The sequence below is a fragment of the Glycine soja genome, chromosome 1 (genome assembly GCF_004193775.1).
Source record: "Glycine soja cultivar W05 chromosome 1, ASM419377v2, whole genome shotgun sequence".
Lineage (NCBI taxonomy): Eukaryota > Viridiplantae > Streptophyta > Magnoliopsida > Fabales > Fabaceae > Glycine > Glycine soja.
In genome coordinates this window covers 38,414,886-38,486,974 of record NC_041002.1, presented here as the reverse complement: position 1 = coordinate 38,486,974, position 72,089 = coordinate 38,414,886, and the positions used below count along the sequence as shown (strand labels likewise).

At 36.2% G+C, this 72,089-nt stretch overlaps 1 protein-coding gene across 1 annotated transcript; it reads left to right on the top strand.

Annotated features, from left to right (window-relative positions):
* Positions 1 to 18,215: 18,215 nt before the first annotated feature.
* Positions 18,216 to 46,505, top strand: LOC114372602 (probable pyridoxal 5'-phosphate synthase subunit pdx2). The gene is made up of 3 exons (XM_028330291.1): positions 18,216 to 18,308; positions 18,715 to 18,855; positions 46,293 to 46,505. Exons 1-3 carry the CDS (start codon positions 18,216 to 18,218, stop codon positions 46,503 to 46,505), a joined length of 447 nt encoding a protein of 148 aa, XP_028186092.1.
* The last annotated feature ends 25,584 nt before the right edge of the window (positions 46,506 to 72,089 follow it).

The following is a 72,089-nucleotide window of genomic DNA, read 5'->3' as shown; positions in this document are numbered from 1 at the left end:
GACTAAAGGTACAATACTTTCGTCTGTCTCTTCTCCTATTGAACTACACATAACTTGGCTAATTTGATGTATATTTACCTTCTTCTTATTATTATTATTATTTCAACTAGACATAAATGCTATCTTTCGATGAACAGAGGTATGAACTGTTACTTTATAATGTTATAAAACATAGATTCTTTTTTTGGTAACATAAAACATAGATTCAACAAAATATAATTGAAATTGCTTATAGAAGAAGTCTGTCTGTTCTGCAATCGGAGATGTTGCCACATTGGATTTGTTGTAAAATCAGCATGAGGAGAAAAACATACATTAAAAAAAAAGTTTTATTTTGAAAATTGATGAAGAGACACATGAAGTTTGAAGACAACGGGAAAAGAACAGATAGATGCATATTCACTGATTCCCAAGTTGAACAAACTTCTGACTCTCTTTGCTCTCACCAAAACAAAAACCAAAGCTTGAAGAAACCCCAACCAATTGCAAGAGGGTTTAAGTAGAATTGTGTATGGTTTCTGAAAACCCAAGTCAATAGTTTTGATTCGTCTACCTCTATAGAGGCTAAGGCTGAGTATGCAACTAACAAAACTTCCAATTCTCTTATAATAACTAATAAAGGCAGGTAATGAGTGAATATTGGGGAGAAAAACGAAAACAAAACTTAAAAGAGATGTCTAAGAATATGTTACTTGGTTCTTAATTGAAATTTCTTTGATTTTTCTTTGTTTTAAATGGTTGACCGATTGCATGTTGAGTTTTTTTTTTTCCCGGTCTTCTTTCTTTCTTTCTTTGTTGTTAGCACCTATAGGTGCTTTTCAAATTGCTTCAAGGAGTAACACTCACTATATATATGTTTTAGTTTATTCAACCTCAGTCTTTAATTCTAACATCTAAAATAGTGTAGACTCCAATGAAAGAAAACTTCAATTCATATTTCCAATTAATGATACTACCATAAATTAATTTTTGTATATGAAACTTGACTAATTGGGTCCTTCATCGCTGTAAAGGAGACATTGAGAATGATTTAAACCTAAACTGATAAGTAAGAGTCATCATCAACAATAATGTTGATATCTCAGTCCATTATATTATAAATTTAGTAAAGTTAAGATCACTTAATTAAGCCTTAGGGTTATCAAATTTACTATTTTTCAAACAACTGATATTGAATAAACTGGCAGCAAAAATTGTTATATAAAATATATTTTAAAAGTAAGTTTTAAAGGAAAGAGGTTTTCTAGATGAATAAAACAAAATCATTTATTATAACAAAAAATAAAATCATTTAAAAGTATATATATATATATATATATATATATATATATATATATATATATATTATTAGAATTTTTCGAGATTGATACTTAAAAGAACAAAATATGATATTTTCCCCCTTTCTGGTCATCAATATTCTAGTTATGATAAGATTAATATAAAAATCAATATTGTGATCAACATGCACACGTATGACGTAACTACTGTACAAAAATTTGTTACTGCGCAACATGATTTTGGTTCTAAAATTAAGAGGGGACTTTGACAATCATATCTTTGAGAAACAAAAATGGCAAGGCGAATAGAAACACTATAAGTTCCACCACATAAAAATGTAAAGACATGTGATAATTTCTGCTATTTCTAGAAACCCACGTTTTAACACTCATGCTAGTGAAGTTCGCCGAAGTATCTTGTTCTTTTAGCATAGTTACTAAAAGCCGCCCTATTTACTTTGTTCAAAAGCAGAAATATACAACATTTGCATATGATAAACGTGAAGGAAATGTTTTATGCTATGATTTCGAACTTTAATAGTAACTTTGATTTCAGCTGCAATATAATAATAGTATTAATAATAATAACAATCGTAAAAACCATCACTTTTGTCGTCCCATTCGGAAAACCATCAACCGAAAAAAGCATTAACATTTCTAAATTGCATGGTGCGAAGGTCTCTTTTAGTGTAATTATATTTATTAACGGCATATGAAACCAAGAAAATTCAACATATATATGAAAGACTTTTTCTTATATAAAACCTTCCTACGAGCCTTTGGAAATAAATCCTTCAACACTTGAGGGGTGTAGTGATACCCAGAGAGATAGAAAAGGAGAGATAAGTAATTAATACAATTAATAATCAATAATAGTATAATGTGATAATAAGTGAGAGAGAAAAAGAGTTGAGATATGTCAATATTGATGTGTATGTACAATTTGGATGTCCAAAAATTAGGACGCTGAGTTTTTTTTTCGGTCTTCAAAAAAATAAATTACATTAAGAATCACTTTTATAAATTGATATCTATAACAAGTTAACAACTGGAATTCGGACCTTTAATGGAATTATTACATATATTGTCAAATTCCACTGAACTTGAAAGCAAGTGCATAATTTTGTTACGTTGATAAAAAAAATTCCACAAAAAGTAAGTTGAAATTTTTTCAATCTAACATATTCTATCATTGTTTTTTTTTTTTTTTTATCGGTTGAGAGAGAGAGAGAATGCAACATGGAGTTTGTATGATTATTAATTGCTGATCCATTGCCCTTCTGATTAAGTAACATCCTAAGGATATTTGTAAGACTGAGAACTGAGTTATCAATTATTTTTATTTGTGTGAAATTTTACAAATTTACAAATTTTATTTAAATATATTGTTACTTTTTTTTAATTATATCCGTGTTTTTATAATTATGTGATTTTTTTGTAAAATTAATTTATTTTATAAAATTTTAAATTCAGGAGCTGAAATAATATAATTTACTTTTTTTTAAAAAAGTTATTGAATATCATTTTATATTGATATTGAGGATCCAACTACTGGAAGTGTGTGTGCGTGAGTGCAACTGAATTAATCTTTTAGTTGTGAAAATTTTCAAAATTAATTTACTTTATGAAAATTTTAAATTTAATATTTGAATTAATCAAAATTATTTTGATAAAAAGTTAATAGAAAAGTCATTTTATATTGATAAAATACTTGGATAAAAAGCAATTAATAAAAATTTGTCATTACACACGCGCACACACAACACACACACAAATTTTGATAAAACCAAGTTTAATTGTCCAATAAATATGTAAAATGAAGTTCTAAAACTTATTTCAAGCAATCACTTGGGATGAAAAAAATGTCAAAGACTTCTACACTGATTTACTCAAACAAAATTACGTTCTACAAAAATTCAAGTATTGTTTAACACTAAGTCACTTTTATTTTTTACAAATAGTAGTTTGAATGAATACAAGTAGTCAATAACACTCAGTGAGTGGATAATAATAAATCTCAAGTACAAATTAACTTTGCTTAACAAAGGATAAACAATAAAAGCATAAATGAATCGTCTAGTGATTTTTCTGTTGAGTATTGCTTCCAAGATATACTCATTTTCTTTTTATATTTTCGTCTTTTTGCTTTTTGGATAAAGTTTTCCTTTTATAGACTTTAATGGAAAATCTGTTATGGGATTAGTGTTAAGTCCTTGAAGTGACAGTTGTCTCACATTGGGAGATGAGGCTACATGGCATGCTCTGATTTAAGAGGAAAGGAACAAAGGTACAAAGACATGTGTTCCTTGTCTTGTATGAAAGCAACCTTTGTGGAATATTCTATGTAGACCTTCTATTCTCTTTTATTATGTCCTTTCTTTACATTCAAATATTAACAATTCAAATAAAAGAGAGACAAAATGAATTTTTATAAGTGATAACACATGTACTTCCCTTTTTGACTATCATAACCTTTTTGTACTATGTTGGTTGTGATGAAGGTATGTACAAAACTTATACCAACTAGATGCGAGTGTTGATCTTACTCAGTGTATAATAGTGGTTAATGTGACGAGTGGACACTCTTGATTTTATAGCTTGTTGGATGCTGGTTAATAACTAACAGAACAATTTCCTCTTTGAGTATGGACAAAATATGTAGTTAACGTTTAAGTCCTTTAAAAAAGTTGGTCTTGTCCACTTGTCAAAAACTCATTAATATATTAACAATTTATACTCTTTGTTAATCATCAAAATCTAAAGTAGGTGTGAGTGGTCGTCTAGACCTAAGATCATGAACCCTGAACAATCCTTCTAGGTTAAGTTTATGTTGGGTAATGTAGGCATCTCCACACCTATTCACATGACCCACATATGTTCTTTCTAATATGGATCGTATTCCTTCTTTAGGCTCAAACATAAAAAAAGCCTGCTTATTCTTCCTTATATGCCCACCCTCTTTATCAGTATAAATCTTCACTACTAGTACTTTCCTCGCAATACTTTCAAATAAAGTCGCCGACTGGTTGTTGTTAACCCACCTCTTCCCATCTCATGGCCTCTTATAGGGAGCAATCCTTATTGGCCCTTATCTATAGACTTAGGAGGCCCAAAATTTTTGGAGAATTTAGGGGGATTCACCATCAATTTATGGTCTGCAATTAATAAAGATTTTGTCAAGGATCAAAGCAAAGATGTGAGGGTCTCAAAGATCTTTAAACTGTGCAAAACCAAATTGTTCACCTCACGTGTGTCTCTTACCCGAAATATCTCTTTCCATAGGCCATCGCCACCTAGCCTCTGATTGCCCATCCTTCACTTGGTTTCTCTGGTGCCCCTTGACCTCGCTCCACCCATCCATCCCTTACCTTGAGAATTTGATGTTCTTAACCCAAACACAAGTTGCTTTTGCTTTTCTCATAGCACCTTTAATTCATCAGAACTTAATGAATGTAACTCTATTGGCAACGCACTCTGAGTTAATTTGTGGGGGCATGACTTGAGTTTAATTAAGTCATGTAAAATACATTTTAAAGGATGAGTGAGAATTTTTAAGTGTAACTAAGCCACAGATTGAGGATTAATCCTGTAGTCGACTCTAAGGACAAAAGCTTTGTGAAAATATCTCAAGATCTCATGAGAGAGTCAAAGGTCCTAATTATTGTGATTGAAAAATTTACTATTGATCAATCACAAGGATACAAAGTAGAAGTGTTGATAACCATGAATTTAATTTTCAATATTGGAATACAAATTGGTGAAAGTGACCACATGTATGATAATGCAATAATCTTCATTTAAATTGAAGAAAGCAACATTAGCATAAAAGCACTAATATGGTTGAGTTTATGAATTCAGGGGGATAAAACAAAAGTCTTTTACAAATAACAATAGATAGTGTATTTAATATATTATATTAAAAAGTATATTACTAGTTGTTGTGCATATGAGGGGTAAAACTGAGGAGATTTATACCTATGAGTCCTGAGCAACCATACATAAGTGAACTTGACATCACACATTAAAGTTAAGGTTTATGAGTATTTTCTTCACTTATATGTTATTCAACTTTCTCATTTCTACCTAATGTAAGACTTCACCTCATACCAGTAATCCAATAATATCCCCCTCAAGTGCCCTTCAAGTGTGAGTCTCCCCTAAGCAGAAGTTATTTTCAATACACGAGTATCTAATGCACTCTCCACTATTTCATGGCCATGGGACATGCTGCCTAACCTCCATCCCCAGAAAGACCTTTTATACAAGAGACTCTCATGGCTAGGATCCATCACCAACTCCATTGAATTCATTCGTTTCGGTCACTTGGATGAACCATTGGCTTTGATACCAATAGGCCTCAAGTACAACACACATAAACAAATTAATACCACACTTTAAATTAAAATTTTAAAACTCATGTTTATGAGTTTTTTTTTTTACTTATATAATGCTCACCTTTCTTATTTTTTACCGAATGTGATATTTTACTTCAAACTTGTACTCCAACACTAAGCTTTTTCTAATAAATTATTATAAATGATGGAAAAGAGTATTTGAAAGATTAAATGTCGACATTGTGAAAATAATAATCAAAGAACAAAACAATTTCTCATTTATCACAAAGAAAAATGAGTAATGAGTTTTATAAGTGTTAAAAAATACCAATCATTATGTAACTAATGACTGATTTTTAAAAACTGGCGTCAACATGTAATTTAGTTCACAATCAATTAAAAAATACGAAGCATTAAATCGTTAGGTGTAGTAACTTTCAATCATTTAATATCTTTAGCAATAATATTACCGATATGTAGCCCTATTCGTCATAATATGTAGCCATATTCGATAATTTATTTTTAAAAATACAAACAATAATATTAAATTTACATATTGGAATATATGCTGGTACTGTAACAACCAGACACTGTAGAATGTGCATGCATCTGCACTAGCTTGCCCGTTGACAATATACTTTAAAAACAAGAGAGGGCCATGCTTATCATATTTAGATTTTGCACTCACCAATTACATACGTCATCCCGATTAAGTACTTTTATTAATTTATAGCCGCATTATGTAGTTTTCGACAACAAAGCTTGGTGAATCTATTCGTTGTCTCTAGGTAGAAGAAGAATCTATTCATTCTTAACAAATCATATAGTCCTTTTCGGTCAGAAAAGACAAGAATATTTGCTGATGATTATTTGTTTTAATTTATCTCTTTTACTCTTCCCTTGCTTATAGTTATCATCAATAAGAATTATGTTGATTAAAGAAGTTGTTTAATTATTATTTTGTGATGTTAGTACCATATATATTTTATTTATCATATTTATGGATTTCATCTCAATAACACTTTCTCTAATTCAATCCTCTCAATAACACTTTCTCTAATTCAATCCATTTTTGCTTTGAAAATTCCTTTCAAAAGCCAAAAAAAATAAATTATTTTCACCTTACTGAATTACCCATTAGCTACAATGAAATCTTTTCTTTTCAAAAATTAAAATCGCCATAACAAATTTACAATTTGTTACAACTAATGCTTCTAAAAGTTATTTGATGATTCCTTTTATGCTATATCTAGATACAATAACTCAATACTTACTGTTTCTTTCAATACATTTTCCTTTTATATATATGTCTAAAGCACAACAGGATTCTCACTGGATAAAAAATTCTCCCTTAACATGCCATTGTTAGACGATGATGGTTTCCTTTTTCATAAACCCTATATATAAAGTTTCAAGTAAATTTCATAAGTATTTGAGTAAATTACATAAACCTTCCTTGAGGTTTGATGAAATTACATATGTTATCCCCTTCATTTCTAACACCTACAAAACCCTTTAAATGTTCGTTAAATGTTATACTAACCTCCCCTCACTAGTTAATGCCGTTTAATATTTTGACAGAAAGGAATCATGTGCATCTCACAGGACTTTTAACGAATTTCATTTCCTAAAATACATTCTCCTTCAATTTTTTTTTAAGATCATGGTACCAATTCTTTTCACGCTTGAACCAAGGCCAAACAATCTGGTTGCTTCATTTCTTAAGTCCAGGACCTAGATTCCAATTCTCAAGTTTCTCCCTTTGAAAACCAAGTAACCTAATGCAACTTGATTTGAAATTGAACAGTAAATAACAGCTCAATTCTTATAGTTCAAATCCTTTATGAATACGCTCTGAAACCAATCAAAGTTCATTATTTCAACATCATTTTGATTTAGGTAGAGAAAATCATTGAGTGAATCCCTCTGTAGTTCAGCAAACACAACCTAACATTAAAAAGTAAAATGCGTACGTTAATTTAAAATAGAACCCGGTAATTAGAAATAATTCAAAACATAAATCCAGAAAATAAACAAAACAAACTTTCTATAGAGAATAACAAACACGGGAATAAGCGGGAATAAGAAAGGTAGAATATAGTTGGATGGGGTATTAGATAAATTTTCATTTTTTTTCTAGAATCCCTATTATTGTTCAAAAGCAAAAATGAAAACTAGTGAAAGAACATGATGAATTTGGATTCAAACCCCCTTCGCTTCTGATGCAGGTGGATCCCCTTCACTATGAACCTCCTCTAATTCATCGTGTTCCCCGTCATTATGTTGTTCAATGACAACATGACAAACACAGGCATCCCCTTCCCATCACCCCTCTCCTTCCCTCCCACGCTGCGCTCCTTTGCCTTCCCTCCCACGCCATGCTCCTTTGCCTTCTTCGCGAACACCTGACATATCCGACTGCATCGCTCCCAACACTAGCGACCTGCATGGACTTTGCGACTACAACGGTCTATCTGTGTCGTCCTTCCTCATCCCCTTGCTCTTCCACACTACAACAACACTCAATAGCATTTTCCACACCTTGTCCTTCAAAGGTAAAGAAAAAGTAAGGATGTTAATTGAGAAGGGCATGATGGGAAATAACATAGCTTTTTAATTTTTTTTTAATTTTATTAATTTTTACCACTTAATAATTTTGACAGAAGAGGATAAAAGTAATAAGCAAAAATGAAGGCGTGACTTATGTAATTTTATCTAACCTTAAAGGAGATTTGTGTAATTTAGTTGAAGTATTTATATTATTCCTAATTTCTAAAAGTATTTGTAATATTTATTAAATTTTATTGAATCTTAATTCACTTTTTTGATTTCTTATGATGTTTATTATTCAATTTTCTAAATTGACTCATTAAATGTTCATTAATTGAATATTCATCACACTACATGTCATCCATAACAATACACTTTTTTATTATTGTCAACTATTTCATCCATTTCTTTTTACATGTCTTTTAAAGTTCCTATATAAATATTAAGAAATTTAATAAAATTTCTTATTCTAATAAAATAGTTGTAGAGTTTATTATTTTATCTTTTTTCATTTCTACCCCACAATAAATGCATATGTGTAAATTAATTAAATATTATGGAAAAAAAATAAGAATATAATTGACAAAAAAAAAATTAATGTGATTTTAAATGACTAATATTTTTTTCTTTCAAAATTCTGACAATTAAAAAGAAATGAAATGGAGGAAGTAAATGTTTAAATTGCCATAAATTTAGATAACGCTAACATTAAATAAAGGTTTAAATAATGTGACTCCGATAGTTGTACTTATTTTCCAACTTGGTACTTAGAGTTTAAAACATGTCAATTTGGTTCTTGTAATTATTATTTTTTTCAATTTGATTTTCGTCATGAAATCACCGTTAACGCGGTTCGATTGATCAATGGCATGGGTTTTCACTGTGGAGTTTTGTAGATGTTGCTTTCCATGCATGGCACTTGAGTTTCAAAGGGGCGTGCATTTGTGAAGTTTCGAAAGACGTTTAGAGAATAAACCCTAGAAGGTGTGGATATTCACCTGCAACCCGTGAGCAGCATTGGCGCAGTTGTGGTTCTTATCTTCGCGATGAAAATTGCTCTGGGAGGTGGATTGCAATTGTAGAAGGTTAGGTCAACGAATAGTGGAATAATTAATATGTCATCAAGGGCAAAGGATGGAAAGTCAATGAGCAGTAATATGGGGTTGAACACACGACGCTAATTAAGGTGATTGGCAGCGAGGAGCAAATTGGACAGAAAAACATAACTATAAGAATCAAATTGACATATTTTAAACAATAGGTACCAAATTAAAATGTAAGTATAATTATAAGAACTAAAAAATATTTAAACCTTTAAATTAGTTATAGGGATCGGTCAAGTTGATGCTACATACCACCAAGCATAAAAACTAGGTGAATGTTGTATTTAGCATACTTAAGGCCGATAAAATAACTTTAGCTTAAAATCAATATATAAAAGCGCGATGTTAAACCATACATCCACATTGTATTTGCAATCTAGCAACAGCGTCGATTAAGGTAACCCTATGTTATCATAAATAGGGTCAGCGTCATGATTGAAACTAAATTTTATGACTAATTTCTTGACCTCTTAAGGCATGATCCTCAAATTACATTAACTGACTTTAGAAGCAATCGTGAATATTGTATCGACTGTTAGGAAAGTGGGAGAGAACAAAAAAAAAAAAAACAACAAAAATGAACGGTTGTGAATAGGAGTTTGTGAATTTTATTTTATTTCTATATATCATATATCATTGCTATACAATGAATGGTTGTCATGTATGCGTGGGTATTATCCATGTTTTATGTCCAAGTTGGACTCAAAGAGTTAGACAAAACAAAGCGCCATCGTAAGAGAAAGTGAAAATGCTTTCGGATTATAAATGGAAAGTTCAGTTAGCAAATATTTTGATAAAAATTTGTTGCTTTTTTAATTGTTTTTCATTTCTTATTAGAATGCTAAGGACACTAAGACAAAAAGTACTACCACTGAAAGAATATCTACACCGCATTCGTGTTGTCGTTGGTATATGCGGGCGTTGAAAAGGTGCTGAAACCCACTAAGCGTGGTCTTAGTGGTTTCTCTTTCTCTTTTGGTAATAAAAACTTAGTAATTGGAGTACTTATCATTAATGGTCCATGGGGCATGAATCTAATCATTTAGAAAAAAAAAAAAAAAACTGGTAGAAAATGCAACACTGATGGCTGCAGCGTCGTTCTCCGATTCTAAATTGTTAAGGTGTTTTTTTTTAGTTCATGCTCCTTTCAACAATGGTAGCTTTGTTTGACTATTTGACCCACACTAATTTTTGTCGTTACTTTGTTTCTTTTGAACTTGAAGAAGTATAGGCTATAGCTAAGTGCCACTTGAATCTTTTGCTGACTAGGGATCTCGATCAGAGAATTTATCAACGTGTGCCCGTCAAACTTTGTTTAAGAGTATATGTCACTTGGCCTAAAAATCATTATCTAACAGGAACTATCCTACCACTTTTGACAACATAGTTTAAGCTTTCTTTATAAATCCAATATCTGTTAGTTGAAAAAGAATTAGAATAGTAAACGTACTAGGGGTGACTAATTAAACCGATAAATTATCGATGCTTCGTATTAGGTTCCAGGGGTATTTTTTCATTTATAAATTAAAATATCATTATAATCATATCAATACAAAAAAAAAAAAGCTACTCAAACTTTTTTTTTAATACAAGTTACTCCAACTTGGTTAACAGAATATCTAGGTTTCAGGAGTATTAAATGTTAAATTTGCCTATATTGTTATGATGTCTTAATGACCAAGTCGACAATCATGTTCATGTCATCTACTAGTTTAATGTGACATTAAAATATAATTTTTTTAAACTATGTTTTTACTCAATCATTTTTTCTCAACATTTATTTTTAGCCCTTCAATAATTTTTTATCAATGTTAGTCCCTCATCTTTTACAAAAATTATTTTTAATCATTCATTGGTCATTTAATTATGTTCGTTATTGTTTTAATTTCTTTCATTTAATATCATTATTAAATGATGATATGATAATCACACAATTTTTCATATGGGCTACTTACTAGTTTTGTGTAACAGTCACATGCATGTTGTTAGTTTAAGATATTTTTTTAACAATTTTAAGGAACTACAAATTTTCTAGAAGTGTAACACTGCCAAAAAAAAGATCTGAAAATATATATAAAAAAAAAGAAGAAATGTAATAAGCAAAATCAACAACAGTCAATGCACAAATCAACAACCCACTAAAACATGATCCAAAGCACAAAATCAACAACTCATGATTCACTGAATCCTTGAATCAAAATCACAAGAGAATCAAAATCAAAACTATAAGCACTAAAACAAGAGAATCTCCAATGTTTGAACTCTTTCAAACCATAATTCCCTCAAACAAACACTAAGTGATAACATCGTGTACAAAGGAAAGGACGAACACAAAGTGATGACAGGGACATGAGAGTGAGGCGGTGACATGTTTTGATGTCACGAGAATTCTCATTAGTGAGTGGTTGATTTGTGTATTATGTTTTGTTGATTTTACTTACTAAATTTATTATATTATTTGTTTCAAATTTTCAAATCCTTCTATGACAGTTTTACATTGTATATAATGTGTAGTATCTTAGAATTACTAGAAAACATCTCAAACCAACTTTTTATGTTAGAACCAAAGACATTGAATGATATCTAGCTCCTAAAAAATCTATGATTTTGATGATGATAATTATATTAAAATCATGAATGGAATAATGGATTTCATTAAGCATTACAAGTAACACACCGTCCAAATCAAAATTTGGAATTGAATTCCTAAGCTTTATGCTTTATGTTTATGCTATCCTTAAGTGTCAGCGTCCAATGGGTTGGAAACAATCAAGTGTAATATTTGTGAAAATCAGTATGCAATATAGTGAGACCATTTGAGCGTCCAATTGGAGCTAATTAACGTGCAAAAGAAATTTCAATCTAAGTGAGCTTTTGGTTTGCTTCTATTTGGTCTCTTTGGTCAAATAAAAATTGCATTATTTGTAAAATTGAGGAACTTGACTTTGAGTATGTTATGGACTTAATAAAATTTAGATCATGGACATGGTTGATCAATAAGTTGAAGGGCTTCTCATTTTCCTTATTTTTTAAAATGGTCAGTGAACCCTTTCATGTGCTTAATTAAAGGGTATAGCTAGGTTATTGTACCTTGCGGCAGGATGCATAGTAGGGCAGATTGGATGTTTGAAAGGTTGGAATGACTGTTTCTCCTTGTATTGTTTTGAGGCTGGCAGGTCGATGTATTTTGCAAAAGGGTTGGGGTATCCCTTGTAATATAATATTTTCTTTAGCTAATAAAAAAAAAGATTATGATGATGGAGAAGACAATGATGACTTAACTTCTAGAGAAGATGATGAGCTTGCACTCATCTTGAGACAATTCAAAGAACGATGTTCAGAAGAAAGAATAATAGAGGAAGAAGGAACTTTGAATTCCAAAAGGACCCTCAGAAGTATAGGAAATACTCAAATAAGGAACCAGGCAAATTGCTGAGTTCAATATCTTCAAAGTTTAGGGTATTCAAATTTAGTTTATCCAATTTCAATCTCAAACAAAACTCACTATTTCAAATATTGATCTTAACAGTATTTCTCGAGTTAATAATGATATTGCATTTCATGACAGTCATTGACAAATTGAAATGCATCAAATTATATAGAGCATTTTGAATACATAGAAAACTTTTAGGTTGACTGCAATAGTTATTAGTATTATTTTTAGTCTAAATTTCAAAACCCAAATATAAGTTTTTGTAATCGAACCAAATAATTAATATAGGATTTGGACACCGCACCTATTAATAATATTAGTTTTATTCTCTCCTTTTATTAAATATTTATTTTTTCTGTTGGCTTAGAAAAAACTCTTTTCCGCAATAATTTGTATTTTTTAAAATAATTTAGTAAAACAGAGTTAAATTGAATTTTTTTCCCTTGAAGTAGATAGCTTTAACTTTATTCTTTTATAAATTGGCATGCTGCACAGAAGGTTTGTTGCACGTGTTTTTAGCATAAAAATATATAACATAATGATGCAGGCAATAATTCTTAAGCTTTGTGGAGATTAGGGAGCAACGGGACCCTTTTAATTTGTATAATTTATTGTTTGGAAAAAGAAAAAACGACAATAATAATATATTGTTTAATGTATTTGATCCAGCTTGCTTCTGTTCTTCTTGGTGATCTGTATTTTGTACAGAGATGATCCATATTATATCATACTCTATATATTTTTCTATGATCCTTGTTTTAATGTGACTGAAAGAGAATAATTGAGTGGAAAAGAAAAACAAAAGCATTGAATTTTAGTCACTTTTACTGAGAAAACGTTTTGAAATAGCTGCCATATATGGTCTCCATAATTGTGCTTCTGTATTTTTCTTCTTCAATCATTATCACCAAATCATTATTTGGTATCTAGGTACTCTAGAACGGAGGAATCGTTAGATATACGTGATTTTCTATCAATAGGTCTCATTACGCATCATTTCTTTATAATACCTTTATACATTAATTTTGTATTTGAAATTAACTTTTGCGAATTATGGCATGCATGTCTGTGGATCCCTTGTCATTTGTCTTTAGTGAAAAAAAAGAGTCAAACATAAAGAAATAATTGAATATGACGACAAGTATCAAGATTTCTTATTATGTATAGCATCAAAATTTCCAGAACCTAGGGCTGTGACATTTGTGGGTGATGTGTATTGATACCTTCCTAACGTTCACCGGGTACAGAAATGCATGAAGCTAGATTGAGATGACAGCCATATTCTAGCATGTGCCAGTTAGATTCAATGGCTTAGACTAAAATACAGAGTCCAGCTCATCGTTACGTTATTCATATTTTTGGTGAAAGACAAGCAGACACAACCTCATGGTGACCTTAATAGCTCAATATAGCTTGGTGATGGGACATTGCACAACCCCATTTTCTTCAATATGCCTCTTTTTTTTTTCGTGATACACATCATTCGATATATATATATATATATATATATATATGGAATTTTATAATTCCTAATTAATTAATATGGACTACATATTATATTATAATATTTATATTAGTTATTTACATTTAAATGTGTTCAATATAAAGTGATCTATTGAAGTGAGCTCATTAGACTGTCAACCGATATTGATATGGGTTTAATGAGCAGAAATCAGTTTGGCCCATTAGGAAATAATAAAAACCCTAATAGATTTAAAACATAAGGCATGGTTATGGTCCCCAATATACCAAATCAACAAACAGTTTCTCCTCCCCCATCTAAAAAGAAAACGAAGGTCCCATAAGAAAGAAGATGATTTGGTTGAGGAAGGTCATTAAATCAATTGTTCGTGACCACTGTCAGATTTCACTGTGTGTTATTCAAGCTCTATGGATCCAGGTATTCCTTAAAACCTCTTGATAATGTGACGTAATGTGTTTTGGTGCTCATTTAGTATTGTATATGGTTTATTGAAAATTCCCAACAATATATATATATATATATATATATATATATATATATATATATATAATTAAAATAATGCACTTTTCAGAAAGTATTTCAATTAATTAGAGAACTCAAAGCATCATAAAGGTATTATTATTTTTGTATATTCTAATTTATATAACTTTTAATTTAGAATTCAATTGTTTTAGTAAGCTGATATTTGAAAATTTTAAATAATATAATTTTTTTATTAAAATGTTAAATTTATGTCTAATAGAAATAACTATAGTCACCTAATAAATTTAACTCAGTTGGCAACACTGAATTTATGTGAGATGATTTAGTTTAATTCCCGTAAAATACTCATAGAATATATTCTTGGAGATAAGCAATAAAATTTTAAGTGTAATTAAGTTTTAAATAAAAAATTAGTTTCATAATCAATCTAAAAGATCAAACTTTATAAAAATATCTTGGGATTCCATAAAAAAGACAAACATCCTAATTACTATCATTGAAAAAAATAATAATCAGTCGATAATATGTGATTTGTGATCTCAGTTGAGAGCTCAATATAATTGTTAGATTTAATACGAATATGCATGATAATAAAACATTTTTTTTAATTTTTATGTATTCCCAGTATAAAAAAAATTACAATACCGGTCAATCAAAATTTTATTAAAGTATAATTTTTAAAATAATTAAAAATCACAAATTTACCATGCATACATGATAATCTTTTATTAGTTAATGGTGTAAAAAACTTTATGCTGGTAGTATATACATTCTTTACTCATAAAATAATGATGAATATAATTAATGAATAAAGTAACAATAATTGATATGTGGTATATTATTATAAGTATTTTTTTAATGACTTTCGGTACAAAATTTTTAAAAAATAGTGACGTTTTGTAAGAGATAAGATGTTAAAAAAAAATTAAGCATGCGGATAAAAGATAAAAGGAATATAGTTTCACAAGAATTTTTTATAGGAACTAAAACTATAAAATAGGTAGGTATAATATATTGACCAAAAACATATTTAAATTTGTGTTAAATGATGCATTTAAAATACGTTTAAGGACAAGTGTACCTGTTGCACTAATAAAAATAGACTTGAGTACAAATATCACACCAAAAAGATTAGTGGTGACTACTAATTTCCAGAAATTCTTATGTTGTCTAGGGAGTTTATGTTGAAAGGGTTGTCTCTCAATATTGCAAAATTAAAAGAAAATACTCAAGTGTCAAAGAGAGTAAGAAATGCCTGGAAGAAAACTAAGTTTATGAATGCTTAGGATTATGGTTCTCCGTATACCAGTACTCTTAATTCCCTTTTTGATTTAATTCCAACTGGTACCTAATCTATTATGCAATACCAATTTTTGCTCTTCGAAATCTATTTCAAATTATTGATCACGAACTGCAAATAGTTTTCTCAAATTAATTAGTTTCCCATTTGTTCATGTGGAAAACCGAACTAAAAGAAAGCATAAGCGTGATTAGGATGATTAATTCGATCAATTAATCTAATTGGGAATTTATTCAATGGTTGGTCATACATTAATCCCAAATTTGGTTGCCTATCAATCAATTAATTTTAACATGTAAAGAGTGATCAATTCCCAAGAAAATCAAAACAACAAAACAATCTATTTAGTTGAATAGAAAAGGAGTTCAATTGAAATCAAACAAATGGATTTCCAAGTACAAGTTCCACCATAACTCTAACAGGAGATTTATCTAATATTTTTAAATTTTATTTGTATAAACATTTTTTAAAACATGATTTTACTAATATCAGACTTCAAAGTTAATTTTATATAATTAAAAGTAAAGATATTTAATTAAAAAAATTTATTATATTTTATTTGTATAAACATTTTTAATTACTTAAATTAAAAAAACACAGAAAAAGAAGATTTAAAATTTAAAAATAATATTATATAGCGCACAATAATGTTACTCATTACTATCATACTTCGTGTCCCGTTGTCATAGGTGTAACACATTTTCAAAGCCAAATTATTTTGCAAAGTGATCTGCCCACAAATTCAAAGTGCTCGTTTTTCTCACCTAAGCAGCCACACTAGTGGCAATGTCTAATTACTAGGAAGGGTGGCTGTATGGACTGGTTCAGTATATTTAAGGTCTAATTCGTGAAATTCGTATTTTAGATAGGTCAAATAAGTTTAGTTTACAAATAAAATCATCTTTTTTTAAGATTTATATTCACTCACATAAGTTTGCGGATAAATAAAATTTATCAGGGGATTCAAATAGTAATTCAAAAAAATATACACTACTAGAATTTATAGATTTAACATTGCATGATTAACATCGGTTATTGAAAAAATCGATATTAACAAAAGCACGGTGACATTTTCGTAAATAATTTAAGTTAAGTAACATCGCTTTGGAAAAAACCGATATTAACATGAGATCATTAACATCGGTTATTAGAAAATCAATGTTAACGTCAACTGGTTAACATTGATTTTTTCAAAATCGATGTTAACCAGTTGATGTTAATATCAGTTTTATTTAAAAAACCAATGTTGTGTTATACATAAATTAAAACCCAAAACCTTTTTCCCCCACACGCTCAGTCTCGCAAACAAAGCCTTTCTCTTCTCCCTCACCCGCAAGACCTGTAACCGTCGTTTGCGACCTGTCACTGTCGTCTCCTCCTCACCATCGTCACCGCTGGGGTTCATGACCACCGTTGGGGTTTGTCACTGTCGTGAGGTTGAGCATCCTCCGTTGGAGTCTAACATCAACGCAAGGTACATGTTTGCTTCTTTTCTCATTTTTGTGAGCTTTTGCAAGATTGTTTTTTTTTTTCAATAAATGTTTTTATGTCACTGGGTCTTTGCAAGCTTGTTCTTTTTTCTTCAATAAATTGGTGCAGTTTCAAACTAATCAAACTTCCCTAATAATCCTTCACTGTTTTGTGATATGATATCAGTAGTTGAACTTGCTACTATGACTACAAGTGAGTGTGAGTTTTGGTGCTTATATAGATTAAAAAGGGAGACTTAGGGGGGGAAAAATCAAATGCTATATTGGTTTGTCAAAAGGCGGTTTGAACTGTGTGGATAAAAGCTTTAGCTAGTTATGGGTAGGATAAAAATATTTTATCAGAGGAAGGGATTTGAAGTGAGAAATTTACTAGCAAAATCTATTTGAGTCACCCCTTATATTCTTCACTCTCAGCATTCCTCGCCAGCTAAGGGATAGACCCTTAGTGGTTTTAATTTGAATTAATGTTACATGAATCATTTCTACAAGTCAATGTCTTATTATAATGCATACCTCCAAATATTTACCCGTGATTGTTGATAATCTGTGTTGGCTTTGTTGGCTAAGCTATGGATGATGAATTTGATAGAATCTTTCTATGGTGAGGTCAAAGGTATGTTGTGAAATTTCATAGGGTATTAGAAGGCCATGAACTGATGTGGTTCATAATACTTAATTCTAGTCCTAATATTTTGGAGTATGGCCATGAAATGCTATGGTTCATAATACTTAATTCCAATCCTAATAGTTTAAAAAATTAAAATGACTAACATCATTTCAGGGCAGAAGACTGGTGGACAATATTTGGTTGGTGGACTTGATTGTACAGTGCATATAAATTTCTTTGGCAGCCAGGTAAATGCATGTGCTATGTATTTTAAGCTATAGTATATTCTATGAAACAAACTGTTGACAACCACAACAACCCAACCTCCATAGGCAATTTGTGAATGGAGGCTCGCCATGGCGGTGCCATAAGGTGCAATGGTGTGTTTATATGGCAGAATTTTGGCCTTCCGCCATCTGCCATTGATAACATTAATTACAAGTTTATTTTGCCAAAACAAATTTCTCTTGTTTTAAAACATTTACCATTTGTATCATTATAATTAATAAGATTCATGGATTTATATGAATGTAAATATAGTATGTGATGCACAAAGCTACATAAAATTAGTGAAAAGAATAATATACTTGGTTTGAGGAACAAATTTTTTTGTGCACTTTGGATAACATTTAACTAAAATACATACTTATTTAGATTCAAAGCTTTGAGGCAGAGCTTTTAGTGCCAGAGCTTGTCTCCAAGGAAGGAGGTCCTGAATCATTTTGTGGAATTTTTATTCATGCCCCTGCAATTCTTGAAGCAGGGCCAAAAGTTCAAGTGCTGGCTGATTATCCTGTACCTTCTAGCAAATTGTTGAGTTTTGATTCCTCTATTGAAGACCAAACAGTTAATTAATAACATAGCTGTCTATAGGAAGCTTTCAGCTTTCCTTGTTATGAATATAAGATAAAAAACTGAGAGTGCTATGTGTGTGATTTTCAAACTTTTGACTAAATTGGAAATACGTGACTGACTCAAATTTTAGAGTGTGATCATTTCTCAATTCTAGTTTTAGGTTGCTAGTGGTTATTTATTCCAGAACCATTAGAATCTAAAAGATTCATGTATGATGAATGAGTAATGAAAACATGCAAGAATGGACAACATTAAGTATATTAATATTCAACTCTTATTAGTTAGGGATATTGTTATTCAATGATCCTCCACTCTTTGGAAATTTCCTTGTTTATATGCTTATCCTCTTTGGAAAAGTTTCCTACTATTGTGAAAACTGTACATTATATTACCTTATAGGATTTTGGTTTCCAACCCAATATGTTGCTTCATCTTCATATACCCAATGAACTACTGATATATAGTATTAATAGGTTTAGTTGTGTATATTAACATGGATTGCTGATCGGCCATAGCCTTTTAGCATTGTATGTTAAGGCTAATCCATATTTGCACTATTAAAAAAATAATGCCATCATTGAATGGTAGCTGAGTCACATGCTCATACTAGCAGCACAAGGTGGCTATATATAGAAAAGAAAACTGTCTTGGCCAGATGGTGTTGTATATATAGCATGTTGCTAGAAGTAAGTATTTGCTCTGGTTATGTTGTTTTCTAGGAAATGTTCCTCAGATGATTAGTTCCCTCAATGAAGAATTAGCATACTTTGTGTCGCAACGTGCCCTTCGCGGGCGAGCAAGGGCGAGGCTCACGGGTGCACTTTCCAAAGGAGGAAAGATGCGCAGAGTCGTCACCAACGTTTATTTGTGGAAAACGTCGGAAAAACCGAAGGAAACCGGTCAAAATGAAAATTCTAAGTTCGAGAGTTGTATTTACGTTTGAGGAAGGTATTAGCATCTCTTACGTTTGTCTCAAAGGACAACAACCTATTTTTTAGAATTTGTGGAATTGTGTTATCTTAACTTTATTTATTTTTATTTTTTTTGAGGTCGAAAAAAGCGGGGCTTTTGCTCCTACGTACCCTCCTTTGGAGAGGAAATCAGACCTACGTAGTTCTTTCTTATGCGTGAATCAAGTGATTCTTTTTACTTGAAGGGTGATCATTTTAAGGCGTTGGGCCTTAAAAATGATCCATTTTACTTAGTAAGAAACTGAAATGATAAACTTTCAAAAACCTATTTTTGCGGACGAGCTTGACTAGGCGAGTTGATTTTAGCCTTAGTTTCACTTTAGTTATTAGTCAATTCAATTAAGAATGAGAAATCCCAAAGAGAAAACGTCCGATTGATTTTCCGCTTTTACTTTACTAAAAGGTATTTTTTTAATTATTATATTATTATTTTACCTCTTTTTTGATTTCCAACGTGGTTACGGCACGACCGAACGGTCGGAATTCATCTTAACCAAAATTAACGGATGATACAATTCAAACGATCGGTGAAAATTTATTTTATTTTTAGATTAAGTGAGAAATGACTTAAATAAATGGCTTAAGCACGTCAAAAGGGGGTATAAAAAGCGAATGGAAACGAGAATAAAAATACATGAAACAAAATGTGGACCACCACGGGTACATAGAATGAATTGAAAAGCTTGGTTTGAGGTACTTACCCGTTGAAGACTAAAGAAAACGAAGAACGAACGATGAATCTTGAAGAACGATCAAGAATCTTCACATAATTACTCACGGAAACGTTACGGAAGCGCCTCGGCTTGGATTTTCTTCACAGAAATAATTTTCCTCAGCAAATTCGAGAGAGAGAGAAGTGCCTAAGGGGCTGAACCCTTTTCTTCTTCACTTCTCCCCCTATTTATAGCAAAATAGGGGAGAAGCTTGCCGCCCAGCTCGCTCAGGCAAGCAAGGTTGCTTCCTCCAGAAGCAACAGCCTTCTGGAGGAATCTTCTGGAGGGCCCAAGTGGGCCTGATTGCTATTTGCACCCCCACTTTTACTAAATACACCCCCTTCCTTTTTTTTTTGTGATTCTTTTTCCGTAATGTTACGAAACTTTACGAATTTCGTAACGATACTTATTTTTCTTCCGCAAGGTTACGAATCCTTACGGATTATGTATTTACTCTTTTTTAGCTTTCGAAGAAGTTACGGAAACTTACGGATTGCGCAAAAACACCTCTTTTCGACTTCCGCCACATTACGAAATTTCACGGATCGTGCAAGCCTGCTTCCTTTAGATTTCTGAGACGTCTCAGGACTTCATTTATGGTGCAACAAAGGACGCCAAGTATCTCAAAGCGGCTAACCAAAGGTTGCATGTCATCAAGTAATAATCCCCGGACGAAATTAGGGTATGACAGTTGCCCCTCTTTACTTACCTCTCATCGAAGATAAGAGGAAAGCAAAGATAGGACACTTATTTCGTCCGTCTTGCCCTTTCCGTGATGACGACTCTCATCTCTACTTCTTCTTTTTTCTTCTGCACAAAACAAAATACAAACAACAACCAGAACAACGAATATAATACACATATACACATATATACATCCTTGGCGAAGGAACCGATATGGAAAACAACAGAATAACGTGCTTCCCAGTCACCAGAAGCTTCGCACTTGATAATGGAGAACACATGAACAGCGCTAGGCAATGACATTCATGGTGCTCCGAACAAAGGTGGAGTATGGAGGATTGCCTTGAGGGTCCGCACTTAGGCAATCATGAAACTCAGCTCCAAACTCGAAAGTGGAGGACACATGAACAACCCTAAGCAATAACATTCATGTGGCTCCGGAAAAGGATGAGAATGGAGGATTACCTTGAGGGTCCTCTCTTAGGCAATCATGAAACACAGCTCCAAACTCGAAAGTGGAGGACACATGAACAACCCTAAGCAATAACATTCATGTGGCTCCGAAAAAGGATGAGAATGGAGGATTGCCTTGAGGGTCCTCTCTTAGGCAATCATGGAACACAACTCCAAACTCGAAAATGGAGGACACATGAATGACAACGCAATTCATTCATGGGGCTCCGAAAAAGGGTGAGAATGGAGGATTGCCTTGAGGGTCCTCTCTTAGGCAATCATGGAACACAGCTCCAAACTCGAAAGTGGAGGACACATGAACAACCCTAAGCAATAACATTCATGTGGCTCCGAAAAAGGATGAGAATGGAGGATTGCCTTGAGGGTCCTCTCTTAGGAAATCATGGAACACAACTCCAAACTCGAAAATGGAGGACGCATGAATGACAACGCAATTCATTCATGGGGCTCCGAAAAAGGGTGAGAATGGAGGATTGCCTTGAGGGTCCTCTCTTAGGCAATCATGGAACACAGCTCCAAACTCGAAAGTGGAGGACACATGAACAACCCTAAGCAATAACATTCATGTGGCTCCGAAAAAGGATGAGAATGGAGGATTGTCTTGAGGGTCCTCTCTTAGGCAATCATGGAACACAACTCCAAACTCGAAAATGGAGGACACATGAATGACAACACAATTCATTCATGGGGCTCCGAAAAAGGGTGAGAATGGAGTATTGCCTTGAGGGTCCTCTCTTAGGCAATCATGGAACACAGCTCCAAACTCAAAAATGGAGGACACATGAATGACAACGCAATTCATTCATGGGGCTCCGAAAAAGGGTGAGAATGGAGGATTGCCTTGAGGGTCCTCTCTTAGGCAATCATGGAACACAACTCCAAACTCGAAAGTGGAGGACACATGAATGACAACGCAATTCATTCATGGGGCTCCGAAAAAGGGTGAGAATGGAGGATTTCCTTGAGGGTCCTCTCTTAGGCAATCATGGAACACAGCTCCAAACTCGAAAATGGAGGACACATGAATGACAACGCAATTCATTCATGTGGCTCCGGAAAAGGATGAGAATGGAGGATTGCCTTGAGGGTCCTCTCTTAGACAATCATGGAACACAACTCCAAACTCGAAAATGGAGGACACATGAACAGCCCTAAGCAATAACATTCATGTGGCTCCGGAAAAGGGTGAGAATGGAGGATTGCCTTGAGGGTCCTCACTTAGGCAATCATGAAACTCAGCTCCAAACTCGAAAATGGAGGACACATGAACAACCCTAAGCAATAACAATCATGTGGCTCCAAAAAAGGGTGAGAATGGAGAATTGCACTAAGCAATCACTACGCATGACTCCAAACTCGAAGGTGGAGGACGCATGAACGAAAACGCAATTCATGGGGCTCCGAAAAAGATTGGCAGGACCGAACGGTCTACCGGGTTTTTCCACCTAAAAGGAAAACACGCTTTTTGCAAAGAAAAATAAATCATTCGCGAGAGCACCACATCTTAGAGAAACAATATACTTGTGCCAAGGGTAATCTTCCTTGTAACCGAGAATGAAGGGCAGGATGTCAACTTTTAGCTTTTAAATGAACATGCAGGGGAAACATCGGGCTAAGCTAAAAATAAATCACTCATAGTGTATGAAACTCACAAGGCAAGTGTTTTATCCTATTCCCAAACCATAACTGCACCATGATTCTATTTTGCACACGATTTCCTATCGAATCAAAGATCAAACGTACGATCACGGACCAATAGGATTTTCTCGAGGATAGTGTTTTTGGAAAGGAAGTTGGGTGTTTCGGTCTTTTCCTCTTTGTTCATGTGGAGTGGGATATTGCCAGTCAAGAATGATTCTGAGTGGCAATCTGGCTTTGAAGAATTTCTGTCCTCTTTTTTCATTGATCGAAAATTGCTTCTTTTTCCCTTTTTACTTCTTTTCAATCTTTGATTGGGAATCCTTCTTTCCTTTCTTCTGTTCCTTTCTTTATTTTCATTTTTTTCTCTTTTTTTCTTTCTTTCCATTTCTTCCTTTTCTTTCTTTTCACTTTTCCCTCCCCATCCCTTTCTTCGGGAAATCGGGCTTAGCATTCTATTTGCTCCCCCTCGAGGAGATTCCGTTGTCCTTTGCTTCGGGGGGAAAGAATGAGGATTCCCTTTTTTACAGGCCAAGGTTCAAAAAGGTCTAAGGTTGTGTTTCAATAGGGTCTTTTATCGTGGGAACCCAATCTTGATATCTGGGGCGAAACAAATTTGGGTGTCAAGGTGTCGGTCTCGGGCCGAACTTCCACATTATTCCATAAGGCACGCGTGACAATGATGATTTGGAAACAACGTGCAAAATTAGTCATGGCTACAGCCAGGTGGGCACTCAAGCATCCGGTTTACGGCATTGTGATACTACGGTTGGGAATTTACACAGACAGACCCAACGTTTCCAAGTTATGTTCTTTCATCAGTTCAATGAATTCATCCATCCTTATCTCGGTTCATTCCGGAAAATAAACTCTTAGCATCAGTCCCTTGTTTCCAGAAGACGCGTTTGCTCTTTACGAATGATTTATACTTCTTAACTGTAACATGTCGACCTTCGTGGTCTTTCTTTCTCTTTATTTTTTTTTTGTTTTATCTTTATATACATTCACTAAAACTATACACCTGTGGTCCTTTATGAGGAAAACCTTTCTTTGTACATCTATATTTTTATACATGACAAACTGTTTCTGTACACGCATTAGAACTCTTCTCTTTACGTCACACGGTCTATATACAAACCCTATTTACGTTCAAAGATCTTTTTCGTTTTTCTCCAACACAAACTTATAGTTCACGCAAAAGTTTCTTCATATACACTTGTTACTCACACACATAAGAATTCCTTTCCACGCATCATTTACACAAAAACCTTCTATACACACTTTCCTTTTACACACATGTATAGATAAAAACCTTTTTCTTTTCTTTACGAACATGACTTTTATTCACAACGCTTCTTTCTTTTTTATTAGGATTTTTGGTTCATTTTATTTTTTAGGACGACATTCCTAAATGGAAAACTCTACACGGTTCCGGAATTTCAACAAACACTATTGACAACAATGAAACAAGTACCGACATAACAACTCAAACGATATGTATGTACAAAACAAAAGTCAAAACATGAAACAAACGTTAGTTCTTTAGTCAAACACAAAATAAAATGATATGTGACAGAAAAAACAAATGGAAACAAAAAGAAATATGGATCAAGAGATCTCCCAATCATGTGGCCCCGCTCCCTCCTAAGAAATCAAGTAAATCGGTCATCTCTTTGTCCTCGCGGGCCTCATCTGCCTCGTCGGGAGCCTCTGCTGGTGCCCCTGCTGGTGCCTCTCCTGCCTGGGCCTCAGGCCAATCTCCAGGCCATGCGACCTCTGCCCTGAACTGGTCTGGAGTAGGGCATGGAAAAGAAGTAAAGCCCTGGCTCTGTAGGCTGAGACTCATCTGATAAAGACAATCATGAGTCTGTACATGTGCCCGGTGGTTGGCCGCCTGCTGGCGAACCAAATGCCGCAAATACTGCTCCGTATCAAACGATCCGGCTGGACCAGCCTGATGAGGTGGCGGCGCGTCCGCGGCCTGTGGTGCATCACCCTGGACCTGTCTCTGCGTGCAGTACTTCTCGATAAAAGCTCGGGTGATGGGCGGCCGAATCACCTTGCTAGGTGTGACGGGGATGCCGAACGACTGGCAGAGTCCTGTGATCAAGGCGGGAAATCCCAGGGCCCTGTTGGACTTATCCGGGTCCAGAGGGTGCCTGGTAGGCGCCATACCTGCAAATATATAGATGACATCAGCGATTAACTGAGCCACATGAATGCTCATTCGTGTCAGGATGGCGTACACCAGCTGACACTTCGGCAGGGGGAGGTCGGAATTATGGTCGCTGGGCAGGATGTTGCTGAGCAGCAAAGTCATCCATATCTGAGTCAGGGTGGTCATGTTGGTGCGCATGATCCGCACCCGTCTCCCGGCAGCAGTCCGGGCAAAATCTTGCCCCGGTATACATAGCAACTGGGCGATGACCTCCTCATCGAACCCATTGGACCAGTTCCTCCTCTGGCCATACTCACATTCCTGGCCCTCTTCCAGCACTAAAGGATATCCCAGGAGCTGGCCGATAGCATCTGCATCAAACGGGATCCACTGACCCCTCACCCAGTATCTCATATCATGCACGCCCTCCTCTATAGGCCAAGCATTGGCGTAAAATTCGAGGACTATGTCTGGATCGAACTTGGCCATGGGGGTGACCAGTGATGCCCACCGCCGGCGAACTATTTCTTCTTGGAAATCGGTATACTCATCGTCCCTGAGCTGGACGCGTCGCTCCCGGAGAAATGACCATCCCTTGATGGCCTCGAAGCGCTGCTGGTGTTCAGCGCTCCTAAAGCGGTGACTGTCATATTCGGGAGCGGAACTGGTTCCTTCAGCCGCTTTATCCTTCCTGGATCTCTTTGAGGCAAGTTTCCTCGGGGCCATTTCCTGCGAGAACAAACATTTAGAAGTTAGTTTTACAAGATAACGCTTGTCTTAACACAAAAATGTCATGCTAACCCCTCCGGTTTAGAACGAAATCATGCGCACGTTTAAAGTAACACATTTATGCACACGCGTATGTGTAGAATATCCTACTTTTTATATCAACATAGAGGCCATCCAACACATTCTAATTGTCATACATATATATGCATTTTGGAAAGAACACACATTCTCACGCTTAAGGCATTGCGTCAAAATTTACACTTAACTATGTCCTAAACACTTGCTATCACAAACTACCTACACACACTCAAAATATATATACCATACAAACTTTCATTGTTTCACACACACTTACGCATATTGGCAAGATATTTAACATTATGCACATACTTGCATTCAAAAGGGAATCCCGTGCTATCATACATTCATTTAGGAAGGGACCTCAATATTCCTTCACCCTTTACAAAGAATTTCATGCCCTTTATATTTACACATATATCTACACATCATTGAAAAGCATTTCCCACGTTACTTAGGTGCAAAGTACCAATCATGGGGCAGCCCAAATTTTTACAAACAAATCCCTATTTTCATGCTTTTCTAATCCTAAAACCAAATTTTGGATTCCTAGCCATAAGCATGTTTCCTTGCATTGAAGCTACAAGTTTGGGTTCCTAAGCTTGGAATTGCATTTGGACACCTATTTTGAATCTCCTATGCTGTACCTACATACATAAAAACAGCCCCACCATCCCAATTTTTACAAAATCATATTCATACACCATTGGGGCATCTCACCGAGCACTTGGTGAGCGCATGTTTGGACATGAATTGCAAGAGAAGGGGAGCAATGTGGCATGCCCCATTGCTTCAGAATACAACCTAGGCCTAAGGCCTTTTCATTCAAATCCTCAATTCAAGAAAACAAGCACCAAAGCAAACCAAAACTGCCTCACAAATATAAGCATGTTCTCACAATTTAAGGCACCAAAAGATGAAGAAAGCACATCAATGGGAAGCAAAAACATCAAGGATGGAATACTTACTTGTTGGAGTGAATTGAAACACCAAAAATGAAAGCAAAAGGCAACCAAAAGTGGCTTGAGGGGGCAAGAACCGCAAGCCTTCGTGTTCTTTCTTTCTTGAATGAGGGGGGGGGGGAGGGGGGAGTTTTTGGATGCCAAAACGTTCCCCTCCCTCGTTTTTTATAATTTGGGTGCAGGGGTTGCTCGCCCAGGCGAGCTAACCTGCTACCCCTTTTTTTTTTTGATGGGAATATTAACCATGTCCCCTCCTCCCTTACGGGTTAGCGTTTTGCCTAACTTGAACCTACTTAAGTTAGAATTAGGTGTTGATTACTTATTTAAAACAAACAATAGTAAAAGAAACTGTGAACGCAAAGGATACTGGGCTGCCTTGCAGCGACGTCCTCTGCTTGTTTAGCGCCGGGAAGGGGTGGCGCTTGGTCGGTCGCGATCCTATCCTTCATTCGCTTCCATCCCTAAGTACCTGCAAGTACGAGCCAAATGATATGCGACCAATCGTGACCGGTCATCGTCTTACCTTGGTTGATTCCCGCAGTCAACTTGTCTTGACTTCTAACTGTGACCTGAGACGATTCTGCTCCTTGCTATCACAAGATATGCATGTGCATGTGCATGTATGAATGTTGCTAATGCGATGATTTTATTTTAGTGAAGGCTGGTTAGGTTCAATTTTAAATAAGCGTTTGGGGCACCCCATACACCGAGCGAAGAGGGCTCATGCCTATAACAAATCTAAAACACAAAGTTTGAAACCAAAGGGAGGACTAAAACCTCGCCCAACTTTTCCTCTTTTTAAGAGAACAAGAACAAATACAAAGGAAGGGAATCTCTGGAGGAAACCAGGAAGAACAAAAAATTCAGAATTAAAAGAACATGCAACGGTCCCCTCGATTGCCCCAGATTTCAAGCGTAATATCGTTTAACTACATCGGAGTTCACGGGTGAAGGCAATTCCTCGCCATCCATGTGGGTGAGTATCAGAGCACCCCCAGAAAAAGCTCTTTTCACCACGAAAGGTCCTTCATAATTCGGGGCCCACTTGCCCCGATTATCTTTAACAGCGTGGGACATCTTCTTCAACACGAGGTCCCCCTCGTTGAACTTGCGCGGGAGTACCTTCTTGTCGAATGCGTTCTTTATCCTTCGTTGATACAAACACCCGTGGCTCATGGCAGCCAAACGCTTACCTTCAATAAGGTTAAGTTGGTCATAGCGTGCTTGGGCCCATTCTGACTCTTCTAGGCCTGACTCCGCCATTATCCTCTGAGAAGGAACCTCTACCTCAAACGGGAGTACTGCCTCCATCCCATAAACCAAGGAATACGGCGTTGCCCCAGTAGAAGTTCGCACCGAGGTTCTATACCCGTGTAGGGCGAAAGGCAACATCTCATGCCAATCTTTGTATGACACCGTCATCTTTTGAACAATCTTCTTGATATTCTTATTCGCAGCCTCTACAGCCCCATTCATCTTTGGCCGATAAGGGGTATAGTTATGATGCTGGATCTTGAAGTCTTCGCACATCTCCTGCATCATCTTATTGTTCAAATTGGTGCCATTGTCAGTAATGATCTTCCTGGGGAGTCCGTATCGACAAATCAACTCCTTCTTTATGAATCTAACTACCACATTCCTTGTGACGTTAGTATAAGAAGCCGCTTTGACCCATTTGGTGAAGTAATCTATCGCCACAAGAATGAAGCGGTGACCATTCGACGCTTTGGGTTCTATGGCCCCAATGACATCTATTCCCCACATAGAAAAAGGCCAAGGGGCGGACATAACATTCAGAGGATGTGGCGGAACATTGACGTTGTCCGCGTATGCCTGACATTTATGACATTTCCTGACATGAGCGCAGCAATCGCTTTCCATGGTGAGCCAATAATAGCCGGCCCTGAGGATTTTTCTGGCCATAGCATGCCCATTAGCATGTGTCCCAAAGGAACCGTCGTGGATCTCCTCAATCATGAAGTTCGCCTCTTTGGCATCTACGCATCGTAGGAGGGTCATGTCGTGGTTTCGTTTGTAAAGGATGGTACCACTTACAAAGAAACCAGTAGCCAATCTCCTCAACGTCCTTTTGTCATTGTCAGGAATCCCTGGTGGGTATTCCTTGTTCTCGACATACTGCTTGATGTCGAAATACCACGGTTTCCCATCCCGCTCTTCCTCTATTGCATAACAATATGCCGGCCTGCCTTGAGATTTTGAATTCGATGTATGGCAGATCCCCGTGTGGGGCAAGTTGAAACATGGATGCCAGGGTGGCTAGCACATCAGCCATTTGATTCTCTTCCCGAGGTATGTGGTGGAAGGAAATGTCGTCAAAGTACTTGGCTAACCTCAAGATGTGAGTTTGATAGGGTATCAACTTCGAGTCCCTAGTTTCCCATTCTGCTTTCAACTGGCGTGTGACCAAAGCTGAGTCTCCATACACCTTGAGTAGTTTTACATCAAAATCAATGGCTGCCTGAACCCCGAGGGCTCATGCCTCGTACTCGGCCATATTGTTGGTACAATCAAAACCTAGCCTAGCCGTGAAAGGAATACACTGATCATCCGGGGATACAAGGACTGCCCCTACTCCGTGGCCCAAAGCATTGGATGCCCCATCGAAGCAAACAATCCATTTGTCTATGTCCTCGTGCGTCTGCTTCTCTTCAAACAGGGCCATGATATCTTCATCCGGAAACTCGGGGTGCATCGGCCGATAATCCTGGAGGGGTTGTTGGGCCAAATAATCTGCTAAGGCACTTCCCTTTACCGCCTTTTGGGTGACGTAAACGATATCGAATTCAGATAATAGTACCTGCCACCTAGCGATTCGTTCCGTGAGGGCCGGTTTTTCAAAGATGTATTTCACGGGATCCATTTTGGAAATAAGCCACGTGGTATGGCTGAGCATATACTGCCTAAGCCGATGTGATGCCCATACCAGAGCACAACACGTCCTTTCCAGCATTGAGTAATTCATCTCACATGCGGTAAACTTCTTGCTCATATAGTAGATGGCTTGCTCCTTTTTCCCAGAATCATCATGCTGACCCAACACGCACCCCATAGACTTGTCCAACACGGTCATGTACAGGAAAAGAGGTCTTCCTGTTACAGGTGGCATGAGCACCGGGGGATTCGCGAGACTCTGTTTGATCTTCTCGAAAGCCTCTTGGCAGTCACTATTCCATAGGACCGCTTGGTTCTTACGTAACAGCTTAAAAATGGGCTCACAGGTAGGGGTGAGTTGCGAGATAAATCTCGCGATATAATTCAACCTGCCCAAAAACCCCCGAACCTGCTTCTCCGTGCGGGGTTCCGGCATTTCAAGGATGGCCTTCACTTTCTCGGGATCTATCTCTATCCCTTTCTGACTTACGATAAATCCTAGCAGCTTCCCCGACTTCACCCCAAAGGTGCATTTGGTTGGGTTTAGTTTTAATTGGTATTTCCGCAACCTTCCAAACAGCTTACGCAGATTGACAAGGTGTTCATCCTCAGTCCGAGACTTGGCAATCATGTCATCTACGTAGACCTCTATTTCCTTATGCATCATGTCATGGAACAACGCCACCATGGCACGCTGATAGGTTGCCCCAGCATTTTTCAGTCCGAAGGCCATCACTTTATAGCAGAATGTCCCCCATAGGGTGACGAAAGTGGTCTTCTCTACATCTTCGGGTGCCATCTTTATTTGATTATACCCCGAGAAACCATCCATAAATGAGAAAAGGGCAAATTTGGCTGTATTATCTACCAATATGTCAATGTGTGGCAGGGGAAAGTTGTCTTTAGGACTTGCTCGGTTCAAGTCCCGGTAGTCTACACACATTCGAACCTTGCCGTCCTTTTTCGGGACTGGGACAATGTTGGCCACCCACTCCGGGTACCGTGCCACAGCTAAGAAACCTGCATCAAACTGCTTCCTTACTTCTTCTTTAATTTTTAAAGACATCTCGGGTCTCATTCTTCGTAACTTTTGCTTAACCGGAGAAGACCCAGGATTCAAAGGCAACTTATGCTGCACAATGTCGGAATCCAGACCGAGCATATCTTGATACGACCACACAAAGACATCTTGATACTCTTCAAGAAGGGTTATCAAGCCTTGGCGGATAGGCGCGGTCATACCGGTCCCTACCTTTACTTCCTTCTTTTCCTCCGTGGTCCCCAAGTTTACCAATTCGGTTTCTTCTTGGTGAGGCTTCATTTCACGTTCTTCCTGAGCGACCAACCTTTCCAACTCTGGTGACAGGACATCCTCTTCTTCTTCCTCGTTTATCGTTTGGCTTATATCTCGATCGAAATCGATTATCAAACCCTCGTTGTTAGGATCTTCAAAGAATCGACCCTCATCTCTATACCAAACAAGACAAAAGAAACAAAAACATGCAAAATGATATGAGAAAGGGTGGTACTGCAAGAACAGATGAAACAAGATCTCTTTGTTTATTTAATAAGGTAGGTTTCACAAAACAAAAGAGAACGGAAATCTATAGGCTCTAATTACATTGAATCAGCGGTATAGACTTCTGACTGGCTTATCACGCGCCAGTTCCCCACTTGGGAATCGGGGTGGCATGGTTGCACAAAACTTGGTGGGTCTTGAGGGAACTCCTCTTCTATCGCGGCCACCTCCTCCTCGGACACCATTCCAGCGCTGGTGAAACACTGGCTAATACGGCCGGGCCATATCCTATCCGCCCGAAATCTTGACGGCACGTTCCTCCTCCCCGGCATCCCAGGTTCGTACCCTAATCCATATTTGTATGGATTTCCCTTGATATCGACCACGTCAGCATTCCCGAGGCAGTCCTTGCCTAGACCCATTCCGGGCTCAAATCCGTTCCTGAGCATAACACGCGCCACCATTAGGGCCACTTTGGAGAGAGAAGGTAGCGACGGACTTGGTTCGACAGAGGCGCAGCTCACCACCTCAAAGGATTGGAAAGCCGTTTCCAATGATTCTTCCGCCGCTTCCACGTACGGTGCGGAGGAGGGGCCGCTCACTAACATATCCTCTTCACCCGACACTATCACTAAAAGTCCACCCACTGCGAACTTCAATTTCTGGTGAAGCGTTGAAGGGACCACTCCCAGGGCATGAATCCACGGTCTTCCCAAGAGGCAGCTATAGGCAGGATTTATATCCATTACTTGAAACACCACATTGCAAGTGTGGGGGCCTATCTGAATGGGAATGTCGATTTCCCCCATTACTTCTTGCCGAGTACCATCAAAGGCCCGCACCACCATCGAGCTCGGTTTTAAACGTGACGCACTAAAAGGAAGCTTTTCCAAAGTGGTCTTCGGCATTACATTTAAACTCGATCCGTTGTCGATAAGTACCTTTGCGACAACGTGGTCCATACATCTCACCGACACATGTAGAGCCTTGTTGTGTCCTCTCCCCTCAACGGGAATCTCTTCTTCCACAAACACGATGTAGTTGTTGGTGGTTATATGATTAATGATGCATTCGAAACCCTCCACTGAGATATCATGTGCTACATGGGCATCGTTAAGAACCTTCATCAACAGCGCACGATGAGGCTCGGAGTTTATGAGTAGTTCAAGCAAAGAGATCCTTGCTGGAGTTTTATTCAGTTGCTCGACTACCTTAAACTCACTTTGTTGGATGAGGCGGAGGAACTCATGGGCCTCTTCCAAAGTCACTGTTTTTCCTTGAAGTCCCCCTTTCTTTTCGGCTCCTCTTGTCACGGGAGGATCTACTTCCTTCGAGGGGGTGGCTATGTCTGTGGGCTCTTGGACCATGGGCGCCTTCCCTTTAGAGGACAATTCCGCCGGGTGAGGGGAAGCGAACACCCGACCACTGCGGGTTACGCCACTGAGGCCGGTGATGTTGGTTACCTTAGCTGGTAGGGAGTCAACTTCGGTTGCAACTCTTTCGCTGGACGCGGGAGGGGTATACTTCCACGGAACGACCTTATTACTTTGATATGCAAATGGCGTCGGCTTGGGTGCCGCCCGGGGGTATATGGGTGTGGAGCCGGTCCCTTTCCTAAAACATATTACTAGGGCCTTGGGGGTTAGAGGAACCTTCTTCTCTTCCGACTGCATGCAAATTTGTGGTTCTTCCCTCCCTCCTATGGACACTTCAAGCTGCCCGCAATCCATGAGCCGCTAAAGCAATTCTTCCACCGCGGGACAGGTTTCCATGTCATGCGACTCCCCGAGGTGAAACAAACATTCGTCCCTTTCATCTCCACCTTGGGGGACCATGCATGCCGCTTGCAGTGTTTGATAGATGAAGCGTCTAGAAGTAACCACTTCTTCTAACCTCTTTGTCCGTGATGGCCCGTCCTCTTCGACGGCATTCACGCTAGCCCTTCCATGACTAGCTAGCGGGTTGGTTTTAACATTTGGGCCTTCCTCCTGAAACACTAGCCAACCGACACTAATCAGGTGCTGCACTTTATACTTGAACGGGATGCAGAAGTCAATATTGTGTCCGGGAACTCCACTATGGTACACACACTTGGCACCCGGATCATACCACTTGGGGTAGGGTGGCTGGAGAACTTTCCCGGGTATGGCCACCACCAAGTGATTCTCCAATAATGAAGGCCATAACTCGGAATATGCCATGGGAATAGGAGGGAAGTAGTCTTTCGGGTGCTGTGCATATTTATAGGTCGCGCCGGGGGCTGTATTATTAACTGGCCGGGGTGCGGCTGGAGCTGTGCGTTGGGCCGGCGCTCTTTCTGCTGCGGGTGGTCCTTTTACTTGAGTCGGGAGGGAGTTCCCGGCTCGGATTAAAAAATTTGGGGGATTGGGCTGGTATGGGCTTTGGATATTTTGGGATGCTTTCATCCATGTTGGGGCGGTGGTGACTGCGTGGGCATCTCCTTCCTTTTTCCTCGCGCCCACTACTGGGGCTCTTCTGTTGTTGTTGGGGGCCATATTGGCAGCATATTCGAACTTGCCTTTTCATAGCCCGGATTCAATCCTTTCTCCGGCGAAGACGAGATCCGCAAAGTTAGCTGGCATGTAGCCTATCAGCTATTCATAGTAGAACGTGGGTAACGTATCTACCATAATTGTGATCATCTCCCTCTCCGTCATGGGCGGTACGACTTGGGCTGCGAGATCTCTCCATCTCTGGGCATATTCCTTAATGGACTCATGCTCTCGTTTAGTCATACCCTGAAGCTGGTTCCGATGGGGAGCCATGTCCGTATTGTACTGGTACTGCCTAATGAAGGCAGTTGCCAAGTCCTTCCATGATCGGATCTGGGAAGCTTCCAGATTGGTATACCATGCTACAGCTGCCCTGACCAAGCTGTCTTGAAAGAAATGGACCAACAACTTTTCGTCCGCGGAATACGCCCCCATCTTCCGGCAATACATTCGGAGATGCCCTTTTGGACATGTCGTCCCTTTGTACTTATCAAAGTCCGGTACTTTGAACTTGGGAGGGATGACGATGTTGGGCACGAGACATAAATCTGCTAAATACGAGAATGGGTAATTGCCAAGGCCCTCAACTGCTCTTAACCTCTCTTCAAGCGCCTCAATCTTTCCCTTATCTTCCGCAAAGGGAACAGATTCTTTTACGGGTGTGGGTGAGGCCGGGGTATGACGGACTATGTTCGATTGGGGTAGTTCATGCGGGGACGGATCTTTGAGGTGGAGCAGGGGGCCAAGATGGGTATCTCCTTCCCCATCGTCTTGCTCGGGATAGTCTTCATAAGGTGGGAGTTGCCCCTCAAAAGTAGGGGCTTGGCTTAAATCTTCCGGGGTGGCATGGGGGGTGAAGTCCGGAGGCAGGCCATAAGGATAAGCTTGCGGACTATACCTTCGACCGAACACGACCGTGTTTCTGTCTAGGCCCAGATTCAAGGCGGGCTGCAGCACCGGCTCCGCTTCCCTAACTGTACTGGAGGCGGTTGCGGTGGCTTTATCCTCTATGGTTTTCTGAAGTTTTAACATGACCTCCGAGATGGAAGCCATTTGATCTTTTAAGGCCGATAGATCGGTCTTCATCTATTCCTGCACGCCCTCTTCATTATCCATTTTTCTGGATCGAGTGTTATAGGGGTGCCTTGGTGTTTTCTTAGTTATGATGAAATTCCTAAAGAAATAAACAACGGTGAGTATGCCACCGAAACATGAGTATTCAAATGGATGATCGGAGCACTTGGATCCACCCCAAGATTTTTAGATAACGTAATGAGTCCAAAACTTCTCATTTTATAAAAAGAACAAAGCTTTCATCTAGCCAAGATTATACAAAGGTGTTACAAAAGAACCTAACGATTCCTAATTATATGGGCCATCAAATCTATCATGTGCTGACAGTAATTGATTAGCCCATGGATCTCCTCGGGGGCAGTACACACTTCGGCCATGGCTTTTGCTTTGGCTAACAGACGCGGGAGGTCTTGACTTCCATTTAAGGTCAAGGCGAACCTATCCATCCACATAGTCGCTTCTTGATGCAACGCATCAATCACCCTCCCTCTTGCTTCTTTTTCGGCATACACTTGTGCAAAATCCTCCACTAGCTTTTGTTCATGGGCCATGGACTGGTTCAATTCTTCCTTGTATTGCCCTAAGATAGCTAGCATGCTTCGCTCCGTGGCTTCCAAGTGTTGAGCCAAACTCCTTTTGGACCTCGCGCAAGCAACTAATTCTTCTTTTAAGATCATGCCATGCACCCGTGACTGATCTCTCTCCTCTCTTCGGAGCTTGAGCTCATTGTTACTACCCCACAATGCTCCTCGGAATTTCTCTCGGCCGTATTCCTCCTTGCGGGCCCTTTTGGTTTCTTGTTCAAGGGCTTTTGTAGTGGCCGCGTTTTCCTCTTGTAACTCGGTGCACTCTTTTCGGATGTGTGTAGCAGCTGACTTGAACTTCTCCTTGGCGAGTCTTGCCTTCCCTAGCTCTAATTTTAGAGCTCGGACTTCTTCATCTTCCTCCGGAGCTTCGAAATTCTCCTCATCGATAACTTTCAATTTGGAGAGCCAATCTAACCCTCGCGCATGAATTCTTAGCCATCCATGATAACCTCCAATGACGCCATTTCGGATGCCCCTAAGCTCCTTGTCTTTCTTCAATGGATTCCTCCACGCCTTGTGGATTCTTTGTATAACCTTGAGACCTTGTGCGCCTAGATCCCTCACAAGGAAAGGCGAGAGACTTTCTTCGGTTGGCGCTCCCCTCATGGAATACCCTAGCTGTCTTATGGCGAGTGCGGGATTATAATTAATACAACCCCTAGTCCCTATTAGTGGAACATTAGGGTAGTCCCCACACGAGAAAAGAACTTCTTCCTTGCCTTCCTTCCAACGAGGAAACCAATTGATCGTGCTGCCCCCTATCCCAGCCAAATGTTGGTCCCAATCGACTCTTCCTTTTTCGGTGCATGAGCGATAGCTTTGAAGCGGACACGGGTGTCTCGTGTCTTGTCGGAATAGGTGTGAAATCAACCATACACAGAGAGCGGGTAAACAACAGACAATCCGTGCACTATTTTTCTCACACCTCCGGTCAAAGGTATCAAACAAATCTGCCAAGATAGCCACCACTGGACTTTCCTTGCTATGGTGATATGCGAGGAAAGCATCAATGGCGGCTAAGTCTACCAAACCGTCGACGTTCGGGAAGAGGACAACCCCAAAAATCAACAAGGCTAAAATATCTGCAAACGGGCCCCACTTCTCTTGGCTTGCCATATCCCTTGCCTTACCTTCCAAGTATTTCCGAGGCAAGCCCACTACGCCGTTCCGAGTTTGCTTCGTGCGATCCAACTCCTTCGCTGAATCACCAACCACAACTGCAATCTTACTCAAGGAAGGAAGAAAGCCGGAGAAAAGATACGGTTTTCTCCCCCCAAGAGGGCATCCTAATATTTCCTCAAACTCTTCAATAGTTGGTACCATTTGGAAGTCCCCAAACGTGAAACACCTCAACGGCTGGTCATAGTATTGGGCGAGGGATACGACAGTTTCCGTAAATACCTCCGTTGCGGCCAAATCTAGAATCTTTCCATACACTTTGCGGAAGGCTTGCCTTTGGAGAGGTCCCATCAATCGTCCTAATTCCTTGAGGCTAGTGACATCTAGGCTTTTAACCTTGACTTGATAAAACCTTTTGCCGTTTTGATTTGTACCCATCATTTACCTAAAAAAGGGGTGGATCAAGACTCTGACATGAATGATGCAATGCGTATGCATGAAACAGGAGGAAAACAACACAAAGGGGAAACTCACACACACGAGACCGCAGAGATCTAATTTTAATGCTATGTTTGGGCATGATGGCGCCTCAACGTAGCATTGAAAGGTTATGTATTACTCTAAAGAAACCAAACACCACTAGCAAAAACTATAAACTAGTGCTATTTATCAAAAGATGCATGAGAACAAATGGCACGGAGTGTGTTTGCTCTTTGCCCCTATTTGGGAACCCATAGGACAATATCTAGGGGTCTCTAATAACTACTCCCCAACAATTCATAACTCACACGACTGTTTTCTAGAGGTATCATCACTCAAGATAATAATATTGTGGCGGTATGGAATACCAGCGACAACATATTATAAAGAGAGAAAGCTCTAGACGAGGTTTCACTATTATCAAGCAAGTCGGAGACCTAGCATGATGATAGATTCACCTCCACTCCTTAAATTCCCATGAACCCGGGTGTAGGGCCCCTTTTTACTCAAAACCCGTGGGTGCTTAGAATGCAGTGTAAAGAATGCAAAATAGACAATAGTTTATTTACATTTTACACAGTTCAATGAAAGCACACACAAAGTTTCACAATTCCACAATTCCTTAAACTAGGCCTAACTCACAAAAAGGTCCCCAGTGGAGTCGCCAACTGTCGCAACGTGCCCTTCGCGGGCAAGCGAGGGCGAGGCTCACGGGTGCGCTTTCCAAAGGAGGAAAGATGCGCGGAGTCGCCACCAACGCTTATTTGTGGAAAACGTCGGAAAAACCGAAGGAAACCGGTCAAAATGAAAATTCTAAGTTCGGGAGTTGTATTTACGTTTGAGGAAGGTATTAGCACCTCTTACGTTTGTCTCAAAGGACAACAGCCTATTTTTTAGAATTTGTGGAATTGTGTTATCTTAACTTTATTTATTTTTATTTTTTTTTGAGGTCGACAAAAGCTAGGCTTTTGCTCATATGTACCCTCCTTTGGAGAGGAAATCAGACCTACGTAGTTCTTTCTTATGCGTGAATCAAGTGATTCTTTTTACTTGAAGGGTGATCATTTTAAGGCATTGGGCCTTAAAAATGATCCATTTTACTTAGTAAGAAACTGAAATGATAAACTTTCAAAAACCTATTTTTGCGGACGAGCTTGACTAGGCGAGTTGATTTTAGTCTTAGTTTCACTTTAGTTATTAGTCAATTCAATTAAGAATGAGAAATCCCAAAGAGAAAACGTCCGATTGATTTTCCGCTTTTACTTTACTAAAAGGTATTTTTTTTAATTATTATATTATTATTTTACCTCTTTTTTGATTTCCAATGTGGTTACGGCACGACCGAACGGTCGGAATTCATCTTAACCAAAATTAACGGATGATACAATTCAAACGATCGGTGGAAATTTATTTTATTTTTAGATTAAGCGAGAAATGACTTAAATAAATGGCTTAAGCACGTCAAAAAGGGGTATAAAAAGCGAATGGAAACGAGAATAAAAATACATGAAACAAAATGTGGACCACCACGGGTACATAGAATGAATTGAAAAGCTTGGTTTGAGGTACTTACCCGTTGAAGACTGAAGAAAACGAAGAACGAACGATGAATCTTGAAGAACGATCGAGAATCTTCGCGTAATTACTCACGGAAACGTTACGGAAGCGCCTCGGCTTGGATTTTCTTCACGGAAATAATTTTCCTCAGCAAATTCGAGAGAGAGAGAAGTGCCTAAGGGGCTGAACCCTTTTCTTCTTCACTTCTCCCCCTATTTATAGCAAAATAGGGGAGAAGCTTGCCGCCCAGCTCGCCCAGGTGAGCAAGGTTGCTTCCTCCAGAAGCAACAGCCTTCTGGAGGGCCCAAGTGGGCCTGGTTGCTATTTGCACCCCCACTTTTACTAAATACACCCCTGCCTTTTTTTTTTGTGATTCTTTTTCCGTAATGTTACGAAACTTTACGAATTTCGTAACGATACTTATTTTTCTTCCGCAAGGTTATGAATCCTTACGGATTATGTATTTACTCTTTTTTAGCTTTCGAAGAAGTTACGGAAACTTACGGATTGCGCAAAAACACCTCTTTTTGACTTCCGCCACATTACGGAATTTCACGGATCGCGCAAGCTTGCTTCCTTTAGATTTCTGAGACGTCTCAGGACTTCATTTATTGTGCAACAAAGGACGCCAAGTATCTCAAAGCGGCTAACCAAAGGTTGCATGTCATCAAGTAATAATCCCCGGACGAAATTAGGGTATGACACTTTGTATTTCCCTATGTGTTATATGTATGGTAGTTTTATTTCTTAATCTTATGGCGATGGATTTAGAGATGCACCTTAATCTCATTGTTTATGCTATTTTAGTTAGACCATCTACAATTACTTGATGGTTACCATAATGTCGTTTAACTTATTTGCTTAAGAAGCCTTTATGTTTGTTGCAGGTGATTTAGGAAGCAATCTTGTAATGTAATGATTTCAAAACCATTCAGCATTTGATAAACAAATGGTCTGATAATATGATTTAATTGGACATTTAAACAAATGGTTTACTAGCTTGACAAGATTGACACTTCTTATTACTTACAAATAATGTTTCCTGCTATAACCCAGCAGCTCTAATTTTCTCTTTCCAAGGAGTGCTAAGAACACACCCCTTCATACACACTTTATCTAATTGGTTAAAATTTATTGAAAACTACAAAATCAGGAGAATAAATCATTAAATATGATTTGAGATCAACAAATTGTCATTTTCAATAAATTTCAACTAATAAAAGAGTATGTGAGAAAGTGTATTTTTAGTATTTCACTTCTTATTAAGCAGTTTTAATACTAACACTGCTTGCTAGTTGCAGAAATTAATCAGCTTTACTACAATGTCTTGTCCCCCCCCCCCCTTGTTAATTCTAGTCCTCACTTAATTCCTCTTCCTAATATTTACCCATCATTGTTGATAATCTGTGTTGTTTCTTGCAGGAAGTAGTTGCAGAGGTGGTTCAAAAGTTTCAACCATGTTAAGCATCAACTGTGTTTATTGAGGTATGATCAATTTCAAAACCTAGGGTATAACAACCCTCTCCCCTAGTATGCGTGTTTTTTTTCCTTTTTAAAAGTTAGTAATTCCATAACATGGACATGAAGAGTGTTGTGTGCAGCTTGTTAAACCAAAATCACCCCCTTCCCCAGTAGGATATGTCTCAAAAATTCGGACTGGAAAATAGTCTGGACAAAATAGAATCCCTTTGATTCATCAAAGGTCAAACTAGAATCCCTTTGTCTAAATATTCTAGACAACAAAGGAGAGGATGAAGTAAGTGGTTAATTGCTACAAATCTGAACCCTTAATAACTAGTTTGAGGTATATAGACCATAAACAGAAAAACATGCAATCATGCCATTAATATTCTTTTAGTTAGCAGAAAAAATAAAAGTGTATAAAACAACTATTGATATTCCCAATTCATTATTGTTGAAATTGTATGCAATAATATGGTAGTTGGTTGTAGAATTGAGCTTCAGTATTCATGTCATTTTGCTGTCAAAGGCAATAATCACAAAAACCAATTACTGATAAATTGAATGTCCTTATTGAGGAAAAAAGGTTATAGTGGAAGGATTGAATTGGTGGTTTACTTTGCATATGAATGGTGGCAGCGCTAATAATGAAACCCTCTCACTATTGTGTTGTACCTACGGTAATCAATTTCTCTTTCTCTTGTGGTGTTTTGGTCGACAAAGAATGGAATGGAACTTTGTAGGAGCTTTTGTTATTGTGTTTTATTTCCTGAGATTGCAGAATAATTAGTTTGGGGCTGTTCTGTATTTATTGTGCTATTTCAACTTTTGGATATGTGATGAATTGGGCTTCTATAACTATATTGAAAATGCTAGCTTGTGCTTGTTACTACTGAATGATATGGCCTCGTTTTAACTTTTATGATAACTACTTTGTTGTTGGGGGAGGGAGTGGAGTTAATAGTTAGTATGGAGAGAGAGAGAGAGAGAGAGAGAGAGAGAGAGAGAGAGAGAGGGGTGGAGTGGCAACCTTAAAATAGAAATTCATAATGTTCTATTTTATTATTTGACCCATAAATTTTCATTGTCAGTCATATATGCGAGTTAGTTCTTTTCTGGTATATGCCAATCTCATACTTGATATTATGAGGGACTTTTTTTTTTCAGCTCATTAAAGGTTGTAGTGGAATTTCACTGCATGATGCATATTATTTAATTATACAACATCCTAAATGTAATTGATAATGACTTAGCTTCTAGTAAAAAAGCTAGCTAGTTGTTCATTTCAAGACCTAGAAAGAGTGCATTTGTGATTGCACCCATCAAGTTCATCCACACCACAAACCAAAATAATCCACTTGTCATGTCCATAAAATAGTCTCCAACTAAGGTTGTAATGGCCTGCCATGTGCTGTCCAATGTGATCCTTTGACTCCATATAGGCACTGCTTCACTTGCCTTTTTGTTTTCTACAAGAATCCATTTTGCTATCACACATGCCAATGCGGCCTTAGATAATTCATCCATCTCAATCTACAACTTTTCCCACATCTTGCAATACCTGAAAACCAATGCACCAGATAGAGAATTAATAAAATTTCTTTTATGCATGGCTATATATATAAACAATCCTCACTAGGTAATTAATTGGCTTAATTATAATTTTGACTAGTGTTACAATATATATATATATATATATATATATATATATATATATATATATATATATATATATATATATATATATATATATATATATATATACTTTCAAATTTGGGGAGTTGGCACCAATTCCAACAGCCATACCTAGTGACATAAGCAATTAATTTCATATTCCTCATTCCACTTTTGTCACAAGACAGGGTTCTCACCATCTTTGTGACAAAGAAAAACAAATGTACTCGAACTCACTTGAGTGTTTCAATGTTTGTGTTTGCTTTTGTATGTTATTGCACAACTATTGAGACTTCCACCTTATGGTATGATTCATTCCTGTAGGTGATTATTGAGTTCTTTATTGGATTGGATTGTTGCTCTGTTTTTGGACTATGTTGCCCATCATTGCATGTACAAATGTAGCAATGTAAACTTTTGATCTTGTTGTTTGTTACCAATGTTGTTATTACTTGTTCACTGCCATTAATGTAGCAATGTAAACTTTTGATCTAGTAGAAGTAAAAATAGGATACTTTAAGCCTACTCACTGTCACATATTGATATCTAATGTTTTTGGGAATGATGATTCATGTAGGTGGTCATTGAGTTATTAATTGGATTGTTGCTTTGATTTTGGACCGTGCTGCTCATCATCACAAGTACAAATATTTGTTACAAATGTTTTTATTACTTGTTCACTACCATTAATGACAATTGATATACAAATTATGTTCATGATGAGTGAACCTTAGATTCCCGTTTGAGATTGAATGCAATGATTCTTGCAGACAGTTTGCATTAATCATTGTATTTAATCTTGAGTTGTCCATTTGGACTGTTTGGAGAGACTGATATTTTTATGGTAGATTCATGCGTTAAGGTTAACATTATTTTGTTTAATTTGATGAAATTTCGGTACAATGTATTTCTAGTTGTTCTCTGAGTGCATACTTTATTATTGGGGAATTAATCTCACCGATTTCATGTCACATACTTGGAGCCCAATGCAAAATGCTGCCAAAATTTTGCCAAATTTAACAAAATAGAATTAACCTTGACGTATGAATCTATCATAAAAAATGTCTTCCTGAATGGGATAGGGCCACACATATAATAAAAAAGTGAAATTTTCATGCATCGAATAACTTTGTGAGTATCACAAAGTTATTATTTAGATGAATCGAAGTTAGATGAATGAATGTCGCATGAGCCTTGCATATGAGGAAGGTGTTGAAGAGTTCTTGCAATTTGCCTCTGAAAGAAGTCGACCAGATGAGGATGGAAATTTTTTTGTCCTTGTATAAATTATTTGAATGAGAGACAACAAATATTGGACGACATACGGGAGCATCTGTTGTGTGATGAGATTAAGAAGAATTACAATGTGGATATGGCTTGGTGAATTGATAGACATGCAGAGTGGGTCCCAATCTGAACTGTTTGATGTAGAAATGGGAGATCTCTTGGAGGATATGATTCGTGACCTTGGACAAGAGTCTTGTCAGCAAGCACATGCCCTTATGTATGATACATTACAAACTAATTCAAAGAAGCCTTTGTATCTGGGGTGCAAGAATTCCTTGATGCTATTGTCGGTGGTGTTAAGTCTGATTAATGTCAAGGCCAAATATGGGTGGAGTGACTGAATCTTTAGTTCACTACTTCAAGTAGTGCACGATATGCTTCCAAAGGAAAACACGTTGCTTAAAAGTTACTATCAGGCCAAGAAGATACTGTGTCCAATGGGTATGGAGTATTAGAAGATTCATGCTTGCCCGAATGATTGTATACTGTACAGACATGAATTTCAAGAAATGCCCAAATGCCCTAGGTGTGGGGTATCACGCTACAAAGTGAAGGATGATGACGAGTGTAGTATTGACGAAAACTCAAAAAAGGGTCCCTCAGTGAAGGTGTTGTGGTATCTTCCCATCATTCCAAGGTTTAAGCGTCTGCTTGCTAATGGAGACAACGTAAAAGACCTTACATGGCATGCAAATGAGAGAAACTACGATGGAATGCTCAATCATCCGACCGATTCCTCCCAGTGGAAGAAGATTGATAGTTTGTATCCAGATTTTGACAAAGAGGCAAGAAATCTTAGGCTTGGACTAGCCACTGATGGAATGAATCCATATGGTAGTTTAAGCACTCAACACAGTTCGTGGCCAGTTTTGCTAGTAATTTACAATTTGCCTCCTTGGTCGTGCATGAAGTGAAAATACATGACATTGTATATGATGATATCGCGCCCAAGACAGCCAGGAAATGACATCGATATTTATCTCAATCCCTTGATTGAAGACTTGACAAAGTTGTGGGACGAGGGGGTTTTAGTGTTTGATGGGTTTCGAAATGAGACTTTTCATTTGCGTGCAATGCTTTTTTGTACCATTAATGACTTTCCAACATATGGGAATTTAAGCGGTTACAATGTTAAGGCCATCGTGCATACCTCATCTGTGAAGAAGACACAAGCTACATACAATTGAAGCATGGTAGAAAAATAGTGTACACTAGGCATTGATATTTTCTAAAACCTCATCACCCTTATAGGCGATTGAAAAAAGAATTTAATGGAAGTCAAGAACATGAAACTGCGCCGATACTGTTAAATGGTGACCAGGTCTTCCAGCGGGTTCAACACCTGAATACTATATTTGTAAAGACCCAAAAGAAGGAAAAAAAGTAAGAGTTGCATATGGAAGTAGAGGTCAATTTTGTTTGATCTTTTGTACTGGTCTGATCTAGATGTTAGACATTGTATTGATGTTATGCATGTGAAGAAAAATGTATGTGATAGTGTCATTGGGATGCTCCTTAACATTCAAGGAAAGATGAAAGATGGTTTGAATACTCGTCAAGATCTAGCTGAGATGGGTATATGATCGCAATTGCATCCAAGGTCTGATGGTAAAAAAAATATACTTGCCTCCAGGTTGTCATACTTGGTCCAGAAAGGAGAAGATCAGTTTTGTTAGTGTCTGCGCCGGGTCAAAGTCCCACAAGGATACTCTTCAAATATTAAGAGCCTTGTGTAGTTGAAGGATCTTAAGTTAGTAGGGTTAAAGTCTCACGATTGTCACGTCTTGATGCAACAATTGTTAGTCGTGGCCATACGAGACATTTTGCCTAACAAAGTCAGGTTTGCCATAACTCGGTTGTGCTTTTTCTTCAATGCCATATGAGTAAAGTCCTTGATCCTGTGAAGTTAGATGAGCTAGAAAATGAGGCTGCTATTATATTGTGTCAGTTGGAGATGTATTTTCCTCCTGCTTTCTTTGACATCATGGTTCACTTAATTGTTCATCTGGTCAGAGAAATCAAATGTTGTGGTCCTGTTTATTTGCGGTGGATGTACCCGGTTGAGCGATACATGATGATCTTAAAAGGGTATACCAAGAATCTACATCGTCCGAAAGAATCTATTGTTGAAAGGTACATTGCAGAAGAAGCCATTGAATTTTGTTCAGAGTACATTGAAAAAGCTAAACCTGTTGGGCTTCCTGAGTCTTAGCATGATGAAAGAGTAGGAGGTAAGGGTTCAAGAGGATTGCATGTTATCACTCCAACTGTAGAAGATTTGCAACAAGCTCATTTGTATATGTTGAATAACAGTAATGAAGTTTTGCCATACATACTTCGCCATGAAGGTTTAGTGAAGGAAAGTAATCCAAAAATGTCAAAGAACAGGGTCTTGAAAAAGCATAACAAGACTTTCCTAGATTGGTTTAAAGACACAATCTTTGCTGATGATATTGCTTCTGAAACGTTAAGAAAGCTAGCATATGGGCCTAAAAGAAATGTTATAACTTGGCAAGGATACAATATAAACATGTATTCCTTCTATACAAAAGCACAAGACGAGAAAAGTACAATGCAAAATAGTGGGGTCACCCTAAGGGCTGAATCTCAATACTTCGCTAGTGTACATGATGACAATCCTCGTGTAGCTACCATCCCTTACTTTGGTTTCATTGAAGAAATTTGGGAGCTTAACTATGTCAAATTTACTGTCTGTGTTTTCAAATGTAAGTTACTTTCAATTATTAATTGCAATTATTTATGTTTATTGTGTGATTGAGTAAACCAATAAATGTGTTCTTTTATAGGATTCATTGGAGGACCAGGCCTCACAGGGTTCCTTTGCAGCCCATGGATGTCAGGATGTACTGATTGCTGCAATTGGGCAACCAGAACACCCTGGTTATATGCGTGCTGCTAGAGCCGGTGTCACGATCAAGAAATACTTTGGACCAGCTCCAAGGACCTCCAGCACGTCTTCCTCCATGGCTCCCGAAGACCTGGGGCAGCTGCCACAATAAATTAGGGACCGGTTGGAGGAGTCAATCACAGAAAAAGTGACTCGACAACTAATGTTATCCTTCAGCCAAATGCGGTCCCAGTTTCTATCGCAGATGCAATCACAGGGACTCGCATTGCCTCCTGAGTCTGAGGTTGGTCCTTCAGCTGCTTGTGTCAGCACAAAGGAGCGTTGTGTTGATCCCTTAAGGAACGATCCAAACACAGGTGACTCAGGCAAATGCGGGTTGTACGTCGAAAAAAATCCTCCCCGCTTGGTTGCCCTAGGAAGACTTTATGAGAGATCCACAACCATTCAAAAATTCATTTGTTGCATGATCAAGTCAAGGTTGGTGTTGAGGAGGTTAGAGATGCATATGCTCCCATTCTTGTACCCACTAAAGAGGTTAGGTTAGTGGGGCAGACACTTAAAACCTTCCTTGCTTGCCCGACACATCTTGTCAAGCGTTTATCAAAATAGGTATTTCAGTGTCATTAAATTCTTCTTTTTTCAATTAAAGTGATCACTGTAATTAAATTATGTTAATTAACTATGTTGGATAAATAGGGAGCTGTGGGACCGGCGAAACCTGCAGATAGGCCGGATCATGATGTCGATGATCACCTATATCTGATGACATTGACCATCCCACAACTTTTTCTGAAGTCGTTGCAAGTTATGTGGGATGCTACTGTGTTTGGGGTGTTTAATGACAACTTCCCCTTATACATAAAGCATGAAGATGTGTCTGAAATAGCACACGGTGGTCAATGTCTCAATATCTCGATTTTACAGTTATGGATTCTGTAAGTTAATTTACATTATTGTTTATTACCTAACTTATTGTTTTATATTCATACATAATTTAATTTATGTTAACAACAATAGGCATATGACTGAGACAAGTATGTGAGGGGGTAGTGCTGATGTGTTTGGATTCCTCGAGCCACAGCCCATCTAGTGATCTGGGCAATCACAATTGGAATCAGAAAGTTACATTAAGAACTGGATGCAGAATTCTAAACGGGATGTGTACCTAGGAGCCTACTTGAATGGGTAAGTTAAATTGAACAAATGAATTTGAATAATGTATAATAGTATAATAACCTATATTGGTCTCCACTATAGTGCATATTGGCAAATGGTCGTCATTTTGCCTAAGGAAAATGTTGTCATCTGGTTTTGTTCGTTGCATAATAGGCCAGACAACTACCTCAAAGGAATAATTAACAAGTCAGTGTTGTTTTTTAATACATTTGCATTAGCATTAGTCGGAAACATCAATATTTTAATTGTACAATACGCATCCATGTTTGTATTCAACTGTGCTTTAAAAGGACTTGACGATACTCCACAAAGTAAATCCAAGGCTACTGCTAGGTGGATTGTTGTTAAAGTAAGTCATTTAAACAATGCTTCTAGTTATATTTTAGTACTATGTAGACTAATTTGTACTTAACGTTGAATATCTAAATTTCATAATGTATTTAGTGTAATAGACAAAAAGGAAGCACTGAGTGTGGGTATTATGTCATGCACTAGATGTCAACTATAATCTTAGGAAGTTTCAAGAATAATTAGGAAATGGTAATTGTTTAATTCAAAACAAATTTCATTTTGTTATAATGGGTACGTAATATATTATTAACTTATGTTTTATATATCATGCAATATTTCAATGATGCTAGACCATTGGAATCAGAGAGATTGAAGGCACTTCGCATCTAGTGGGCAAAGTATTATTTGAAAGTTAAAAATGAAACCTAGGATGTTTAGGCAATTTTGTAATTGTAGTTTAGTTACTTTACATCTTTTACAATTCATGTCTCCTTAACATTAAATATTCTTTTCATTCATAGTAATTAATAAATTTTTCATGGAATTTTTGGTCAAAATTGTTTCAAAACAGAATGAAAATTATATGTTGTGTGGTCTGCTTTTAAAATTTGCAGGTTAATTTTGGGATTATTGAAAAAACAGACACCATATTAAAAAAATCCTAAGAACAACATTGGTTTTTTTTTTTAAAAAAATCGATTTTGTATGTCATTTTAACATCGATTTTTTAAAAACTCTGTTAAAATTCATTAACAACATCGGTTTTGGGAAAAACCGATGTTCCTGGTAATAAAATAACATCGGTTCTTACCATAAACCGATGTCTGTTATAAGAAAACAACATTGGTTTTTATTACCGATGTTGTTTTATTACCAGCAACAAAATCGATGTTAATATAATAGACATACAACATCGATTTTTACTAAAAACTGATGTTGTCTTCATATATATTAACATTGGTTTTGGTTAAATAATGGATGTTGTAATTTTATATTAACATCGGTTTTTATATAATTTTTATTATATAACATCGGTTATTTAAATAATGGATGTTGTAATTTTATATTAACATCGATTTTTGGAAAACCGATGTTTACGATAATACTTTCAACGTTGGTACTTTCAACATTGATTAATAACCGATGTTGAAACCCTATTTCTTAGTAGTGATATTTTTTAGGATAGAAAAATTATTTTTAAAAAGTAAATACTGTATAAAATTATAAGAAAAAATTGATTTCATATTTTAAGCTAAAATCTATCGGACTAAAATATACCAACATTATAAATACAACAAATTAATAATAAAAACCTAAACTAAATATCAAAATTTTAACATAACAAATTAACAATACTTGTAAATTTGACTTAGGCGGGTTATGTAGATAGTCCCTGAGTTTGCATATATAGTCTACTAGGTCTACATGTTTAACAAACTAGACTAAAAAACTTGATATAGAACGTTATAAGATGGGAAGTTGAATTGTGACTTTGCCAACTTTTCCTAAAACTTTAATCTTACTTAACTTTTACTCAAGATTACCTTGGTGTTTAGAAAGTCTTAACATAAAAGTTCAGTCACTTAGATAGCTAAGTTCTCTGAGTGGTTAGTCACAACACTTATTATTAAATGTTTGATATGATTATGAAAACCTAATGTCAATGCACATTTGCTCATGTTCAGAAGTTCATTACCTAAATAAAGCATTTCTCATAATACTATTATTATGAAAAACTTAGTTTATGTTATGAAGATGTAATACTCAAAATGTTGTGTTTAGAAAGCTATTATTCAAAATGTCATTTCCAACTTTTCAAGCACAAAACGGTTTTCATGTTTTATGAAAGTTTTCATATGTTGATGCTTATAATTTAACTAGTTTAAAAGAAATCTTGTTATTACAAGCATGATTTACTTCAAATATGTCATTTTACAAAAAAATTAAGCTTGTTGTGAAAACCTTCTTATGTGTGCAATTTGATATCTATCATTTAGATGCTTAGAATGTTATGATAAAGATGCAGTATATAAGACAACAAATAACATAATGTAAAGAGGAAGGGAAGAGAAGATTCAACACAGGGATTTTTATATTGGTTCACCCCAACCTTGAGCTATGTATATTGGTTCACTCCAACCTTGAACTATGTACACTTCTTACCTAAATTGATGAAATTTCCATTAACATAATCAACAACATGATAGACCAACCAACTTTATAATTGCCAACACCTTTGTTGGACTTTCCTAGCCAACTCTCTGCTAGACTTTCCTTGATAGCCACCTACTAGACTTCCAACACCTCCTCACTATAGCATCACACTTGGTCTTGGCTTGAAGATCACCCACTGAACCGTGGCAACCAGTTGGTGATGGGAGAGACAAACCAAGTATTCTTCACCTTTTCAGGTGGGTTTAACCCATAGAATGATTCAGTTCCTAAAAGGGAAGACATCTCATCACATAACCACCTTAGTTCTTGGCAAACAACCTTCACCTCTCACTAGGTGTCCCTATCCATAAAACTCTTCTCACTTTTGGGAAGCAACTAGCCTCAACCACAACACTAAACTTGGTCATGGGAAAGATAATCCAAGTATTCTCTACCTCCCATGGCTACACAAGTAATATTTATTCCAGGCTCTTCAGGCTACAATCTTAGAGTCTCTCTCTAAGCTACCCATTGTCCATGAGTTCTCCTTATCACTTCTCTCTCAGCCAAACTTAACCCACATGGTTAATTTGGGATACATATAGATTACATACAAGGAGAATGTGTTTGAGGGGATTTTACAACAAAACAATAGTCATAGGTTGGATTTTCATTGGTGCTCTATTTGTACCTCACTCCATTTAGTTCCTTTCAACACATAGAAGGATGATAGAGGGTGGAGAGGATGTGATTTTTCATTTTTTTTCACTTTTTAGGTTGTCTCTTGCCTTCTCACACGTTTTGCAACTGTCCTTTGTTTGTTTATAGGGCCCACAAGTCAAACTAGTCATCATGACAGCTAGGTCTCTTCTTCTCTCTCTTCAAAAGCTTGCTTCAAGTCTGAAATATCCCAAGAAAATAGTTGTTGAAAGTGAGGGCCTTAGCTCTACAACAACTTCTCAATGAAGTAGAAATATGCCAGTTGTACTTGACTTGAAAAATTTGAATTCATTTTGAATTTTTCCATTTTGAAGAAAAAATTTGATATGATTCTATATAGGTACACCAAAATTGAATGCTAATGTTGTTGAGAAATGATCTATCATGGTATAGGTTTCTTCTAATGAAGATAACATGATATGACATTATAGATAACTCAACTCCATCAATCCAAACACTTCATTACAACACATATAATTCTGAAGTAGCATACTTCAGCTTAGGTAACATGTGAAGGTTGTTGTTGTTGTGTTAGTGTTTTGTCCTTAATTTAGACTTCACAAATTCTGTTCAGTCTTCATTTTGATGTTGCGCACCAAATCTTTTCAAGGACATTCTCAACTTTCCACTTGTGCATCTTCAAATCCAGTTAGCATCCACTTTCTGATGTGCCCTTGTGTGTGTGTGGAAGCATATGGAAAATGAGATGTCATCAATCTCAGTCTTCTAATGATCCAACTCTCTTTTATAACTTCATATGGAAGACATAGTTTCCTGATCATTCTAATGCATAGATATTGCATGAACTTGACTTTGATACATCATTTTTATGTAGTCATCTCATAATCTCTCAAGTCTTGATTTTGGTATGTCTTGAGAGTATCATTCTGATGTTCTCATTCTTAGAGTCCTTAATTACACCATTTTGATGTTAACTCTGGTACAACTTCATTCTAATGTTGAATTCACCCTATTAATGAAATTCTATTATGGGTGTGTTGCAGCAATATTGTTCTTCATGTCATGTTCATTGTACAGATCTCCATATCTGCAACATTCTTCTTGTACTGTAGTTGTTGATTACTTCTCATGGCTTGAAGTTTTTCTCTTTTCATCTAGTGAGTATGTTGACATCTTCATTGTAATACACAACCAATGACACCTTGAGTCTTTTTTTGAGGTTTTGAACTCATCATCCTTTCTGAGTGACTCATGACAACCCTAAGTTTACTTCAATTGTTGTTCCTTACAGAACTTGTCTTTTCTAAATACACTTAAGCAAACTCATCAGTAAGCATAAATTCAAAAGACTTATGATTTGTGTTTAGAAAGTTTTTCATAATTAAAACATCAAGAGTTTTGGACTCAACACCGCTTATCCACCCCTAATTACTTGTTATATATGTGTTCTTATGTCCAGGCTAAGATTCCATCACTAATGTAGTGCTTGATAGCATACAAATAAGGTGAAGAAAGTGGAAATAGGAAGACGGGAAAAAATTATGGTTGTCATGTGTGATTGAATGAAAATGTAGTGAAAATAAGGTGAGGTTTTAGTACCTTTCCATTATATATATATATATATATATATATATATATATATATATATATATATTATCTATTTTCATTTATCGCTCGATTTTTTTATTTATTCTCTAATATTTTAATCAAATATCTTTAATTTTTATTTTATTTTTCTCTTATTTTCATTTTTTTTACTTTCATCTATTCAATTTCTTTCCTCTCTACAAAATGGATCCTAATGCACAAACACATTTACAACAAATAATTATTTAAAAGGATTTTGTTCAATATCACTTTTAGGGTATGGAAAAAAAAGTGGTGTATAAAACAGAAAATAAAATGTAGAATGGTTTTTGAAATTGTTTAATAGGAAAACAAATTATAAAGAAAATGATAAAAATATGTTTCAAGATCCCGTGAAATATGAAAAATCTTAATTTTTTTCTTCATAAAAAATGTCATATTAATTTTATTCCTCTAAAAATAAAATATATTTTTATAGATCCTCAATAGTAACTCCATTAGATGATAATCTAATGTGGAAAACAGACTTACACATGAAGGTTTATAATGTTTTTATTATGTCTTCCATGTCATTTAATAATTTATATTCCTTTGTATAAAATAAAGTTTATTCCAAACAATAGAGAACCCTAATCTCATTTCCCCCCTTCTATCTTCATCGTGGTCGTGAGCCTAAGGGGAAGGGAACAAAATGGAGGTGTCATTGTCGGGTGGCCGAGGTAGGTGTAGGAATGGAAGGTTGGCAATCTGTAGCCTCTTCAACAACTAGGAGTGCAAGGCGTTGCAAATGCAGAAAAACTCTAGTATTGCTTACCTCAAATAGTGATAGGAATCCTAGAGTAGACTATTTGGAAATGTAGAAATTGACAAGTTATAGAATTTGTTGACATATTGTTTGTCTAGGTGTTGTTGCTCATGGGGTTTATATTGTGCTTGTTTATTTTTGTTTGTAGAGGGCCAATAGCTGTAATTTTTTCAAATGGGCTAGTGAAAATACAATTGAATAATATAATCTTTTGATGTTATGCTTGTTGTTGCAATGTCAAATGAAACTTTATAAAGGGCTTATCAATATTTGGTATTGGTATAAAAAAAATTCTGAAATTACTAAAGAAGGATGAAATGAAGAGGCAAAATTTGTTTGATGGAAAGAACCCTAATTTTTGGAATCTACATTTTAATCCCCCCCTTCTTTTGTAGATTACAATCTGTGCCCTCTTGAATACCAATAAAATATTTTATCTTTTTTAAAATTTGTAAAATATTAAATTTTATAAATTTCAATTAAATTTGATAATCAGGTTTGACGCTTAAATTTGTTTACCACCACTACTAGAAAAAAAATTAGTGACAAAGTTTTGTTGCAGAATATAGTCCCTTGCAATTAGTGACGACCTTTGTGAGAGATTTATAAAATTGTTATGGACACACACACGCACGCACACGCACACGCACACGCACACGCACACGCACACGCACACACACACACACACACACACACACACACACACACACACACACATATAGATATATAGATATTTAAGTCAATTTGTGACCGAAGTGATGGATAATTTCCCAGTATAGAAAATATTAGTTAGAAAAAATAGTGTAGTTAATATTTAATATTCTAGTTTAATAATTGTAGCAAAGCATGTAGAACTATATTACTTAAAAATAATAAATGAAAAGTAAGAAGTATTTAAAATTTTCAAAATTAATAATTGAAGTAATGTTACATGTCTACCAGCTTTTGCTGGAAGCCTGCTAGAAGTTGCTCCTTATCAATAACTCATCTCTTTTCCACAAGCAATCACTTCCTACCCTCGTCCGCACCCAAGATACTACATGCTTGCTAAGTTTCACTTGGTTCATCCTCAAACCATATTGTATTGGAAAAGATGCTTGCTTTGATACTATTTATAAAGCCCCTGAGAGTTGATGTCTCGATGACTTACACTTTATGACACTTCACTCAACTTCCTTAATTGTGAATGTATGAATACATGATTTTGATGATGCCAAAGAAGAATCAAACAAGGTTGCTTCAAAGGTTAAACATTGCTTCAAGATTAACACAAGGTTGCTTCAACAAAACAAAGCCTTGCTTCAAGATTAACTCAAGATCAAGCCTTGCCTCAAAACAAAGTGTTTCCAAGACATCCAAGGCTCTGGTAATCGATTACCAGGCAGTGTAATCGATAACCATAAGACAAGTTTGAAAAATAGTTGTTTAAAAGGGTTTTGAATTTGAAATTTGAACCTGTAATCGATTACCAGATGTGTGTAATCGATTACCAGCAACGAAACTCTTGAAATTCAAATTCAAAAGTCATGACCCTTCAAAATATAACTGTGTAATCGATTACCAAAAACCTGTAATCGATTACCAGTGAAGAAATTCAGAAAAAGCTTTTTGAAAAGACACATCTCTTCAAACCATTTTGAAAAGGCACGAAGGGCCTATACATATGTGTGTGTCTGACTTCAAAAGGCAAGAGAGAGATATTCCAAGAGAACTTCATTGCCAAATGCTCTCTCAACAACTCTTGGGCAAACACTTGCAAATTTATTGAAGAGTTCATCCAGGAACTTCAATTGTAATATCTTTCTCTTAAAGAGAGAATTCTTCTTCTTCTTCTTCTTATTCAAAGAGATTGATTAAGGGACCGAGGGTCTCTTAAGTTGTAAGGATTCCTGAACACAAGGGAAGGGTTATCCCTATGTGATTCAGACTTTGTAAAAGGATTTTTACAAAGAGAGTGGAAAATCTCAAGTGGGTTGCTTGAGGATTGGATGTAGGCACGGGAAGTGGCCGAACTAGTATAAATCGAGTTTGCATTCTCTCTTCCCTTATCTCATTTATTTTATTGCAATCAATTTTGTCTTGCATGTTTAAAGAACATTATTAAATTGATTGTTGCTTCTTCTTCTGCATTCTAAGCCTATCATTTAGAAGGGTGTTAAAAGTTTGTTAGTGGGAAACTAATTCACCCCTTCTTAAGTTATTGAGGTCACTTGTCCAACATCAATGACCTGAACAATTATAGTCATGGCTCATTGATAATCATGTAGTCGAGAAGAAAAGGAACCTAGTACTCCCGCTTTACCTTTAAGAAGCAAAAACATAATGAAAGGGTGAGATGATACTTCTCTAATTTTGCTTAAGATTTCACCTATGCTCTGTGTAGAAGCTCTTCTGATGGCTCTATGGTGGCATAAAGGTTCCAAGAAGAGAAAAAAGAAGGGGGCTAGGGTTTTTCTTAGGGGAGGAATAAGACTATTTTTCCTCTTTGAAAAATGGGTTAAGCTAAGTTAATGGGTCATAAGTGAAAAGTTCATTTAACACATGCAAGGCCCAAAACTTACTAAAACATGTTCACTAAAACACTATTCTATTATATAGCTCATTAATATAAACCCATTTTGCCTCCCCATAATTAATAACCCAAAATAATATTTGTTTATTTGATTATTAAAAACATTTTCACAACAATATACATATTTATTTAATATAAGAAAACAAATATTAAGGTGTTACATATGGAGCTTTACTAGTGATAAGCAAATGCCTTCTAACAATGAGGAGGAGGAGGAGATGGTCAACTTTAATGATAGTCATGATAGAGACTAAGAGGATTCCTTGTGAGGACCACTGCTAATGTTGTTGATTTTTTGGAGACTTATTTTTGGGAAAGTCTAGTAGTTGGAGTAATTTTTTTTTTTTTGAAAATATCAATTGGGGGTCATTTTTAAATTATTACCCATGTTGGAATAAGTCATAACAAATGTTATGACTTCTGATCGAGTTGAAAGTCATAACATCCATTACGGCTTCTATTTTTTTAACTGAAGTCGTAAACTTTTTTACGACTTCAATTAATTTTTTTTATTTTTAAGACTTTAAAGTTGTAAAGTTTTTTTTGTTAATTTTTTTAATATTGTAAATAATTTCTTAAATTTAATTATTTAATAAATAAATGTTTTTTTTACTTATTTTAGTTTTATTTAATATTTTGTATATGGTTTTATTTAATATTATATATATTTAATATTTTTAATTAATATATATTATATATATTTTAATATTTTTATTTAATATATTTTGTATATTTAATATTTTATATATTTTTTTTACTAATGTTAATAAATTTTATTTGTTTTGTAAATGAATAAATAATTCAAAACATTGAAATTTAAATGAAAATATTAGAATGTTTTTTTTACTAATATTAAATTATAATTTATGAAATAATTTTAATTTTATCGTATAAATTAAAACCTGGTTGCAGACATGCTCCTTGTGTAAAGGTAAGGATATAATCATAGTAACTATCTATATAAACAAGTACACAACTAATATTGTTTCTACTTTTTATGTTTTTATTTAATTTGAATTGCTCATTTTATATTAATGCATTATGTTATTTTTATTTTAACAACTACTTTTATTACTAAATTATTTTCTGTGGTTAATATTAAAATAATTTATACAATAAAATTAATATTATTTCATAAATTATAAGTTAATATCAGTAACAAAATATTTTAATAATTTCATTTAAATTCAAGTATTTTTAAATTTAAATATTTTGTTATTATTTTTTTATTTACAAAATAAATAAAATTCCTTAACATTAGTAAAAAATATATATAAAATATTAAATATACAAAATATATTAAATAAAGTAATATTCAAAAAATATATAAAATATTAAATAAAACCGCATAAAAAATATATACAAAATATTAAATAAACCTAAAACAAAAAAAACTTTACGACTTTAAAATCGTAAAAACAAAAAAAAAAACTGAATTCGTAAAAAAGTTTACGACTTTAGTTAAAAAAAAGCTGTAACGAATGTTTCGACTTTTAACTCATAAGTCGTAACATCTGTTTCGACTTACCCCAAAATGGTAATAATTTAAAAATGACCCCCAATTGGCAATTTCAAAAAAATTACCCCCCACTTGGTAAATTGACCTTAGTAGTTACTTCGGTCATTCTTTTGTTATGTATAGACATGGGGATAGTTAGGATGACTTCATTTATTTTATATGTATCTGGATGGCTTTATGTTTGATTTTAATTATCTTTAAGTATTTTAGATTATTATATTCTATGATGATTATGTATTGATGTGTGCACGCACACACATATATGTGGATGATATATGGCTCTTATTTAATGATCATGGTTCTTTATATAAGTTTCATTGACATTTTAAATGATTACAAAAGTTTAACATGAATATTTTATTCAAGGAAAAAATTCAAAAAAATAACTCACAAGAAGCAATGGGTGTTACAAGAAGCAAGTAAAATAATACTTTTTGTTGAGCCTAAAGAAGCTTAGGTTAAAGAATACTTGTAATGTCTGAGTTCATGAAAAATCTTGTTGGGTACGTTACCAAGGAATAAACATAGTCTTTTAATAAGCTCTTGAAGTAAAAGAAAACTTCTATTAAACGAACAAATTGTTTGCAAGTCCACCAAACGAAAAGCTCTAAGGAAGCAGTTGGCAACCAAAGTTGTGAGAAAATTAGCTCCCATAATTGAAGTCCTGGAGAAAATTCATAAAATATCAAGACTAATTTGTGATTTCAGAACAACACTATCTTTATGGATTTGAGCAATTCCATTTTGATGTTACCTGTATGCATAATTATCTTTGATCTTGGCAGAAATTGCTGTTCACTACTCCTATTCTTTTATCACCTTTCTCTCTTCCCTAGTTCAAAAGGTTTTTCCCCGCCGTTTGCACCAAGTCAATTTAAATGGAGATTGATTTCCTTTTTCTTGGATTTTCTTTCGTTGCCTATTTTCTTGACATCCAAGCAACTTATACAACTTCCATTTCCATCCAACCATGGAAATCTCTGATAAATCAAACAACATAGATTCATCTTTTAGTTTAATCATGTCATGATCACTCCTTAAGTGAGGAAGGAATATGGCACAATTGTGATGCTTCGCTGCTAGTCACATTTGAACAATAACAATGAGCATTGGTCTTTATTGAGACTCTAATACAATTATTACCACACAATCCAAGCCATCCTAAGCGAGTGTTGTGGCAACAAAGTCTACTCCAAAGACCAAATGCAAGGTAGAATACCAATCGTCATTTTGTTCCAAAACCTAATAAAAAACCACATATGCCAAATTGACACAAAGAAGTACTTGTTCACCGTCAAGAAAAGTGGATCTCAACTTTGTTGTTTTTGAAGGGAAGATGTTTGTCCTTTCTTTAGAAGAAGGGGTTTTGGATATTCCTTCCCGTTTGTTATTGTTTGTAGGTCAAGCTGATTGTGACAATACCTCTTATCAGACTTGTGTTAGTGTATTAAGCATCATACAAATCACCATGGTTTTCAATGGTACACTACTAAAAAATAAGGTTTCCACATCGGTTATTAAGGACTTTCAACATCGGTTATTAACCAATGTTGAAAGTACCAACGTTGAAAGTATTATCGTTAACATTGATTTTCCAAAACCGATGTTAATATAAAATTACAACATCAGTTTTTACTAATAACTGATGTTATATAATAAGAATTATAAAATTACAACATCAGTTTTTACTAATAACCGATGTTGTTTTATTAACATTAACATTGGTTTTTACTAAAATTGATGTTGTTGATGAAACTTAACATCGTTTTTTTTTAAAAATCGATGTTAAAATAACATACAACATCGTATTTTTAAAAACCGATGTTGCTTTTTAGGATTTTTTTTAATATGATGTCTATTTTTTTAATAACCCCAAAATTAACCTACAAATTTTAAAAGCAGACCACACAACATATAATTTTCATTCTGTTTTGAAATAGTTTTTACCAAAAATTCCATCAAAAATTGATTAATTATTATGAATTAAAATAATATTTAATGTTAAGGACACATGAATTGTAAAAAATGTAAAGCAAGTAAACTAATTACAAAATGGCCCACTGGATGCGAAGTGCCTTCAATCTCCCTGATTCCAATGGTCTAACATCATTAAAATACTGCATAATATAATAAAATATAAGTTAATAATATAATATCAATGATAACAAAATGAAATTTGTTTGAATTAAACAATTACCGTTTCCCAATTATTCTTGAAGCTTCCTAGGATTATAGTTGACATCTAGTGCATGACAAAATACCCACACTCAGTGCTTCCTTTTTGTCTATTACACTAAATACATTATGAAATTTAGATATTCAACATTAAGTACAAATTGGTCTACACAGTACTAAAATATAACTAGAAGCATTGTTTAAATGACTTACTTTAACAACAATCCACCTAGCAACAACAACCTTGGATTTACTTTGTGGAGTATCGTCAAGTCCTTTCAAAGCACCGTTGAATACAAACATGGATGCATATTGTACAATTAAAATATTGATGTTCCCGACTAATGCTAATGCAAATGTATTAAAAAACAACACTGACCTGTTAATTATTCCTTTGAGGTAGTTGTCTAGCCTATTATGCAATGAACAAAACCAGATGACAACATTTTCCTTAGGCAAAATGTTGACCATTTGCCAATGTGCACTGCAGTGGAGACCAATATAGGTTATTGTAATATTATACATTATTTAAATTCATTTGTTCAGTTTAAATTACTCATTCAAGTAGGCTCCTAGGTACACATCCCTCTTTCATTTCTGCATCCAATTCTTAATATAACTTTTTGATTCAAATTGAGATTGCCTAGATCTTTGTATGGAATGTGGCTCGAGGAATCCATACACATCGGCATTCCCCGCTCGCATACTTGTCTCAATCATATGCCTATTGTTGTTAACATAAAGTAAATTATGTATAAATTTAAAACAATATGTTAAGTAATAAACAATAATGTAAACTGACTTATAGAATCCACAATTGTATAACAGAGATGCTGAGACATTGACCATCATGTGCTATTCCCGACAGATCTTCATGTTTTATGTACAAGGGGAAGTTGTCATTAAACACCCCAAACACGGTAGCATCCCACATAACCTGCAACGACTTCAAAAAAAGTTGTGGGATGGTTAATGTCATCAGATATAGAGGATCATCGACATCTTGATCCGGCCTATCTGCAGGTTTCGCTGGTCACATAGCTCCCTATTTATCCAACACAGTTAATTAACATAATTTAATTACAATGAACACTTTAATTGAAAAAAAAAGCATTTAATGACATTGAAATACATGTTCTGATAAACGTTTGACAAGATGTGTTGACCAATCAAGGAAGGTGTTAAGTGTCTGCCCCACTAATTTAACCTTTTCAGTGGGTACAGGAATGGGAGCATTTGCATCTCTAACCTCCTCAACACCAACCTTGACTTGATCATGCAACAAAGAAATGCTGTGAACGGTTGTGGATCCCTCATATAGTCTTTCTTGGGCAACCAAGCGGGGAGGATTGTCTTCGACGTACAACCTGCATTTGTCTAAGTCACCCGTGTCTGGATCGCTTCCTGAGGGATCAACACAACTCTCCTTTATGCTGACATAAGCAATTGAAGGATCAACCTCAGACTCCGGAGGTAGTGTGAGTCCCTATGATTGCATCTGCAATTGAAAATGGGACTACATCTGGCTGAAGGATAACATTAGTTGTCAAGTTTCATTTACTGTGATCGACTCCTCTAGCTGGTCCCTGATTTTTCGCGTAAGCTGCTCTAGGTCTTTGGGAGCCATGGACTAAGACATGCATGGTGTCCTTGGAGCCGGTCCAAAGTATTACTTGATCGTGACACCAGCTCTAGCAACACGCACACGACCAGGGTGTTCTAGTCACCCAATGGCAACAGTCAGTACATCTTGACTTCCATAGGCGACAAAGGAACCTTGTGAGGCCTGGTCCTCCGATGAATCCTGTAAGGAACACATTTATTGGTTTACTCAATCACACAATAAACATAAATAATTGCAATTAACAATTGAAAGTGACTTACAATCTTGTCAGCAATTTCCTTTGCTGCCTGAGACGTCATTTGCCCAGTTTTCTTGGTAAGGGCCATCTTCCACTTCACGTGTCGTCAGATGGGAGATGGAATACCAATCACGGTGTTAGTGCTTCTAGATTGAGCAGTTTCCTCCACTTTTTTGTTTCTCTTCCCCTCCATCAACTTGTTTTCTAGATATTCATAACTCCCGCGAGACAACAAGTGAGGGGTAGTGTTTTGTTTCGGGATGGCCTGTGCCTTTTTTCGCACATCCTGTAAAAATTAAATGTTATTGAAAGTTATCATTACAATGTATAATAGTAACTGAATTTAAAGTTTATAACAATGAAAATCACAAACTTACCTCCCACGAAAGATCTCTGCGGGATAGACAAAATTGGGCCCATTTCTCCTTGCTAATGTCGTACTTTTCCAATACAGTGTCATCAGCACTTTCCTTGTCGGCTGCAAGTGTCCATTTCAATGTCAAATCAAACTTAAATTGTCTCCACCGCTCCCCCACAGTCTGAAGTATTTTCTTTTTCGTCTTCAGATCAGATGCTTCAGGGATATCAAATTCCGCCTGACAAACGAAAAATTACATTCTATTGTTACTAAATTACATTTTGATTGTCAATCAACAAAATGAAAGATTTAACCAAAATACCTGAATATCCTCCCATATTAAATCCTTCTGAGCAGTTGGGACTTGTTTCCAATTCTTGTATGTCACATCCACCTTATCACGAGAGACGATCCCCAAATATGTTCTTAACTTCTTTCTGTGGGGACCGTCAGCTTTCTAGGTTGCAGGATCGACATGGACCACATGTCTCTCTGCCCCAACTGGTCTAGTCGCCAATGATCTTAGCCGTGTGTCTTTTCTTGTCCGCTTCGAGGTAGATGGCGATTGTGATGTTGCAGTAGGAGGAGGAGGAGGAGGAGAGCTGGGTGGTGTAGCCATTTTCCTATAAAGAAAAAAACAGTTAATTAACATTATCACAAAACTGAATAACTTATGTAAATGAATGGACTGAAATGAAGTACATAATAAGAAAATTACATTAGATGATGTTAATTAATTCTCCTTCATCATTATCATTACGATTAGCATGAACGCCGTCAGCTTCTTATTCTCCGACGATGTTAGGCAACATTTGTGTGGACAAAGGACTAACATAAGTATCAATGTATGAATCATAATCTTCAACATTAACACCAATTGTTTTTCCGTGTAGAACCACTTATCACCTTTCATCACAAGGGTCTTGAACATAAAATACCTGTTTAGCTTGTTCTGCCATGATGAAAGAGTCATTTTCGTAAGTGAGTTTCTTTAGATCTACCAACGTAAATCCTACATCATCATTCCGAACATCGATATTGCTTTCAACCCATTTACATTTGAAAACATAGACAGTAAATTTGACATAGTTAAGCTCCCAAATTTCTTCAATGAAACCAAAGTAAGGGATGAAAGCTACACGAGGATTGTCATCATGATGATGCAATCCTCTCTAGGAAGGGACCAGGTACCAGAGCCATGAGCAAGAGGCTCCAAGAGGATTGGACTAGAGCTACTAAAGAAGGCCCTAGGGTGCCCTAGGGTTCTCATGAACCTTAGGGTAGATTTTTGAGCCCATGGGTCAAGGTTGGATCCACTTTTCTTTGTAAATATTAGAATAGGTTTTCCTTCTTTTGGGCCTTGTATTTTGGCCATTCTAGTAGTATAGGGTTTTAGCCTTGTATTTCAGGGCATTTTGAGTAGTTTTTGTAGTAGAGACTTTTTTTTGTATTTTCATGTATTTTTGGAATGGGGGTGAGCTTAGCTATTATAGGGGGTGTGTAGCTATGCTCTAGCTTCTCATCTCAAGGAGGTGAGCTTAGCTATTAGAGAGGTGTGTATAGCTAAGCTCTAGCTTCTTTAGGAATCTTCTCAAGGAAGCTTCTCAAGGAGGTGAGCTTAGTTATTAGAGGGGTGTGTGTAGCTAAGCTCTAGCTTCTCAAGGAAGTTTTCTCAAAGAAGCTTCTCAAGGAAGTTTTCTCAAGAAAGCTTCTCAAGGAAGTTTTCTCAAGAAAGCTTCTTAAGGAAGCTACCTAGTCTATAAATAGAAGCATGTGTAACAATTGTTGTAACTTTGATGAATGAAAGTCTTATGAGACACACTTCAAAGTTCCACTTCTCTCCCTCTTTTATTCCTTCAATTTCGTGCTCCCCCCTTCTCTATTTCTTTTCCTCCATTAATGCATCCTCTTCAAGCTTCTTATCCAAGGCACATTCTAGGTGGTGAAGCTCCTTCTTCCATGGCTTATTCCCTAGTGGATGGTGTCTCCCCTCTTCTCTTCTCCTTTGCCTTCCACTGCATCTCCATGGTGGAAAATCACCATTGAAGGACCTCATTGAAGCTCAAAGATCCAGCCTCCATAAAAGCTCCACAAGCAAGCTTCCATCAATGTACACTAGCGAAGTGTTGAGATTTAGCCCTGAGGGTAACCCCACTATTTTGCATTGTACTTTTGTCATCTTGTGCTTTTGTGTAAAAGGAATACTTGTTAAAATCATATCCTTGCCAAGTTATAACATTTCTTTTAGGCCCATCTGCTAGTTTCTTAACATTTCAAAAGCATTATCATTAGCAAAGATTGTATCTTTAAGCCAATCTAGGAAAGTCTTGTTATGCTCTTTCAAGACCCTATTCTTCGACATTTTTGGATTACTTTCTTTCACTAAACCTTCATGGCGAAGTATGTATGACAAAACTTCATTACTGTTATTCAACACATACAAATGAGCTTGTTGCAAATCTTCTACACTTGGAGTGATAACATGCAGTTCTCTTGAACCCTAACCTCTCACTCTTTCGTCATATCGAGACTCGGGAAGACCAACAGGTTTAGCTTTTTCAATGTACCCTGAACAAAATTCAATGGCTTCTTCTGCAATGTACCTTTCCATAATAGATGCTTCTAGACAGTGTAGATTCTTGGTATACTTTTTTAAGATCTTCATGTATCGCTTAACCGGGTACATCCACCACAAATAAATTGGACCACAACATTTGATTTCTCTGACCAGATGAACAATTAAGTGAACCATGATGTCAAAGAAAGCAGGAGGAAAATACATCTCCAACTGACACAATATAATAGCAGCCTTGTTTTCCAACTCATATAACTTGACAGGATCAAGGACTTTGCTACATATGCATTGAAAAATAAGCACAGCCGAGTTATGGCAAGCCTGACTTTGTTAGGCAAAATGTCTCGTATGACCTCGACTAACCATTGTTGCATCAACACATGACAATCATGAGACTTTAAGCCTACCAACTTAAGATCTTTCAACTGCACAAGGCTCTTAATATTTGAAGAGTATCCTTGAGGCACTTTAACCCAGTGCAGACACTGACAAAAATTGATCTTCTCCTTTCTGGACAAAGTATGACAAGCTGGAGGCAGATATACTTTTTTACTATCAGACCTTGGATGCAACTGCGATCATATGCCCATCTCAGCTAGATCTTGATGAGTATTCAAACCATCTTTCGTCTTGCCTTGAATGTTAAGGAGCGTCCCAATGACACTATCACATACACTTTTCTCCACATGCATAACATCAATACAATGTCTAACATTTAGATTAGACCAGTACAGAAGATCAAAGAAAATCGACCTCTTCTTCCATATGCAACTCTTACTTTTTTCCTTCTTTTAGGTCTTTCCAAATATAGTATTTAGATGTTGAACCCACTGGAAGACCTGGTCACCAGTTAACGGTATCTGCATAGTTTCATACTCTTGACTTCCATTAAATGCTTTTTTCAGTTGCTTATAAGGGTGATGAGGTTTTAGAAAACGTCGATGCCTAGTGTAAACTGTTTTTCTACCATGTTTCAGTTGTAAGTAGCTTGTGTCTTCATCACAAATGGAGCATGCACTATGGTCCTTAACCCTTCAACTGGTCAAATTCCCATATGTTGGAAAGTCATTAATGGTACAAAAAAGTATTGCACACAAATGAAAAGTTTCATTTTGAAACCCATCAAACACTAAAACCCCCTCGTCCCACAACTTTGTCAAGTCTTTCAATCAATGGACTAAGATAAACATCGATGTCATTTCCTGGCTATCTTGGGCCCGATATTATCATAGACAACATCATGTATTTTTGCTTCATGCACAACCAAGGAGAAATTGTAAATTACTAGCAAAACTGGCCATGAACTATGTTGAGTGCTTAAACTGACATATGGATTCATTCCATCAGTGGCTAGTCTAAGCCTAAGATTTCTTGCCTCTTTGTCAAAATCTGGATACAAACTATCAATCTTCTTCCACTGGGAGGAATCGATCGGATGATTGAGCATTCCATCGCAGTTTCTCTCATTTGCATGCCATGTAAGGTCTTTTACGTTGTCTCCATTAGCAAATAGAAGCTTAAACCTTGGAATGATGGGAAGATACCAAAACACCTTTGCTGGGGGGCTTTTCTTTGAGTTTGCGTCACTACTACACTCAGTTTGTACCGTGATACCCCACACCTAGGGCATTTGTGCATGTCTTGAAACTCATGTCTGTACAGTATGCAATCATTAAGGTAAGCATGAATCTTCTGATACTCCATACCTATCGGACACAATATCTTCTTGGCCTGATAGTAACTTTTTGGTGACGTGTTTTCCTCTAGAAGCATATCATGCACTACTTGAAGTAGTGAACTAAAGCTTTTGTCACTCCACCCATATCTGGCCTTCACATTAACAAGTTGTAACACCGCTGACAACAACTTTAAGGAATGCTTGCACCCTGGATACAAAGGCTTCTTTGAATTAGTTTGTAATGTATCATACATAGGGGCATGTGCTTGCTGAAAAGACTTTTGTCCATGATCACGAATCATATCCTCTAAGTGATCTCCTATTTCTACATCAAATTGTAGAAGCAAGCTTCATGATGATGAATCAAGTCGATTCAAGTAGTTTTGATGATAACAAAGATGATGACAAAAAGCCCAAGAGAATGATTTCAAGATTGAGTCAACAAGATTCAAGAATCAAGAGAAGTTTGATTTCAAGATTCAAGATTCAAGAGAAGAAATCAAGAAGACTTCACAAAGGAAGTATTGAAAAGATTTTTCAAAAAACAAACATAGCACAATTTTGTTTTTCAAAAGAGTTTTCTCAAAATTTTCTAAGTTACCAGAGTTTTTATTCTCTGGTAATCGATTACCAGTTTCCTGTAATCGATTACCAGTAGCAAAGTTTGATTTCAAAAGCTTCTAACTGAATTTGCATCGTTCCAATTGATTTCAAAATGGTGTAATCGATTACAAGATATTGGTAATCGATTACCAGTGTATCTGAACATTGAAATTCAAAATCAATTGTGAAGAGTCACATCCTTTCATAAAATGCTTTGTGTAATCGATTACATGGTTTTGGTAATCGATTACCAGTGACAAGTTTTGAATAAAAAAGTCAAGAGATGTAACTTTTCTAATGGTTTTCAGGTTTTTCTTAAGATTATAACTCTTCCAATGGTTTTCAGGTTTTTCTCAAGGCTATAACTCTTCCAATGGTTTTCTTGACCATGCATGAAGAGTCTATAAAAACAAGACCTTGACTTGCATTTTTTTTTAAAAAAAAACTTGATATAACTTTTTCATATATTCTTTTACAACCTTTGAATCTCTTTGAACATCTTTTTGAACTTTGCCTTCTTCTTATTCCTTTGCCAAAAGCTTTCTGAGTTTTCTGGTTTCCAAACTTTGTTCTTTCACAGAAAACAAAAGTGTGCGATATCTTTTCATTCTCTTCTCCCTTTGCCAAAAAGAATTTGCCAAGGACTAACCGCCTGAATTATTTTTGTGTCTCTCTTCTCCCTTTTCCAAAAGAACAAAGGACTAACCGCCTGAATTCTTTTGTGTCTCCCTTCTCTGTTTTCAAAGAAGTCAAAACGACACAGTATGAGAATTCTTTTGATTCTTCCCTTTCCATTAAACAAAAGATTTCAAAGGACTAACCGCCTGAGAATTCTTTTTTTTCCCCTTCACAAAGTTTCAAAGGACTAACCGCCTGAGAACTTTGTCTTAACACATTGGAGGGTACATCTACTTGGGTTGTTGTAACTGAGAACAAGAGAGGGTACATCTCTTGTGGATCAATTCAAGTGGAGGGTACATACACTTGGTTGTTCAAAGAGAACAAGGGAGGGTGCATCCCTTGTGGATCTTTGCTTGTAAAGGTTTTTACAAGGTTGAAAAGAAATCTCAAGGACCGCAGGTCGCTTGGGGACTGGATGTAGGCACGAGTTGTTGCCGAACCAGTATAAAATTCTTGTGTTTGTCTTCTTCTTCCCTACACTCTTTAATTTCCGTTGTGAACTTTAATTATCACTTTTACTTTTGGTTAATTTTCAATTCCTGTTCTTTACTTTCTTAACTTAGTAGTAAAAGCCTAATTAAATCTAGCAACATTAAGAATGATAGATTTTTAATTAGTAAAGGCTCATTGATAATTAATTCAACCCCCCTTTCTTAATTATTCTGAGGCCACTTGATCCAACACAAATGGTTTAGATTGAGACCCCCTTTGCATGTCTATCAATTCATCATGCCATATCCATGTGGTGTAATTCTTCTTAATCCCATCACACAACAGATACTTCTATATGTCGTCTAGTATTTGTTATCTCCCATTCAAACAATTGATGCAAGGAGAAAAATATTTTCTGTCCTCATCTGGTCGACTTCTTTCAAAAGCAAATTGCAAGAACTGATCAATACCTTTGGTCCATCTAAATAATAACTCCGCGATACTCACAAAGTTATTCCATGCATGAAAATCTCACTTTTTCATTATAGGTGTGGCCCTATCCCATTCAGGAAGACATTTTTTTATGGTAGCTTCATATGTCAAGGTTCAATCTCTTTTGTTAAATTTGACAAAACTTTGGTGGCATTTCGCATTGGTCTCCAAGTACACGACATGAAATCCATGAGATTAATTCCCCAATAATCAAGTACGCACTCAGAGAACAATTAGAAATGCATTGTACCAAAATTTCATCAAATTGAACAAAAAAATCTTAACCTTAACGAATGAATCTACCATAAAAATATGAGTCTCCCTAAACTGTCCAAACGGACAATTCAAGATTCAATACAACGATTAATGCAAACTATCCGCAAGAATCATTGTATTCAATCTCAAATGGGAATCTAAGGTTCACTCATGATAAGCATTAACTATATACAAAACAATAGTCATTAATCACATAAAACAACGTAAAAAAGGACTCTAACATAAACCAGGCCAAGAAAAGTATGTTTTACATTCGTACCTATAATAATGTTCAATATCAGTAGTCTCCAACAATGAATATCATCAATGATGATGCAAGCAACAAAATGATAAGGGTCTCCGAGCTTATGCTATAGCAAATAAGGGTTCAGTATGTTTCTATAGAAATGATAGACATATAGATAAGAGAAAAACATCAAATTTTCCACTCATAGAAACCTATGAACTAGAATGGAATAAACAAGTCAATAAGCCAAGTTCAATGCATACAAACTAGACAATTATGCATTGGCATAAATACTCATTCCCTCTGACTAACAAAATTTGTTGTCAGTCAATGCATTACTTACTTTTCTGGTATTGCTCCAATAACAAGCTTGCTGATATTATGCACAGTAACCAAGTCAACAATCCCTTTCTGAACTTGATCGGCTTCACTAATGACACTGCTTGCCTTAACCTGAAAAGAAATTACTTTAACAAAGACCACAAATAATTATCATCTTCAAACAAATTGCATTGTAAAGAGTACAAAATGAGATAGTTTCAACATATGTACCAAAAAAGCAGGTGCATTAATAAACATTTCTATAGGAATTAATAAGTTCAAGGCATATATTTCAATCTCTTAACAATTAAGTGTAAGTAACCAATATTTCTCAAATAATTAATTAAACCCTTTGGTTATTGTCTTTGAACACACCATTAACCACCCGTAGAGCCTGCAATCCAGTGTTACTTGTTTCTTTCATCAGAGCACAGTTAAGTGATAAGAATAATGGAGGGTAGGCAAGTAACACATAAAAATGAGGCTATAGCATAAACGAAGAATATGAAAAGTAAGAGATTTAATAATTAAGATGGTACGTGCCCTGCAGAGTAGTAATGTATAAGAATAGAATATGTATAAGCTACAATTGGAACCAGCTACAATAAACAAATGATAGGGGCAGTGGCAGTAGAGAGGATGGAACATAGGATGGGGAAGAGAGAGCTGAGTTAGTAAAGGGAAACATAACAACAACACTGGATGCTCTCTGAACACTACCAACAGCTTGTCTATTTCTTTCTTTGAAACGTCCCTTTTGAACCAAAGATTAACTGCACCTCTCTTACTTTTCCATGAAGAATCCTCAATAAAAGTTCACACTGTAATATCTATCTATCTATCTATATATATATATATATATATATATATATATATATATATATATATATATATATACACACACATATTTTCCCCTAGCTATCCCTCTAAACTAGCTTATCTAATTAGATTAACATCATTAGCTTTTAGTTAATTGCAGTGAACTTGTGGTCTATTTTGGCTAGCAGCATATAGCATTGCTCCATTATCAATGATATATGTGCATCTGGCCCGCCTTACCACAACCCTTCTATGCCACTTAATTGAATAACAAATTGAGTAAAAGTAGTACTTCCCCTTGAAAAGTGTTGTTCAGTTACAAGTGGAAAGATGATTAATTAATTGAACTCATACATCATGTTATTTTATTTTTAAAACTTTTAAAGAAAGTAGAAAATGAAAATCATAGAATGATATTATCAAGCACAGGGAATCAATTGGTATGAGATTTTTTTAGCTTAACAAAAGGTTTTGAATTTGAGTCCTGAATTTGAATGTATGTAGTTATGTTAAATATTTAGAGGGAAAAGAGTATCCTTATGGTAAAAAACAAAAACAAAAAAAAATCATAGAATGATAAGTACCAATAGAATAGACTAGACACAAACAATAATTAGTTTGTTTTGCTCCACAGAATGGTAACCGAATGGTAACTAATAGGATTTAAAAAAATGTGGCTAAAAGCAATATCATGTCACCCGCAAATCATATTTGCCTCCCCGAAGCAACACTCGGCATGGTGGGAAAATATGGCCCCTAGAATGACATTTGTGGTTCCCACACACACATTTTCTAAAGCTTTACCAGAAAACATTTAAACAAAGCTAAGGTACTTGTTATATTTTGTATAGTTATAATCTTGGCTTCTTGCTTTTTTCTTTCATACTTTTAACCAGTTTTACTGCAGCTTGAAGCACGATTGACGAACCTTGAAGGCAAAGAGTTGGGTCATTTTGCTGGTTCTACCAAGGGAAAGCCCAAGATAGAAGCATATGACAAGGACTGAAACAAAGGAGTTGGAGGATTGATAACCCCAATTTGTAGGTATTATATATATATATATATATATATATATATATATATATATATATATATATATATATTCTAACACTAGTCAAAATTATAATTAAGCCAATTAATTAGCTAGTGAGGATTGTTTATATATATAGTCATGCATAGAAGAAATTTTATTAATTCTCTATCTGGTGTATTGGTTTTTAGGTCTTGCAAGATGTGGGAAAAGTTGTAGATTAAGATGGATGAATTATCTAAGGCCTAATATGAAAAGAGGGAACTTCCTAATACTAGGGACTATAGGACTACAGGACTATATGCTCCCTTGAACTGTGTTGTTTTCCTAAAGAGTGTCAAGAAGCTTCCAATATATTGGTTGCTTCCTTTGTTTTGGATTCACTCAGGAGCCTTAACCGCATTGGCGTGTGTTATAGCAAAATGGATTCTTGTAGGAAAGAAAAAGGCAGGTGAAGTAGTGCCTTTATGGAGTCAAAGGATCGCATTGGACAGCACATGGCAGACCATTACAACCTTAGTTGGAGACTATTTTATGGACATGGCAAGTGGATCATTTTGGTTTATGTTGTGGATGAAGTTGATGGGTGCAAATGTGGATATGGAACATGCAATTTATATTGAACAGGCAGTTTATGTGCTAGCTTGTCATTTGTGCAATCACAAATGCACTCTTTCAAGGTATTGTAATGAACAACTAGCTAGCTTTTTTACTAGAAGTTGAGTCATTATTAGTTACATTTAGTATGTTGTATAATTAAATAATATGCATCATGCAGTGAAATTCCACTATAATTTCAAGGTTGAGCTTATAACAAGGAAATGACATAAATAACAATAGATAAATTTTATATTGAAAAGAAAAGAATCAACAATTCAACAACCAAATTGAGACAAATACGTTTTCACCTGTAGAGATATTTGTTCTACCTTCAGCCTCTCGTGCAAAAAGTGCATCAATGCCTATAGATGGCAAGACTGGAGACAACAAACCAAAGTCATGAAAAATACCAAACATACTAAATGATGAACCAGACAACAAAACACAGATATGGTCTTGCAGAAAAGGAGGGAATACATAAATGGATAACATAAAAACAAAATAATGACAAAAAAACTGAACAAAAGATTGAAGGGAAAATCCAAACAAGCATACAAATGAAGGTCTAACCACTAGGGGGAAACAAAAATAATTCTAACATTACTCGAGGTTGAAATTCTGATACTGGGGACAGATGTCGTACAGGATGTCACGACATCACGCTTCAGAACATGCAGATTAGATGCGTCCGTATGAACAGATTAAACAAGTAAATAACACAAGAGGATTGTTAACCCAGTTCGGTGCAACCTCACCTACATCTGGGGGCTACCAAGCCAGGGAGGAAATCCACTCTCAATAGTGTTAGTTCAAGGTCTAACA

Excerpts from the sequence above, each read along its gene's own strand:
- LOC114372602 (XM_028330291.1), top strand. The coding sequence starts at position 18,216 with ATGACTAACATCATTTCAGGGCAGAAGACTGGTGGACAATATTTGGTT. Across the intron at positions 18,309-18,714 it reads TAAATTTCTTTGGCAGCCAG|ATTCAAAGCTTTGAGGCAGA; the intron begins GTAAATGCATGT and ends ATACTTATTTAG. Across the intron at positions 18,856-46,292 it reads AAGTGCTGGCTGATTATCCT|GATTCATTGGAGGACCAGGC; the intron begins GTACCTTCTAGC and ends GTTCTTTTATAG.